Genomic DNA, 72,089 nt, shown 5'->3' on the forward strand with positions numbered 1-72,089 from the left:
TAGAAAGAGAAAAAGATAGAAATAGGAAGGGGAAAAAATTGAGCCAATGGGAGGACTCGTTCAGGAAGCCCAGCAAAACAGCAATTCCGGACAGAAAGGCAGAAACGGCAGGAGGGAGGAATCAGCCATTGGGTAACTCAGAGATTGCATCTTGAACTGGAGACATGAGTTTCCAGATTAAATGCGCAGGGCAATTTTCAAAGTCCAGATTGCTGGTTTTTTGTAATAACTTATAATCATTTGACTGCTTAAACTATGTCCATGTATAACTTTGATACAAAAATAAAAACTAAAATTAAAGGGGAGAAAGGAGAGTGGAAATGAGGAAGTGAAGACACTGAGTATAAACTTCATTAGCTGCAAAGTGATTTTGTTTCCTATTTAATGCTATTTCCTCCTCTTCCCATTTCGTATGAAGAATACAGAATGGAAAGGACGCATGAAAGTGTTTTTAAAAATCAATGCATTGGGACTTCCCTGGTGGTGCAGTGGTTAAGAATCTGCCTGCCAATGCAGGGGACACAGGTTCAAGCCCTGGTCTGGGAAGATCCCACATGCCACGGAGCAACTAAGCCCGTGCGCCACAACTACTGAGCTTGCACTTTAGAGCCCTCGACCCACAACTACTGAGCCCACGTGCCACAACTACTGAAGCCTGGGCGCCTGGAGCCCGTGCTCCGCAACAAGAGAAGCCACCGCAATGAGAAGCTTGCACAATGCAATGGAGAGTAGCCCCCGCTGGTGGCAACTAGAGAAAGCCCGCGCACAGCAACGAAGACCCAATGCAGCCAAAAATAAATAAATAAACTAATTAATTAATTAATTATTTTAAAAATCAATGCATTTTTAGTCCTGAATACATATTGACTGTTTTTAAACTGGCTTAGAAGTGAGGATAATGTTAGCCCCATTACAAGTATTCTCTGACTTGATGGTCACTACTGGTATCAGTAGAAAGACTTCGAGTTACCAGTTACCAACTTTGGTAGCCATTGGTGCTGTTTACCAAATACCCTGGCTGTCTACCTTCTGGGAGCCTTACAGAATTGCACTTCCTGGCCTCCTTCTGAAGGGTGGGAGCATGTGACTAGCACTAGCCAATGAGCTGTCACCAGAAGTGATGAATGTTGCTTCCTGGCCATGAACCTTTCATTGCTAAGGCAAGACCCCTCAGAGCTCTCAATCCCCCAGCTACAGGTACTGACCACATTCAAGGCTCTGGCTGCTTCATCAGCTTAGACCCCTGAGTGATGAACAGAACCCTTGCTGATGCTCAATCAACATACAGTATGAGCAAGAAATAAACCTTTGCTTTTTAAGCTGCTAAGATTTGAAGGTTCTTTCTGTCTTGCTGCATAACTGAGCCTTTCCTAACAGATGAACCAACAAGATGTCAAAAGTGCACATTACACTTACGTGAACATCCAGCTGTCTTTGTCAACAGAATTCCACCAATGCCATTCTATCTAACGTCCATCATATCTGACAGAGGAGCAGAAATCTCTTTCTCACCTGGATAAACAGGAGGAATAAGCATTCCGGCTGCCACATCACTCGTGGTCTCGGGAGAGAACTTCTCTGAAATGACTGTAATGGAGCATCGTGGGATCAGTTTGGAGATGCACACAGCGGTGGAGAGCCCCGTCACACCAGCTCCCACAGCTGCAATCCGTACTGTACTCATGGGCCTGTGAGGAGGCACAGCGTGAGCTACAAACCTTGTTTCAAGAGTTATTCCATCCAGTACAAAGCTTGGCCCTGAAGGTTCTTTCCTTAGGTCCACAGCCTCTCCAAATATGACCTTTCTTGCCGGCATTTCTCATGAGATAAAGAGAACTCCCCGTAAGCCCTCTTTCCATTAAATGTCAGGGTACGGACAACAAGGTCTCCATGGAATTTAGACATTAGTCCCAAAACTGCCTGGAGTTGCCTTTAGAACAAAGGACAGCTGAGTAAGTCTGCCCTTGGGGGTGGATTTCTACTCATTCCTAAATGATTTTCCCTGTGGACACGGCCTAGGGAAGGTTGGTGAAATAAGCGAGGTGGACAAGAGCAGCAGAGCTGCTGCATCTGCTCCCAGAAACCTCCTGAGGAGCAGCCACTGAGAGGGCACGACCCAGACCCAGGGGCAATTTAGAACTCAGCCGTTCCTGTTTACAAACTGCTTTTTAATTATAACAATGTGACACAAAGTCTGAACAACGGAACTCAGCATCTCTCCTGATCTTCACTCTAACTGGAAACCCACTCCTCCCACAAAAACCCCTGTCCTGAAACCCCATCCTCTGAGAGCAGGCTTTCCAGGTAAGGAGGCTGGATTCCTTCGTGGACTCGACTTCTGATTCCGTAACCTGGGGAGCTAACCATGGTCTCCTCGCCTCCACGCCCTCATCTGTAAACCAGGCCAGGTGAATCCTTTATTAGATCCTGTGGATGGTAAAGGACAGAGATGCACTGAGGTTGTCTTGTAAAGGGAGCTTCTTCTGAGAGTCCATATGGAAATGCAGGAGACAGACATCCAGGGGTCTGGGCTGGGCATCCTGAGACCGGCACCCAGGGTGGAAACCAGAGGGTTGATGAGGGTTCAACACTCTCCCACCGCCTTACCTCTGAGCACCAGGAGTCCACTGAGCCCTCTCCACTGCCAGCTCCCGTGTCCCCCCATGCTTCCCTGCTTATCTTTCCACTTCTGGTTCCAGCTAACTTCCCCTAATAGGTCTCAGGTGGAAACTCCAGAGAGAGAAAATGCAATTAGTCCAACTGGTCATCACCATCCCTATTAAACAAAGCTCTAGCCCCAGCCCAGCTTGTTGGGCTGACAGAGCCTATAAATCTGCCCTCGGCACAGGTGCCCTTCCTTGTCCAGTCAGCAATAGCCAGGGCATCAGGTCACGTGGTACAAATCATGGCCACCTGCATGTAAAATTCATCTTTTCTCAGGAGGGAGTGGCATGGTTCGCTCCACTGAGTACAGCAAAGGCAGTCAGCGCTCACTTCCGTCTCTGAAGATCTCTGGCACTGAGATATTGTAAAGTCTTCCAAAGTGGTTTAGTGTGTGTTATTTCCATTTCTCAAGCAGTATACAGTTTCCTCAGCCATAATTTTATCTGACTGCTCCCCAGTGGGCTGGCTAGCTGAGAAGGAACAGGATTGCCAGGGCAGAGGGAAGAGAAGGGAAGGGTCCAGGGCAAGGAGCAGACCAGTGGATGGGGGGCAATCTTGAGGAGCATAGTCCTGTGCGTGGCCCCTAGAAGTAGAAAGCAGACACCTATCCCCTTACCGGCTTTCCTATTTCACAAGGCCTCCCCTTCCCAGCAACTTTCTCAAGATAGCTCAAATAAATTAAGTTGAAAGGGAAAGTAACCTGTGGCTGAGAATATCCAGCTACCAGGGAAAAGAAAAGTGACCCAGTAAAGTGGGTACATTCTGGTCCAGTGACCTGTTAATCTCTGTCACCTGATCCCACTTAGACACACCCCCCAAACTCGTGGAGTAGGTCCAGAACCACCCCTGAGCAGAAAGCAGGAGCATTCAAGTACCTGTCTCTGAAAAGGCAGCCTTGGAACCCACGGAAGGCTCTGGCACCAAAACTTGTTTTCCCAGTGAGTGGTTGGTCTAGTGTCCTGAGAGACAGAAAAAGCAAAACTGCTTCCCATTGGGGGATTTATTAAGGACATTCCCTCTAATCTTAATCTCCATTGGCCCACATGCCTCTGTCTCTGTCACTTATTACCCTGGAGAAAGGAGCGATTGACCTCATCTCGTCCGTGGAGCTGCAGCCTGCTGATCTCCGGAAGCCGGCCCATGCTTGGCAGCCCTCGCTTCTCTTTCTGGTTTACAAACCCTCTGTCTTGCCACACATCTGGGATTTCTCCAACTGATTTGTAAGCGTGGTAAATAAGGGGTGAACCTGTCCAACTTCCAGCATGTTCCATCCAGAAGCAGACACGTTTTCCTCATTTGGCTGCCCGGAGTTAGCGGCCCTCTCCTGTAGGTGCCTGGCTCTGCTGAGTCAGCTGATGGGGGTGGGAGTGGGGTTCGGTGAGGGCAGAATAATATTGTTGATCACTAAGACGATGACCTGATTGCAGCTGGAAAAAATGATTCAGGAATTAATCTAGGATAAGAATCAAATGATTCTTTAGCCCACATATTCAAATATTTGCTGAGTGTCCACTGTGTGGTAGACACTTTACAGTCAGTGAGTCTGTTTATAGGGAAGCAGTTTGAAGTATCAGAATAATGATAATAATATTGTAACTAATATGTATTTAACATTAACCCTGTGCCAGATACATTCATGATACCATGTAACACAATCACCCTATGAGGTAGGTACTATTATTATTATTCCCACTCTATAAATGAGCAAATTGAGGCTCCAAAAGACTAAGGACAGGCCCAAAGTCTCTTAAGTGGCAAAGCTTCATCTGAGTGTTAGATTCCAAGGCTCAAAGTCTTAACTAAAGCATGTACTTTGGTGTCAGGAGACCTGTCTGCTTTATTTTGAACAAGTCACCTTGCTTCTGAGTTTCCGTTTCCCCATTTGAAAATTGGAAATGAACTAATTTCGTGAGCACCTGCTGAATTAAGATGTGTAAAATTCCTTCTACAAATAACAAATGCTGGAGAGGGTGTGGAAAAAGAAGAACCCTCTTACACTGTTGGTGGTAATGTAAACTGGTACAGCCACTATGGAGAACGGTATGGAGGTTCCTCAGAAAACTAAAAATAGAATTACCATATGATTCAGCAATCCCACTCCTGGGCATATACCCAGACAAAACTATAATTTGAAAAGATGCATGCACTGCTATGTTCATAGCAGCACTATTTACAATAGCCAGGTCATGGAAGCAACCTAAATGCCCATCGACGGATGAATGGATAAAGAAGATGTGGTATATATACACAGTGGAATATTAGCCATAAAAAATAATGAAATAACACCATTTGCAGCAACGTCCTAGAGATTATCATGCTAAGTGAAGTAAGTCAGAAAGAGAAAGACAAATACCATATGATAACACTTATATGTAGAATCTAAAATGTGCCACAAATGAACTTATCTAAGAAACAGAAATAGACTCACAGACATAAAGAACAGACTTGTGGTTGCCAAGGTGCTGAAGTCCAGGAGCTGATGTGATCTCCCTGAGACTGCAGGCGAGCTCAGCTTCACACTCCTGTCCAACAATTTTTCAGGAACTTTTTACTTTGGGCTCTGGAGGTCCCCAGAGCCTCACCTGTGCAGTGTGTTGGGGTCCTCCCTGCCCACCAGGCCCTCCTGCTCTGTTCTCCATGGGCGTCAATGGCTCGAGACATGTTAGCCTTGCTGGTGTGTTAGTTTGCCAGTACATCAAGGGCCTCAAGCCAATTGAACTTGAATAGTCTCTTCAGAGGCTATTGAGGAAGCAAGGCTCATGGGACCAGGGATTCAGCAGTGTATGGCTGCAGGTTGGGGCAGGGAAGCATGGGAGGGGTGAGTTCAGGGAGATTCGAGTCTATGATACATTGGCTTAGCTCTGACTTGGGACACAACAGTAGAGCAGAGTCTATAATTGAACACTTTCTTCCTTATAAAATAAGACTTTTAAGACTTACCTGTACAGACACTTCCCTGGTGGTCCAGTGGTTAAGAATCCACCTTCCAATGCAGGGGACGCAGTTTCGATCCCTGGTCAAGGAACTAAGATCCCACATGCCATGGGGCAACTAAGCCCATGCACCACAACTACGGAGCCTGTATGCTCTGGAGCCCACACACCTCAACAAAAGATCCCACATGCCACAACTAAGACCCTACACGGCCAAATAAATAAATATTTTTTTAAAAAGACTTACCTGTACATCCAAGAAAATCTCTAACGTTTGGTCCCTGATGGGGTAGGTGGGCACAGGGAGAGGCAGGGAATGAATGAAGAAGATGAAGTTACTTAGGGAACAAGAAGCTGTCAGTATATACTGGTACAGTGTGGGCCTCAGAGATAAAATGAGCAGCCATTACTGACTCATGGCAAATTCAGATAAGACATGAACACCCACAACTCCCAGACACTCTGTTGGGGGAAAATACCACAGACTGGTTTCCATAGTCTGAATTCACAATCTTAAATAAGAAAATATTCCTCTTCACCAACACAAGAATTTATGTACCCCCTTTGCATAACGCCATTTTACAGAATGGACCCTTTGTATTGAGTATGTGGTAAGTATTTGATAAGAGTGATCAAAAGGGGACAGGTCAGCCCCTCAGAACTGACTGTTCAATTGAATACGTTCGGAGAGTATATTTTTAATATGAACTTATACCTAACAACATAGCTATTAAGAGAGATTCGGGGGGTGGGGGGAGGAGGACAGATTCAGCTTTTTTGGGATCTGAAGTTATACAGGTTTAAGCCCTCTTTTGTGTGTGTGTGTATATATATATATATATATATATATATATATACACACACACAAAATCATGAACAAAATGTCTGTAACCACTTTGATATCATCTGACAGAGGGGAAATCTTACAGAAGGAAAACAGAGTGGAAAGAGATAGTGGTCTTAACTGATTGCAGTGAATAGATCTTATTTTTGCAATTTTTTTACAAAGTTTACCAAGATTTATAACCAAATAAACCAGTTGCTAAGGTCTTTCTCAAGAGCCCGTGCAAGTGAGGGAAGTGAGTCTGAAGTTTGTGCTTCATTAGCTTCACAGTAAGTCTTCCTGCAGCTATTATGGGCCAAAACTATCACCAGAACAATCTAAATTGCAGAGTCCTCAAGGGAGAAACATATTATACGTTGTAGGACACAATCAAATCGGACAGGGACAGCATCATGGGCTCCAAATGTCAACTGGCCAAGACCACGGCTGGACAGGACGCCTGCCACACTCTCCTTGACTGCATGGTGGAGTCGTATAAAGTGCATGGAGAAACAGCATGGTACAGTATCTGGACTGTGCAGGGTGGCATTAAATGATGTAGATATAGTATCTCATCTTTTCAGTCCTGTGAGCGACATTTTATTATGATCCTGAATTATCAAATGAGAAGACTGAGGTAAAGGGAGGTTGATCTGCCCAAGTGAGAAGGCTGATAGCCAGGTTTTTTTGTTTGTTTGTTTGTTTGTTTAATCCACGTGCTTCCACTGCCCCTTACACTTCATTGCCTGTTGAGGTCAAGTTGATGTATGGTCCACAGTTAAACAGAACTGGTAACAAGGTCACCTGCCTGAAGTTTACCTACTTGTATGTGGGTTGTTTTCTGAGCTTTCCAATGCGGTGGTAAAGTACTCCTTGAAATGTTTACAACCAGAGACAGGTTTGATGTGCTACGTATGACTAGCTTCAAACTATTATAGATATGCAGCATCACTGTTTTTCAAGTATAAAATCAGAAAGCTGTGCATACTAAGAAATGCTAGAGGAACAAAGTACGTTTGGCTTCGTGTATGACATATTTGTGAATTGTTATGCTGTAAAGCCCAATTTTTCTCCCAGTAAAGTGGGTTTTTTTTCCTTTTGAGTTAAAAACACTTTTTATCAAGGTTGCTGGATACAGGAGCAACATAGAAAAATCAAGCACCCCCCTTTATGCCCACAATAAACAGTAGAAAATATATTAGAAACTTAACATCTCTAGTTGTAATAAAAATATGTACCTAGGAATAAATACAAGAAATGTGCATGATTTATGGAGAAAATTATACTTCATTGAAAGACATTAAAGACGATCCAAGTAAATGGGGAGATAAACCACAATAATGGCTAAAAGGAGGAGACCTTCAAGATGGCGGAAGAGTAAGACGCGGAGATCACCTTCCTCCCCACAAATACATCAGAAATACATCTACATGTGGAACAACTCCTACAGAACACCTACTGAACGCTGGCAGAAGACCTCAGACCTCCCAACAAGCAAGAAACTCCCCACGTACCTGGGTAGCGCAAAAGAAAAAAGAATAAACAGAGACAAAAGAATAGGGACGGGACCTGCACCAATGGGAGGGAGCTGTGAAGGAGGAAAGGTTTCCACACACTAGGAAGCCCCTTCGCGGGCGGAGACTGCAGGTGGCGGAGGGGGGAAGCTTCGGAGCCGCGGAGGAGAGCGCAGCAACAGGGGTGCGGGGGGCAAAGCGGAGAGATTCCCGCACAGAGGATCGGTGCCGACCGGCACTCACCAGCCCGAGAGGCTTGTCTGCTCACCCGCCGGGGCCGGCGGGGCTGGGAGCTGAGGCTAGGGCTTCGGTCGGAGCGCAGGGAGAGGACTGGGGTTGGCGGCGTGAACACAGCCTGAAGGGGGCTAATGCGCCACAGCTAGCCGGGAGGGAGTCCGGGAAAAAGTCTGGACCTGCCGAAGAGGCAAGAGACCATTGTTTCGGGGTGTGCGAGGAGGGGGGATTCAGAGCACCGCCTAAATGAGTTCCAGAGACAGGCACGAGCCGCGGCTATCAGCGTGGACACCAGAGACGGGCATGAAACTCTAAAGCTGCTGCTGCAGCCACCAAGAAGCCTGTGTGCAAGCACAGGTCACTCTCCACACCTCCCCTCCCGGGAGCCTGTGCAGCCCGGCACTGCCAGGGTCCTGTGATCCAGGGACAACTTCCCCGGGAGAACACAGGGTGCGCCTCAAGCTGTTGCAATGTCACGCCAGCTTCTGCCGCCGCAGGCTCGCCCCGCATTCCGTACGCCTCCCTCCCCCCGGCCAGAGCCCCCGAATCAGCTGCTCCTTTAACCCCATCCTGTCTGGGCGGGAACAGACGCCCTCAGGCGACCTACTCACAGAGGCGGGGCCAAACCCAAAGCTGAACCCTGGGAGCTGTGCGAACAAAGAAGAGAAAGGGAAATCTCTCCCAGCAGCCTCAGGAGCAGCGGATTAAATCTCCACAGTCAACTTGATGTACGCTGCATCTGTGGAATACCTGAATAGACAACGAATCATCCCAAACTGAGGCAGTAGGCTTTGGAAGCAATGATATACATATATATTTTTTTCCTTTTCCTCTTTTTGTGAGTGTGTATGTGTATGCTTCTGTGTGTGATTTTGTCTGTATAGCTTTGCTTTTACCATTTGTCCTAGGGTTCTGTCTCTCCTTTTTTTTTTTTTTTTTCTTTTTTTTAGTGTAGTTTTTAGCACTTGTTTTCATTGCTGGATTTGTTTTTTTGGTTTGCTTTCTTTCTTCCTTCCTTCGTTTCTTTTTTTCCTTCTTTCTTTCTTTCTCCCTTTTATCCTGAGCCATGTGGATGACAGGTTCTTGGTTCTCCAGCTGAGTGTCAGGCCTGTGCCTCTGAGGTGGGAGAGCCAAGTTCAAGACACTGGTCCACCAGAGACCTCCCAGCTCCAAGTAATATCAAACAGTGAAAATCTCCCAGAGATCTCCATCTCAACACCAAGACCCAGCTCCACTCAACGACCAGCAACCTACAGTGCTGGACACCCTGTGCCAAACAACTAGCAAGACAGGAACACACCACCACCCATTAGCAGAGAGGCTGCCTAAAATCATAATAAGGTCACATACACCACAAAACACACCACCGGACGTGGACCTGCCCACCAGAGAGACAAGATCCAGCCTCATCCACCAGAACACAGGCACTAGTCCCCTCCACCAGGAAGCCTACACAACCCACTGAACCAACCTTAGCCACTGGGAGCAGACACCAAAAACAACAGGAACTACAAACCTGCAGCCTGAGAAAAGGAGACCCCAAAAGTTAAGCAAAATTAGAAGACAGAAATACACACAGCAGATGAAGGAGCAAGGTAAAAACCCACCAGACCAAACAAATGAAGAGGAAATAGGCAGTCTACCTGAAAAAGAATTTAGAGTAATGATAGTAAAGATGATCCAAAATCTTGGAAATAGAATGGAAAAAATACAAGAAACGTTTAACAAGGACCTAGAAGAACTAAAGAGCAAACAAACAATGATGAACAACACAATAAATGATATTAAAAATTCTCTAGAAGGAATCAATAGCAGAATAACTGAGGCAGAAGAACGGATAAGTGACCTGGAAGATAAAATACTGGAAATAACTACTGCAGACCAGAATAAAGACAAAAGAATGAAAATAATTAAGGACAGTCTCAAAGACCTCTGGCACAACATTAAATGCACCAACATTCGAATTATAGGGGTCCCAGAAGAAGAAAAGAAAAAGAAAGGGACTGAGAAAATATTTGAAGAGATTATAGTTGAAAACTTCCCTAGTATGGGAAAGGATATAGATAATCAAGTCCAGGAAGCACAGAGAGTCCCATACAGGATAAATCCAAGGAGAAACACAGGCCAAGACACATACTAATCAAACTATCAAAAATTAAATACAAAGAAAAAATATTAAAAGCAGCAAGGAAAAAACAACAAATAACATATAAGGGAATCCCCATAAGGTTAACAGCTAATCTTTCAGCAGAAACTCTGCAAGCCAGAAGGGAGTGGCAGGACATATTTAGAGTGATGAAAGGGAAAAACCTACAACCAAGATTACTCTACCCAGCAAGGATCTCATTCAGATTCTATGGAGAAATTAAAACCTTTACAGACAAGCAAAAGCTAAGAGAATTCAGCACCACCAAACCAGCTTTGCAACAAATGCTAAAGGAACTTCTCTAGGCAGGAAAAACAAGAAAAGGAAAAGATCTACAATAACAAACCCAAAACAATTAACAAAATGGTAATAGGAACATACATATCGATATTTGCCTTAAATGGATTAAATGCTCCAACCAAAAGACATAGACTGGCTGAATGGATACAAAAACAAGACCCATATATATGCTGTCTACAAGAGACCCACTTCAGACCTAGGGATACATAGAGACTGAAAGTGAGGGGATGGAAAAAGATATTCCATGCAAATGTAAATCAAAAGAAAGCTGGAGTAGCAATTCTCATATCAGACAAAATAGACTTTAAAACAAAGACTATCACAAGAGACAAAGAAGGACACTACATAATGATCAAGGGATCGATCCAAGCAGAAGATATAATAATTGTAAATATTTATGGACCCCACATAGGAGCACCTCAATACATAAGGCAAACACTAACAGCCATAAAAGGGGAAATCGACAGTAACACAATCATAGTAGGGGACTTTAACACCCCACTTTCACCAATGGACAGATCATCCAAAATGAAAATAAATAAGGAAACACAAGCTTTAAATGATACATTAAACAAGATGGACTTAATTGATATTTATAGGACATTCCATCCAAAAACAACAGAATACACATTCTTCTCAAGTGCTCATGGAACATTCTCCAGGATAGATCATATCTTGGGTCACAAATCAGGCCTTGGTAAATTTAAGAAAATTGAAATCGTATCAAGTATCTTTTTCGACCACAGTGCTATGAGACTAGATATCAATCACAGGAAAAGATCTGTAAAAACTACAAACACATGGAGGCTAAACAATACACTACTTAATAACAAAGTGATCACTAAAGAAATCAAGAAGGAAATTAAAAAATACCTAGAAAGAAATGACAATGGAGACACGACAACCCAAAACCTATGGGATGCAGCAAAAGCAGTTCTAAGAGGGAAGTTTATAGCAGTACAATCCCACCTTAAGAAACAGGAAACATCTCGAGTAAACAACCTGATCTTGCACCTAAAGCAATTAGAGAAAGAAGACAAAACCCCCCCAAAGTTAGCAGAAGGAGAGAAATCATAAAAATCAGATCAGAAATAAATGAAAAAAAAATTTTTAATTTTGGGAACACATCCAGATGTCAATTTCTTAGATGATCTACAAACTTAAAATGTTTGGGGACTTCCCTGGTGGCGCGGTGATTAAGAATCCACCTGCCAATGCAGGGGACACAGGTTCAAGCCCTGGTCTGGGAAGATCCCACATACCTCAGAGTAACTAAGCCAGTGCACCACAACTACTGATCCTGCACTCTAGAGCCTGCGAGCCACAACTACTGAAGCCCGTGTGCCTAGAACCTGTGCTCTGCAACAAGAGAAGCCACTGCAATAAGAAGTTTGCGTACAACAAAGAGTAGTTCCCTGCTTGCTGCAACTAAAGAAAGCCCACGCAGCAATGAAGACCCAAGACAGACAGACAGACATACATACATACATACATACATAAAAATCAAGTTCCCTTAAAAAAAAAAGTTTGCAATACACTAAAATGCCACAGCTTCTACGTACAGGGAATGAGACTTATGGAGAGAATTTGGTAAATTTAGGAAAAATCAGACTGTTAGGCTAGAAAACTCACTCCTGGCCCCTAGCAGATGTGTGTCCCTTAACTGGGCCAAACACAAGCACATGTGTCTGCATATTCAAGCCCTCTTCCTTCAGGGTGCTGGAAAGCAAGATATCTTTTTGTGTAGCTATAATTTTTATGGTTAGACAAGTGTTGTTTGATGGGGCATTTCTGAATGACTTGAAAACTTGAATTTAGAGCTATGATTCTCCTAAGAGAGGAATGAATATCAGAAATAGAATCTTCGAGTGGCTTTGTCAAAAGAAACACACTCTCACATGCCCCCTCCTCTTCCCAGTCGACAGTCCCAGTGTTGGGGGGAGGGGATCCTGATACTGAAGGGAGTGTGTAGCAGTCCCTCAGGCCTGCAAGAATCAGTGACACAGAAGAACAAATATGGAAAAATATTTTGTGGCAATAAGAAAGCAGTGTAAAAAAAATGCAAATTCTCATCTTGCTTTTTATTTCTTCTACTTTTACAAAACCATTGTTTCAAAACTTTCTTACAAAATTAAAAAAAAAGACACATACACATGACATGCAGGAGATGAGAATAATATTCCTCTAATACAAAAGCATTAAACAATATTTCAGGTGCTACACAGCACGTCTGGCACATTTATTTATTAAGACCAGAATCCTCAGAGTTAACCACTGCAATATTTTCTAACGCAGTATTATCGGTTGTGGAAAGTAATTTGCCTGAACTGCTCTCTTTTTCAGTCTCCTCCCAAGTAGTTGTCAGAGGCTTCCCGAGGGTTTCTGGAAGCATGAACGTTAGCACTCCACTCACGAAGGCCAAAGTCCCAACAAGCAACTAGAAGGAATTAAAAAAAGAATAAGTGACACATCGAGAAAGAAGGGTATCCTTCAGAGAATAATCATTTCGGAACCTTTTTCAGAGGGCAATAGAATTGAATTTGACCTAACAGTTGTCATTTATTCCTCAGTGAGACCTTTTGGTTACTTATGCTGGTCCAAGGGTTCTTTAATTTGTTGACTAGGCTTAATCTGATCACTCATTAACCACCTACTAAATAAATCCCAGTTACTACCTGCATTATTACTCATGTAGGCACTGTCCTAGGAGCTACACAGGGGGAAAAAAAGTCCCTGCCCTGTCTTCCCAGACTCCAGAGTCTCATGGGGAAACCCAGAGTCTTGGATTTGGACTTGACGGCCAGACACCGTCTTAGTCAACCTTGCCCTGGCCCAAAAAGTTGACATGCTATCAGCATCCAATAAATGGTGGGGAATGAATGAATGCATGCATGCACAAATGAATGTTTCAATGAACCAAAACCTACAGAATTTAGGGGGAAACAAAACAGAGGCAATGGAAACTAGCTGCTACTATAGGGGAGGGGTGGGTCCAAGCGATTTCCTGTAAAAATTCAGTATTTCTTAACTTTCCAGGTTTTGACACATAAAAGGCAAACTTTTAGACTAGCACCAAGGTGTTTGCTTTTAAAAATGCAAATCACATTAAAAACTAAAGTCTGCACATCTATTCTCTGTTGATCACTATGTAGATTTTGGGTGGATTTTAGAACTAAATCTCTATATGGTCTGTAAAAACTTTGTCCTTACATAATTTAAACCCCTTTAGCAAAAAAATACTGCCTGGGAAGACCCCATAAAAATAAATTAAGGCATGTTTTTTCTGATAAGTCTGCACACTTGGTGCTTTTACAGCCTCTGAGACACAGTGCAACTGTGACGTGCTGTGAGGCCACATCACTAACAGATGTGACCCGGGAAGACAGCTTCTTACTTTGTTTGCAGAACACTGACAACCTAAATCTAGAAATACATGAGTAAGCCTAGAAGCAGTAACAGAATCTAAAGTGACATTGCAAAGGACGTAGAAACCCCAGAAGAGCCCTCTGCCAGGGTCTGAAAAACACTGAATAAGTCTAAACAAGAAATAGAATCAAATGGAAGATCCAAGACAAGACTGGCTTTTCCTTTTTAACTTGGTAGTAAGAATAGTCAGGCACTAAACAAACTCAGAACCCTCCATCTCTTCTCTCACTCTCAGCAGAAGATCTGGTCTCCCACAGCCCTGGGCCAGCTCCCCCAACCCCACTATAAGCATCCCAAAAAGCTCCCCCCTCCCCCCACCCCCCACCCCAGGCAGGAGGAGCCTTTGTCGCCTCTCACCTCCTCCTGCGGGTGGGAGGTGGAAGGGTGCCAGTTGGGTGGGGTCTTCCTCCATCAGTAGACCTCCCTTCTTACCCGCTCATTTGTTTTTTTGGAACGCATCAATTGGATCTAACTTTTTAAAAGATCTGTATTGGAGTATAGTTAATTTACAATGTTGTGTTGGTTTCTGCTGCACAGCAAAGTGGATCAGTTATACCTATACATATATCCCCTCTTTTTTAGATTATTTTCGCATATGGGTCATTACAGAGTATGGAGAAGAGTTCCCTGTGCTATACAGCAGGTCCTTGTTGATTATCTACTTTATATATAGTAGTCTGTATATGTCAATCCCAATTCTCACTGATGTTTGATCCTTTCCTTTCCACTGGCTAGCTTCCCTCAGTAAAAATAGAAGTTCTTGAGCCTCTTAAAACTTCTGTACCCACTCTGCCCAGGAACTTGTACTTGCGACCTGTATGACCCCGGGCAATTGACTTAACTTTCCTGCTCCTCAGTTTCCTTATCTGTAAAATGGAAATAATACTATTACCTGCCCCCAAAGGACTGTTGAAAGGATTAAATTAAGTAACACATTTAGGGCACTCAAAACAGGGACTGGCTTATGTTAAGGAGTCAATAACTGGTAGCTATCATTACTACTCTCGAGTCTTTTGAAACAAGCAAAAGAGGTCCTCTGCCTCAGCTCATACCCACTGCAGCCCCCAGCCCATCCTCTCCACAGCACTCACTGCTTCTCCTTCCATCCTGCTCCCCACAGCATGGCCCACTCCCACCACCCACAGAAGCTGCTCTTCCCAGGCCACAGATTCCTAGCTGCCAAACCCGATGCACGTTTTCCTGTTCTGCTCTTTCTTAGCCGCTGTCCTGTCCTGGCTTCCTCACCTGCCCTCCTCCTTTGGGGCTCTGGTCACCTCCCTGTCTCCCCGGCTACTGCATCTCAGTCTCTGCCCTGGACCCCTCTTCCCATCAGGCTTTAAATGCCACCATTCCTAGGGTTCTGCTCTTCAGTCTCCCTCACCTCTTCATAAGCTGACTCCCAAATCTGTACCTCCCATGGGGGTGTCCCCTGAGCTCCAGACCTGCCTCCTGGACGCCTCCCCCAGCCTCTGCCGTCAAGCAGGTACCTCACACTCATCACCCACAATTCAAGTGCACTGTCCTTCCCCACCTCAACCTTGTTCCTCCTCCGGGTTCCCTCCAGCCCCAAGAACAACCTTCCCATCCCTCCAGCTGCCCCTCTCCACCATATGCAAACTCATCATGGGTCCTGTGGATACAACTTTTCCATGCTGTCCTCTCCAACCCAACTTCAGGTCTGAATGTTCTTCTGTTCTGCTCTCCTTTGAGATCCTGCCCATCCTTTCACCCATATCTCCTGGCTCCCTCAACCCACCCTGGGTGTTAGCAGTAATGCTTGCACCCAAACTCAAACTGGTCAAGTTCCTTTTCCCTCTAAGTTTTTGCCTTCCTGTTTCCTCCGCGTGGAACTCCCTTCTCTCCTCCTCCACCTTGCTGACTCTCACTGGCTCCTCCAGACACAGATTAAAGCCCCCTCCTCTGAGAAACCTCCCCTCTGGCTCTAGCCTCGGCTGGTAGCCCTTGCCTACAACCCCATAACCCCAGCTTTTCCCTACCACAGCCCTCTTCTCTGGGGCTTCTGCCTTCTGCACCAGACAGGACATCTCTCAGGACAAATGCTATTTCTTTCATCTCTGCTGCTTATCACCTAGCAGGGAAGCTAATTCAAAATCAGCACTCAACCTTTGCCAAATGAGTTCATGAATACAAACAGGATATGAATTAGGTGTCCACTTTTTTTCCTTAGATTACTAAAAAAATGATGGTTGATAATAAAAGCAACAGAAGGAGTGATTTTCATGTGCTTCTTTTTGAAAGAGAAAATATAAGCTTATCTTCTAGATTACCATTTCTATTCCTCAAAGTGAAAATACTGGCTCCCTAGGCAGTTTGACACCCATGAATAAGCTTAATGAGAAATTTAATAATTTATTTTTTTACTCATTAAAAATAACAAGTAACATCTACTACATCCAAAGGAAGTACCTTCACAGAATACTTTTGCAAATATACACAAGACCCTGCTGACAGAGGTTGTCCTGGGGAAGGGGGGGACCAGGGTCAGGGTGGAGGAAGAACTTATTTCTCTGCATCCCTTTTAAGACTGTTTATTTGTTTGACCTATGCAAAAGGCATGGTATTTGGGTTTGAACCCAAGTTCTGTCACTTAAATAGGGATAACAAAATCAGTACCTGCAATCTGTGAAGACTACTTCTCGTAAAGCACTTAAAATAGAGCTTGTGGGCTTCCCTGGTTGCTCAGTGGTTGAGAGTCCGCCTGCCGATGCAGGGGACATGGGTTCGTGCCCCGGTCCAGGAAGATACCACATGCCGCAGAGCGGCTAGGCCCGTGAGCCATGGCCGCTGAGCCTGCGCGTCCAGAGCCTGTGCTCCGCAACGGGAGAGGCCACAACAGTGAGAGGCCCACGTACCACAAAAAAAAAAAAAAAAATAGAGCTTGTTACATAACAAGCACTATTTAAGTACCTGTTAAATAAAATTTAAAAGCCCCTTTTAACTCTGTAGTCCATAATGGACCGTTATGGATGTCCTTTAAAAAAAATCTTTATTTTGTTTTAGTGATTTTATAGCAGTTTGCTTTTATAGATTTGTCTATCTTCTTCTGTGTGTCTTAGCTTATTTTTAAAAACATCTTTTCCATTTTTATCTTTTATTTATTTAACAACGAACATAAAGTGCTAGCACAAAGGAGATGCTTCTGGAAAAGTCCGTGACCTAAAAAGAGTGGTGGATTCTCCAAAACTCCTTCCTGTGTAGGCCAGACCCAACGCCCCCAATGAAGCAAACTTGACTGAGTGCCTGTTACTGGGACATGAGAGAGAACCATGCTGAGCCAATGATCCCCAAAGAGCAGACGCATACCACCTGTGTATATGCCTGGTGATTTTTTTTTTTTTAAGGACGTCTCAAACAATTTGTTTTACTACTTATGAGATTGTTAGTGTATTTTAGAAAAACATGTAACTAGTATAACACCCATGATTTCACTGTTATTGTTGTTTAGGGAAAGCTAAATTTTAAAAGCCATTCTATTTGATTTAAAATATTAAGTAAGGGCTTCCCTGTTGGCACAGTGGTTGAGAGTCCGCCTGCCAATGCAGGGGGCATGGGTTTGTGCCCCGGTCCGGGAGGATCCCACATGCCGCGGAGCGGCTGGGCCCGTGAGCCACAGCCGCTGAGCCTGCGTGTCCGGAGCCTGTGCTCCGCAACAGGAGAGGCCGCAACAGTGAGAGGCCCGCGTACCACAAAAAAAATAAAAATAAAAGTAAATTAAGTAAATTATAGCATGAATGGCACACAAGGTGAGAGAAATGCTCCGGTGGACCCAGTTGTGGGTACATAAAATGCCCTATCCTGCAAGAGTTCAACAATTTAACTGGGGGACAAAGACATACATGTGAATAATACAGCCAGACTGCGACAGCGGGCTGCGGAAAGGGTACACACGAAATACTATGCAGACCTGGGAAAGGGAGAGGTTGCATCACTGGATCTGGGTGGGCTTCTTAAAGAAGTGGAGTTTGCTCTGGTCTTAAAAGAGGTTTAGCTGCCTCATCTAAACCCCTAGAGCTTTGGGCCTTCCACTAGTCGTCCGACAGAGACAGTGCAGGAGGACGAACTAGGAATGAGGCAAGTGGGTCCAGCTCTGGTCTCATTTCCCCAGCCATGCAAGTCACAGCCACTAAAGCTCCAGGACACCCTCATCCAGAAGAACCTGGTAAGGCCGTTGCTCTCCACGAAGCCCAGGAAGACCCTGTGAAAGGGACTTCATAGACATACTGGGAAGAAATCACTGCCTTAACGCATCTTACGGTCCTGGGAGCCCTCAGGGCTCTGACCCAGATGGAGTGCAAGCTTCTGAGGCAGGCTGGGTCCTAAAAGTTCTTGGATTTACCTCTTAAAAAGGAAAGGAAAAAAAAAAAAAAAAAGGTCTATATCTGTCTATCTACCTATCTACCATAAAATATGATATAATTTTTTAAATGCATAAAACAAATGCACAGTTTAAGAAATAATTATAAAGCAAACACATCATGGTCTTGATCACCCACAAGAAAACACTGCTTGCACCCCAGAAGCCTCTCCTTCTCTCCTCCACAGGTGGTCCTGGTTTAGTCAATTAGCCTTATCTGCTTTTCTGGTTTTAACATTACTTTCATGGCTACAGAATGTATAAAACTGGTCCCATTCTCTTAAAAAAAAAAAAAGATACACGAAGTTTGGGGGGCGGGGAGGAGCATTCTCTGCAGAGGGGATGTTCGGGCAGAGGAGGCCGGTGGAGATGAATGAGAACAGGGTGTGGAGAGGAGGAGGAAGTGTGTGAGGAAACAAAACAAAATAGGGAACATGGGCAGGGGGTCAATCTGGAAAGGCCGTGAGTATCAGGCAGAGTTTGGGTTTTGCTCTGGAGGTGAAGGGCAGTTGGACCAGAGCTCCGGTTCAGCAAACTACTCTGATGGGGCCGGGGGCGTGTGCAGGGAGGGAACCAGGGAGGCAGGCGGTGATGAGGGGCTGGACTGGAGGCAGGTGAGTAGGCTGGTTGTGAGAGAGAAGGAAAGGACTCGGTGTCGTAGGTTGGAGGGGGTGGGAGAATAAAAAGTTGGTGCTCAAGTGTCACGCTGCAGGCCACGGACTCCTACCGCAGAGCGGAGACAGGTGGAGGAAACGCAAGTCACCGGCCGGCTGGGTTTGGGAAACGGTGAAGCTGTTTAGTCGCCCAGGGAGACTATCCATGGGGCTAGTGGGTCTGCAGCTTGGAAGAGAAGTCAGAATCAGGAGAGGTCACCCGCGCAGGGACTGAAAAAGACAGCCAGAATGGCTCTTGGAGAATGAAGCAATCAGAAGAAGACAGGAGCACAGGAGGAGCCCCAGAGGGAACAGCCTAGAGAACGAGGACCAAGAAGTCCTGGAGAGGGAGCCTGGAGGGGGAGGGAGGGCCGGCACACCCAGGGTTCTCCCGTAGGTGGTGCAGCCCCTCAGGCCGCCCCCCACATTCCCTGCCCCCTCCCCTCCCCTCCCCCCATCCTCCTCCTGACCCGGGTGTGTAACAGTGCTCCGCGTGGTTTCCCAAACTCTCAGCCCGGCCACGAGGACACGTGCAAACCGCACAGAACCCCTCGCACACTTCATAACCAGGAGGACGGCTCACACTGCCGGAGCCAGGAGGAAGCACGCAGGCAGCCTTGCCTGTGAAGAGCCCCTCAAGTTTCGGGGAAGCTGGAAACCACAGATCCCTACACCTCTCCAGCAGACACCACTGAGTCCTTCCGGGAGCAGCAGCCTCCAGAACTGGCCTTGACCAGCCGTCACACGGTGGGAACACAGAGGCAAGGGCTGGGGGTGAGAGGCAGCCTGCGGATCCAGACACAGGGGCACAGGCTGAGAGACCAGAGACCAGAGCTCTCCCTGCGCAGTCCCGGCTTCACGATGTGCTGAGGAGAGGCCCTCCTCTGGCTGGCAGAGCTGCAATGGATTAACAGCTCACAGCGGGAGGCAGGGCGGGATGGGGAAGAGGCGAGAAGGCAATCAACGAACATGAAAAGCAGCAACCCACCACCCTACTTACCAGCTGGTGAGCTGTTAATTAGGTTGCTATAAACCCCCGTAACCGAATTATAAATTGGCTTCCAATAAATAAAAATACAGAAGGCAGTCGGCTCTTCTGCCTCGCTGCTATCTCAGTAAAGTTCTATAAACTGATGAACACCTGTGGCATGAAGATCCAAACGCTGGAGAGGTAAATGCAGAATGGGGCCGCGATGCTCCCCACACGGCCCACCGTGCTGCCACTCCCCACAGCCAGCGACCTGGAAACGCGGAGAGGATTAATACAGCAGCAAGAACAGAAGACAAGAAAGGCACAGGATGCAGAGAGTGAGGGAACAGCTGCCCAGAGCCCCTGTCCACCCTTCCAGCAGAGAATAAATAGTAAAACTTAACTTAGCTTAATATACTTGGAAATAATTTTACTTTAATTTTTTAAGAATTGTTCATGATTTATATTCTCATTCTGTGAAACAGCAGTGTAAACAAGCATGCAGATAATTCAAGACAATTCAAGACCAAAAAAGAAGGTAAACCAATCATCATCAGCTATGCAGATGAGGCCCTTACATATACTCATTGAGTCTAATATTGCAGATAACATCAGTCTTCTAGAGCAGTTTATTTGGGGTATGGAGCGGGGATTTGGGAAAGCAAAAGATTTATATCTATGGAACATCCTATTTCAGTGTTTTAAAGTCAAGCAATATCTTAATGTGCTTTCCTTTAAAAGTTATTTAAACCTTATAGAATGTCTAGTAGGAAGCAAAGAATGTGCCTTCAACATGAATAAGTATCTCTTATTAAGCCTAGGAGAAAGGCCCCAGGAGAAACCAAACCTGCCAAACAGCTTGATCTCAGACTTCCAGCCTCCACAACTGTGAGAAAATTCACTTCTGTTGTTTGAGCCCCTCAGTCTGTGGTGCTTTGTTATGGCGGCCCTAACAAACTAACACAACTGACATCAGGACATCAAGAGATACAACCTGAGAAAATTAGCCTTGAGTCGATGTTAAGTCAACTGTATTTGAGACTTAAAATGGTTTTAGGATAATAAGAGTGTTATTTCAAAACAAGTTCTTTAATATCCTTGCTAATGACGTATAGACAAAGCCTCAGATTCAGAATTAGCATCATCATGTAACCCTCCCATAGCTAGGAGCTCCAGTAACTTCTATGGAAAGAAAGCATTTATACTCAAAGGCCAGATGTAATCAAATGACACATAAGTGAAAGATAACAAGAAAACAACAGAAAAATAAGTAACTCTTACCTTACAGTGGTTGGATACAGCTCTGCTGTATAAAGGTATATAAGGCCAAACGCTGCCCCTATGGAAAATTTTCCAGCCATAGTTGCCACCACACACCAAACATGGTAATCCTGAAAAAATATATATTAGCAAAATAGACCGTCATTTTGTCATCAGGTAATATTTTTAAAAGAAAAATAGAAAATCCTTAAAATTATTACTTAAAACTTTCTAATTCTCCAGTATTTTTCAGAACAATGAAGAGTTTTATTTTGTAAACTCGACGCATGGTCTGCAAAAGCTTTCCATCTTTATGAAATTTAGAGGAAAGTTTTATTGTGCCTCCCTGCAGCCTTGGAGATTTCAAATTACCAAATAAGAAAAGCTATTTGGGAAGAGACACTTTGGAATGAGACCCTCCCAGATGGTTTCTGCTGTTGTCCCTGACATGTTCTCCTTCCTGCAGTGGTTCTCAGAGACCTCCCACAGTCCATCTTTTCTCTCCTCCTCTGTCTGCCAGCTGGGTGTTGAGACCCAGGTGACCTTGGAGCTCATGTGTGAGGAGTGGCAGCACCTCTGTCAACCCGAGTCCCTGAATGATTCCATGGAGCCAATCACCCCCTTCACCACTCCCACAGCCACCAACGAGGTACACCCACATTGAACTTTCTATGAGCAAGAAATAAATGTCTATGATGTGAAGTTACTGAGATTCGGTGGTGCCTCTACTAAGGCAACCAGTGTCACCTTGTCACCTTAATTACTATTGTAGACGATATTTGTTGAATGAATTAATGGGACTTAAAAATTTTTGTATTGTGTTGACATTACCATTTGGAGAGAAGTTTTATTAGAGGGGAAAAATTTGTGGCTAAGGGTTAGTACTCTATTTCTAGAAATCCCCATCAGCCACTTTCCTGTCTTCCACATTACCACTGGGGCTTAACCACCGTAGAACCTGAAGGTTCTAGGGTTTCCCTAAATCTTCACCACTCAAAGACAGCTGCCATCAACTCAACAAATATAACTGCAAGCTACTTAAAAACACAAACAAAAAGGGTATGGATGAAGCTCCCTCAAATTGGCAGAGACCTCCTTGTCTTAGGCAGCTTTAATTGATGTGTATCAGTTGTATATATCAATCACCTGGAAACGTCAATACATAAAACATGTGATTCATCAAACCTGACAATTAAGTGAAGCTGTTACTACAAAAGGAAGTCACTGGTTAGCTTAAGTTAAACTTCAAACAATATGCAAAACTTAAAATGCCTTGATCTAAGTGTTGAGATACTGTTGCTTAATAATTATTAAATCGATTTAAAACAAAGTATTATAAAGTATTGTTATAGTGACCATATTTTCCATATTGAGAATGAAAATACAGGTTTTCCATTCTGGGGGGAAAGAGGAGAGCACCTCTGGGTGGAAGAGGTGTTCTAGGGGGTGGAGTTTGCCAAAATACAGGAATGTGAAAGTCGTTTCAGTAGTTTATGGCACTGTTTCTCACTAAGAAATTGAATTTTAAAAACAAGCTCCTCGGGGGATTTATGCACACTAGAAATTGGAAACTACTAATCTACTACAGTGAAAAAAAAAACAAGACTACTTAAACTGGAACAACCCTGAACATAAGACTCATCATATCTTTCAGCTGTCTCCATGGCTCCCTCCCTCCTTCAGGTTTCTGATCAAACATCACCTTCTCTGAGAGGCACACCATCCTCAATCACCTCAGATAAAATAAAATAGTTCACATGTGCGTTCCCCCTCCATACACAGTCATTCTCCATCCCTCATCCTATTTTGTTTTTCTTCACTATACTCAGAGAAACTTGACTTACCGCACATCCTCAGCACCTAGAAAAGAACCTGGCACATACTAGATGCTGGATAGATCTTTCATGAATGAATAAAAGTTTAAGATGACGATAATTACTGGAAGGTGCAATCTACTCTTCTCACTCAGGATGATCATGTTGGCAAAATACAACAGTGGCCATCTCTCGGAAGTGGGATTATAGGCTTTTCCCCCTACCCCCGCCCCACATTTCTTTTTTTCCTTAGATTTTCAACTATCTGTGTAACAGAGAAAGAATCACTTTTAAAGAAAACATTTAAAATACTATGTACAGCATATACTCTATCCATATGTCTTAATTCATCTTCATATTCATAAGCTGAAAAGGCTCCCATCACACTGTCATAGTATAACTAACCATTCCCTAAATAAAACATAAAGTAACTCACCTTGGGGATCACCATAATCACACCATTGGTCACTGCACTTGAGAGAAGGGAGAAAACCAGAATGCTTCTTCTCCCCACATGGTCCATCCCGAAGCACACAAAGATGTAGGCAGGAATTTCCACTGCACCTGTCATGGAGCAAAATGATGCACCTCAATAAGCCACAGTGTCCAACTGAACAAGGGGACCCTGCCTTCTAACCCACCACCCAAAAGGAATGGTCAGCCCTCTCTCTGCTTCCAGGGGCTTCTAAGAACTATCTAACAACTGCCCGAGAGGCAGCAAGCCCCACGACTTTTAAACTCACTGGAGTGGGCAGGATGTTTGCTGTGACGTGCACTAATGCTCACATAATCCGCCTAGCACTTATCACCTGTCTTCGGAATCTTATCCCGGACTAGGCAGGAAGCTCCCCAGGACACAACACAGTGACTGGAGCATGGGCCGGTTGAATGAATAAATATGTAACTTAATAGGCAACATTGATCTTTTTTGACCTTTGGCTTCTGCTTGGCAGAACTATGGGGAAATGTTTGTACTGTAACTTCGAACATAGCAATTAAAGTAGAAAATTCAGTGCCAGCTTTACATCTATCAGACAGAATGCATCAGGGAGCAAGCAAGGAGTTCTCTCAGCAAAACCGAACAAACCCAATAATAGCCTTTGAGAAACTGTCACTGTTTACTAGCCTAGCTTGTCCACGTAATTCAAAGGTCTGTTCTTTCGACCCTCCGGAGCTTGCCTAACCTCAGGACACTACCCACCGCTGCCTTTTAGGACTGATGTGCATTTTCCCATTCAACTACAGAATGCTGCAAGCACCTGGACTGGCAGGTCTGGGTCTGCATGTCTCCTACAGTTTTGGGAACACATCTCTGCAGGTGGACACATATTTTCTGAGTTAACATTCTTAGCAGTACATCAGAAATTAAATTCAGTTGCAGCTGCTCAGGAAAAAAAACAAAAAAAATGGCTGGGCAAAGACAAAAAAATAACATTCTGCGCCCCATTGGAGAGACAGCCTCCCTCCTTTTCATTAACGTGGAAAATAAACAACTTCAGAGAAAAGGCCTCCCTTTCACAGACCCTGCTGTAGGGTCCACGTCTCCAGGCCCGAACAGTAGGTACATCTATTACTCTACTCTTTTGTTTGTTTGTTTGTTTATCAAACACTTTTCAAGGTCAAATAAATCAATGATTCTCCAAAGAACCTCATGGGAATAGGCCTGGATTATTACCCCCCCTTTCCAACTCAGATTAAATGACTTGAGCCCAGTGAGTAAGTGACGGCTCAGGGACTGGTCTTTGGGAGCCAAGGCCCCTTTCCTGCAAACTCCCTCCCTCATGTCTGGTTCCCTCCATGTCTGACTCAGGGCTCCCCTCTCTACAGCACTGTGTGCAAGGCCACCACCCAACTTCCTGGAGTCTAGCAAAGCTGCACAGCAACTGGGAAACAGCTGAAGAGACCTTTTTTAAAAAAAAAAAAAAAAAAAAAGACACATTTATTCAGCGTCATGATCAGACTATTACATTTAGCAATCAACAGCATGGGTGCAAGAAAAAAAAATCTACATTAAAACCCTTTGTTGGAATGCTTTACACTTTCCACAGAACAGAAACTAAAATAACCTGTTATACAATTAGTCACAAATACAGTCCTCGAGTTTTGCCCATACACATGAGTATGGTCTAAAACATGTCTTCTTTGTAGCAGCTAGGCCCTGCCACCACTGTGCTTGGCTGAGTTCACAAATCTGTTGTAACCTGTAGCTTCCCTGTCACTTCTCTGGCTCTCCTCTCCTGCTAAGCTTTGTTTCCTGGCAGTAATCAAAACCTTCTGCCACTGCCATAGCTACTGCTGCTGCTGGAACCACCATAGCCACCTTGGTTTTGGGGTTTGGCAAAGTATTGGCCTCCACGACCATAGGGGCCAGAACTTCTGCCTCCAAAGTTTCCTCCTTTCATGGGTCCAAAATTGGAAGAATGATTGTTGTAACTGCCAAAATCATTGTAGCTTCCACCACCTCCAAAATTGCTTCCATCGTTACCAAACCCATTAGAGCCATCCCCACTGCCACCATATCCACCACCACCACGGCTGCCACCAAAGCCACCTCGACCACTGAAGTTTCCTCCACGACCAAAGTTGTCATTCCCACCAAAACCACCTCCACGACCACCACCAAAGTTTCCAGAACCACTTCGACCTCTGGCAGGATGAGGCACTCGCCATCTCTTGCTTAGATAGGGCTTTCCTTACTTCACAGCTGTGGCCATTCACAGTGTGGTATTTCTGAATGACAATCTTGTCTACAGAGTCATGGTCATCAAAGGTTACGAAAGCAAAGCCTCTTTTTGCCACTGCCTCAATCAGTCATGATTTCAATCACTTCAATTTTCCCCTACTGTTCAAAATAATCTCTTAGATGATGTTCTTCAGTGTCTTCTTTAATGCCACCAACAAAAATCTTTTTCACAGTTAAGTGGGCACCAGGTCTTTGAGAATCTTCTCTTGAGACGGCCCTCTTTGGTTCCACAACTCTTCCATCCACCTTGTGTGGCCTTGCATTCATGGCCGCATCCAACTCCTCCACAGTGGCATATGTGACAAACCCGAAGCCTCTGGAGCGTTTGGTGTTTGGATCCCTCGTTACCACACAATCTGTGAGCATTCCCCACTGCTCAAAATGGCTCCTCAGGCTCTCATCGGTTGTTTCAAAGCTCAAACCTCCGATGAAGAGCCTCTGCAGCTGTTCTGGCTCTTTGGGTGACTCTGATTTAGACATGACGGCAATGGAGGGGGGCAGGGGAGACGTTAACGATGCTTACTCGGAGGCGTCCACGAGCAGAAAGTGAAGAGACCTTTTAAAGTATATTCCACCTTGATGTTTCTTGAGTTGTTGTATAGATGCTGCATCTAAATTTTGACTTGACTATGTCTGGGATAGAAATGGTGCAACCAGGGCTTCCCTCGTGGCGCAGTGGTTGAGAGTCCGCCTGCCGATGCAGGGGACACGGGTTCGTGCCCTGGTCCGGGAGGGTCCCACATGCCATGGAGCAGCTAGGCCCGTGAGCCATGGCCGCTGAACCTGAGCGTCCGGAGCCTGTGCTCCGCAACGGGAGAGGCCACAACAGTGAGAGGCCCACGTACCGTAAAAAAGAAAAAAGAAATGGTGCAAGCAATGAGTCCCAATCTGTCTGGGATTAAGACCATGTGCCCTTATCTTCTTTACTTTATTATGTATAACCCCATTCTGCTCCTATCTCCACATAACCTCAAAGATACGTCTTCAGGCTACTGTAGCGCTTATCACCTGCAAGTAGCACAAAACCTAAGCTGAAATTCCCACCAGCACCAAACCATCTCAGGAGATGAAAACTTGTTCAAAAATTTCACAGCACGGAAGTGTTGGCTAGAAGCGCCTGTCAGGCAGAGGGCTGCTGGCAAGGGTAATGACATGAAAAATCAAAGGCAGTGGAGACTATAAAACCATGGTATTTGTCTTGGAAACATTTTTATATTTATGAGACTTCCCAGTTTCTTGAGAATTTACATCTCCATCAAAATTAAGACTATAGCATAAAGATCTAAAACTCCAGCACTCCTAAGCTTCCCCATGCCACACCCCACCCTACTTCATTCTCCTACCATTTGCTGCTCTGTTCTACGAATACTGCATCCTTTCTTCAACTGACACATAGAATGTGTTTGAAGTCAAGATAGGGTCTTTTTACAAACTTGTTGGTCTGCCCAAAAAAAGAGTACAGTTTTTTTTTCTTCAAATTACTTCTCTCATAATTTCTGCTGAGCTATAATAAACAAAAACAGGTGTCTCATTAGAGCACTTTAATGAGAAGGGATGTTAGCTATGTATAAAAATTTTAAAGCAAACTTTTCTGGGGATAATATCAAATACAAGCAGCCTACACAGAAGTAACCAGCTGGACAAACGCATTTCAGACAATTCTCTCGTGTCTGGTATGAATTTGGTTTACCCTAGGAGTCACGCCGCAAGCCATCACAGCAGTATCTGAAGCTACTTTAACCTGCTACTGAATTAAAAGAAGCATGACAGGGCTTCCCTGGTGGCGCAGCGGTTGAGAGTCTGCCTGCCGATGCAGGGGACACGGGTTCGTGCCCTGGTCTGGGAGGATCCCATATGCCGCGGAGCGGCTGGGCCCGTGAGCCATGGCCGCTGAGACTGCGTATCTGGAGCCTGTGCTCCGCAACGGGAGAGGCCACAACAGTGAGAGGCCCACATACAGCCAAAAAAAAAAAAAAAAAAAAAAAAAAGAAGCATGACAACATAAATTACAGTTGCATGTATTTAGGTTATTTTACTGACTAAGATTCCTAAATTAAGGACATTTGAAGGTAGAAAGATACCAGAAGATCTCCAAGACATGTTAAATATTAAAAGGAATGCAGGGCTTCCCTGGTGGCGCAGTGGTTGAGAATCTGCCTGCTAATGCAGGGGACACGGGTTCGAGCCCTGGTCTGGGAGGATCCCACATGCCGCGGAGCAACTAGGCCCGTGAGCCACGACTACTGAGCCTGCGCGTCTGGAGCCTGTGCTCCGCAACAAGAGGCCGCGATAGTGAGAGGCCCACGCACCACGATGAAGAGTGGCCCCCACTTGCCACAACTAGAGAAAGCCCTCACACAGAAATGAACACGCAACACAGCAAAAATAAATTAATTAATTAAAAAAAAAAAAAAAAAAAAAAAAAAAGGAATGCAACTTGCAAAGAACAGTATGTAGTGAATAATCTCATTTATGTTAAAATATAAAACGTTTATCTGCACAAATGTATGGAGACGCATAAAAAGAGATCTGAGAGTACAAGCCAAAGGTTACAGAAGTTACCTCTGAAAGATAGTTCTGAGAGGGCAATGGGCTTCAAGAAAGGGAGCAAACAAGGAGAAGAGGCAGAAGAGGAAGGAGGGACGCAAGTCTTCTAACTGTTTGCATTGTTTTAAAGAGAATATATACATGTGTAACACTAAAAGAGACCATAATCACGTAGTTGGCAGAATTGTTCCTGGTAGGAAAAAAGACAATAGAAACACTCTCAAAACTTGGTAGAAATTTCACTTCATGGCTACAACTTAAATGTAATTTAATCACTTACCCATGAGGAAGAGATTTAAATATTCATTGCCTCCCAAATGAACAGAATTCAAGGAGAAAGTGTAGAACCCCAAACACCCTGTGAACCAAATCAGCCAAACAATAAGTGTCCTTGTTCCAATACTCCAGTCACAAAACAGATCTGATAGGGTGTGCTTCTCAACTTGAGAGGGCTTATTACCAGCAGAACCATCGTGATCCAGTGATAAAAGTTCTGACAGTTTACAGGATCTCGTCCTATTCCACTTGGCCATCGTATCAATTACTTTTTGTGCTTCTTCGTATTTTCCCTCTGAGAGAAGCCAAAAAGGTGTCTCTGGGAGCATCCAACAGCACAGGACAAAGGGGACAGTCACTGTGGAGAGGACTATCTGATAGATCCACCAGGTCCTGACCAAGTAGCCCGTCAAAGCCACCACCATGGTTCCAAAAGCAAAAAAGGAATGCAAGTGGATGGATGCCCACGTCCGAGACTTCATGCCGACAAATTCTGTCGCATAGACAAACACCACCACGAGATAGCCACTTCCAGACTGCAAAACAAAGCAGGGAGGGTGGTCCAGATTTAAGGTCACACACGTAACTACTAAGGAGTCCAATCTCTCTGCAAACCACACATAGGCAAGAAAGAAAATGACAAAGCACTTTTTTCTGAAACCCGTATCATATTTATACAATGGCATTTAATCCGATCCATCCTTCTTTAAATGGGTCCTTTCATCTTCCCACACCCTGTCCACCCCAAATGGCAAAACTTGAGTGGTTATGCATGATATAAATGTTAGACGCTGCCTTTTGCTTCATTTAAATATTCCTCTACAGTGTGAATTTATGTCTCAGTTCCTTGCAAATGTGTGTATCAATTTATCTATATAGAGAAGAGCCTTATTATCAAATCCTAAATTTTAAATGGGGGCAAACAATTTATGGTAACTAGTGAGAAGAAAAAAGATTTGATTAAAACTTCATTTTGACAGGCAATAGCAATAACAACAACAAAAAAACCAGACAAACTGCACTTCAGGGAAATTCAAAATTTCTGTGCATCAAAGGGCACTATCACCAGACTGAAAAGCCAACTTACAGAATGAGATATATGCAAATCATATATCTGATAGGAGACTAACATCCAGAATATGTAGAGAACTCCTAAAACTCAACAATAAAACAAACCCTTACAGGATATTTGGTTCTGTCAGAAACATCCACAAAACATTCGGTCCACACCAAAAGGTCCTTGAAATTTGCTCTTATCCAAAACATCCATGAGCATATTTGGTCTATGCCAAATGGTTTTGGACAGGACCAAATATCAAGTACCTTTTGGCCTGGACCAAATGTTTTATGGATGCTTTGGACAGGACCAAACGTCTGCTAACCAAACAATCAAATTCAAAAATGGATTTTTCGAAAGAAAATACAGGAATGGCAAATAGCACACAAAAAGATGCTCAGCATTACTAATCATTAGGGAAATGCAAATCAAAATCACAATGAGATGCCACCTCATGGCCATTAGGATGGATAGTATCAAAAAAACAAAAAGAAAAACAAACAGGGCTTCCCTGGTGGCACAGTGGTTGAGAGTCCGCCTGCCGATGCAGGGGACACGGGTTCGTGCCCCGGTCCGGGAAGATCCCACATGCCGCGGAGTGGCTGGGCCCGTGAGCCATGGCTGCTGAGCCTGCGTGTCTGGAGCCTGTGCTCCGCAATGGGAGAGGCCGCGGCAGTGAGAGGCCTGCGTACCACAACAACAAAAAAATAAAAATAAAAAAATAACAGGTGTTGGTGAGTATGTGGAGAAATCAGAACCCATATGCACTATTGGTAGGAATGTAAAATGGTACAGCTGCTGTGGAAAACAGTATGGGAATTCCTCAAAAAATTAAGAATATTATTACCATATGATCCAACAATCCTATTTTGGGAATATACCCAAAAGAACTGAAAGTGAGATCTCAAAGAAATATTTTTATACCCATGTTCATAACAGCAATATTCACAGTAGCTAAAATGTGGAAGCAAGCCAAGCATCCATCAACAGACGAATGGATAAGCAAAATGTGGTATATACATACAATGGAGTATTACTTAGCTTTAAAAAAGGAATCTTCTGACATATGCTCCAACATGAATGAACTTTGAGGACATTATACCAAGTGAAATAAGCTAACTCCAAAAAGACAAATACTATGTGATTCCATTTTTATGAGGTACCTAGAGCAGTCAAATTCATAAGACAGAAAACAGGATGGTGGTTGCTAGGGGTTGGGGGGAAGAGGGAATGGGGAGTTATTGTTTAATGAATATAGAGTTTAAGATTTGCAAGATGAAAAGAGTTCTGGAGATGGATAGTGGTGTTGCTTGCACAACAATATAAAGGTACTTAATATGTACTGAACTATATGCACTTAAAAATAATTAAGATGGTAAATATTGTTATGTGTATTTTACCACAATAAAAAAATGGGAGAAAAAACTTTATTTTGAAAATAGGCCTATCTTTTTTTTTAAATAAATAAATTTATTTATTTATGGCTGCATTGAGTCTTCGTTGCTGCGCGTGGGCTTTCTCTAGTTGCAGCAGCGAGCGGTGGGTGGGGGGGCTACTCTCTGTTGCGGTGCACGGGCTTCTCACTGTGGTGGCTTCTCTTGTTGCACTGGCTCTAGGCACGCGGGCTTCAGTAGTTGTGGCTCACAGGCTCTAGAGCACAGGCTCAGTAGTTGTGGCACATGGGCTTAGTTGCTCCGCGGCATGTGGGATCTTCCCGGACCAGGGATCAAACCCGTGTCCCCTGCATTGGCAGGCAGATTCTTAATCACTGCACCACCAGGGAAGCCCCCCAAAATAGGCCTATTTTAATTTAACAAAATTTAGATTATAATAACAATATGTGACCCCTCATGGAATAAACAAAGAATGAAACAAATGATGGATTTTTGTTTGTGTGTGTGAAGGGGGGTGGTGGTGAAAGGATTAGAATTTTTCCTTCAAAATTATTTCACATTTGACTTTTATAAAACAAATCATAAAATTAATTTTTGCAAAGTTATTCTAGAGTGCCATTGATTTCTCCAAAGGCCTCTCTTAATCCTTTGATATTTGAATCATACTCTTTTGAAGGCTCATCTTGTCATTATCCTTGTGGATGTTAATTTCTTCAGAAGTTAACTGGTTTCTATATGGGAAAAGAATCTAAAAAAGAGTAGATATATGTATATGTATAATTGATTCACTTTGCTGTACGGCAGAAACTAACACAACATTGTAAATCAACTATACTCCAATAAAAATTAATTGAAAAAAAAAGGTAACTGGTTTATCTCTGCCAGATCCCAATTGGTCAAGGGATCTGTGTAGGATTCAGGCAGTTTTCCCCCACTGCTTTCAAAGACTTTCTGTAATCTAGAATCTTTTGTAAGATCTGCAATTTCACTTTGCATCAGAGTCACAAAGAGGCTAGCCTACTAGCAGTAAGCAGAGAGGTGCTTGATGGGGACTATTGTATTAATGGTCAGTTTCCTATTTTGTGGCAACAGGTTTTATTTCCCCACGAAACCTTGTAATTGCAAGACTCAGATAATGAACCCTGATAATGAGGACTCCCATACTGAAGAATCCAGTTGTTTGGTAAATTTAAACCCTCAAATACTACAAATTTCCCCATTAAAGTAAGTTATAACATCAGTCCCCAAAATGTTTTTTTCAGTGCCAGTTCTTTTTGTGTTCACTCCCACTTCCTACTGGTTACTTCTGTCACTGGGTTCAAACAATCCATTGCACAACTACCTAAATAATTCCAGAAGCCTCCTTGACACCATTCATACCTGTCACCTCCACTGATAACACTCTATTCCTCACATCTACCCTGACCCCACCCCCAATATAGCAGCCAAAATGATCACTTCACCCCTGAATTCACTGAACTCCTTCAGGGGATTCCCATTGCCTTTAGGAAACCAGGCAAACTCTTTGTCATCCTACAAGGCCCTGCCTCGTCCTCTCTCTCTCCTTCAGCCTTATCACGTATTTCACCTCCTTTCTATTCTCCAGGCATCGGGACCTTCAGTTTCTTCACATCTCAGGGCCTTCTCACTTGCTGCTGCCTCTGCCTGGAAGGTTCTTCTCTCAGCCACCCCTCAGACTAAAAAGCCCCTGACTCTCCAGACTCCCCAACCCATTCCCCGCTGCGGGACCCCCTCCACTGTTAGTCCTCCATTGTCAACATTGCATGGATGTTTTAAATGGCCCGTCAGTGTCTTGACTTCCCCTACCATGTAGGGTTATTGAAACAGCCTGGTCAGGTTGACTTAGCATTACACTCTGTAGGCAGATCCATAAATGTGCTGAGTGAATGAATCTGCCTGCATCTTCCCTACTCAAAATTGTATCACAAATACATTTCCCATAAAAACCAAAGGAAGGAGCCACAGAAAATTAAGGCCACATTTTACAGATGTATTCTATGGGTGGCTGTCTCATGTTCTTGGCTCTGGAAATCAACTCATGGTATTTTGCAAGACCAAAACAGATATTTTTAGAATTATCCTCTTCAATCTTCCAAAAGAGGGCTCCACGCCCTCTCAAGTCCTGTCTGTGCCTCTGTTGTACCATCATTCTCACCAGAAGGTCTCTTATCAAATCTCACTCTGTAGCTACAGAGCCATTTTCTCTTATACCATCCTCAGTGGAGCAGAACTGCTGGTTGTTCTCTTTTGTATTAAAAACTCTCTACATTCCTAGATACATATACATTTTTTAAAGATGCAACACCTTCAATTCTCCTCAAATTTTTTTAATGCATCCTCCTATCCTTGGCCATCTGTGTGGCTTTCTAGGAACCCTTCCCAGCCATCGATGCAGACTCCAAAAGAGGATACACCACCTTGCCCTCTGAGAGGGTGCCGTGACCTCTTCTTCTGAGATTGAAGTCCTTGGCTTCCCTCCAGACCCTTGGATCATCCATTCTGGTGAGAGGGGATGCAGGCCCTACTCTGTGTTCAGCAAGATCACAAGCTCTCCCTGAAGATAAAACTTCACCTGGTTATCCTTGACCAGTGACCTCCAAACAGAATCACTGCTGCTGTTGTTTGGTAATTTGGAAGCTGTCTGGAAGCCTCACCACATGTGGAAACAGCTTCCTCACTCTCTGGTCCACTTCCAGTAATAGCACCCTTGTAGGGAGTGCCTAGTCTGTGCCAGGTACTGAACTGTGGATGCTTACATGAATCTCACCGAATCCTGGTAACAGCCCAGTGAAGCAGGTATTATTTTCTACAGTTTATAGGTCAGAAATTAAGGTTTGACGAGGATAAGGTGTTTGCCCAAGGTCATACAGTTGAGAAGCCGATACATGACAAGGCTGGGATTCAGACTCATGCCCCTTCCACTCTACTCCCCGGTTCCCCGTAACAGAAATGCCCGATGCCTTCTTTAAATTTTTTAAAATTTATTTATTTATTTATTTATTTATTTATTTATTTATTTATGGCTGTGTTGGGTCTTTGTTTCTGTGCTAGGGCTTTCTCTAGTTGTGGCAAGCGGGGGCCACTCTTCATCGCAGTGTGCGGGCCTCTCACTATCGTGGCCTCTCTTGTTGTGGAGCACAGGCTCTAGACGCGCAGGCTCAGTAGTTGCGGCTCGCGGGCCCAGTTGCTCCGCGGCATGTGGGATCTTCCCAGAACAGGGCTCGAACCCACGTCCCCTGCCTTGGCAGGTGGACTCCCAACCACTGCGCCACCAGGGAAGCCCCCGATGCCTTCTTGTGTTCATTCTTCCTGCACATTATACAAATGACTTTCTTAACAATACACCTGAACCTTCTGTTTGGCTCATGCATACAAAGCCTGACTAGACCCATACAATTGCTCAGAAGTAAAATAAATTGTAGCGATTATTTGTAATGGCTACAAAGAATGACTTTTTTTTTCTTTCTTTCCCCTTATGCCTTCCTCTCTCCCTCTTGTTCTCCCTGTCTCCTCTCTCTCTTTTGCTTTAGAGTATCAGCTAGAATCCCCAGTACAATGCCAAGTGGAAGTGATGTTCCACAAATCCTTGCTGTTAGTAATCGTGGAATGTGGACCACCTGTCAGGTGTCGAGTCAAATGTAAAGTTTCTGCCTACTAAGCAACAATTTTTCACTTTAATGAGTTCCATTCTAAGCATAGGACACTAATATTCTACAGAAAGACTTCTGCAGTGGAGTGAACAAAGATTAGTCTTTGATCTCTCTCACTAGATTCTAAATGAACAAGACTAAGAGAGTTAAGGTTTAATATAAAAGTCCTGCAGTGGAATTAAAGAGGCAAAACAAAACAAAGCAAACAAAAAAATCCCAACAACAACCCAACTCACGATAGCAAGAAGGAAGCGTGTGACTATGAAGCTGTAATAATCAAACGTGAATGCCGCTGCTATGCCAAACAAAAATACACCGGTGCTTGTGGCCCACAAGACAAGTCGTCTTCCTGCCCTGAAAAATAAGAATTACACAGAGGAAGGAGCAAGGTGTGGCTGCAACAGCTTAAAACATCCACTCTAATTCATGAAAGATAAGTGCTACGTATATTTTAATAGCTTATGTATCAATATTTGATTGTTGTTATTCATTTATTTTGAGCAAATCATGAGTAAACACACGATTTCTTCAAGAGGCCAGTTTTTCAGTGGACTGGCCTCCACCTGGGCTGCTAATATACACACTCGATCACTCTGGGTGGTCCCCAAAGGACCACCTAACCTGAGATTGGGAGCAAGGAGAGGGAAGATTTGTCCTTTCCCTGTCAGGACCTGCTCTGTGACCTGCTGGATCATCTTCTCTGTTGGGCTGGCTCAGCCCACCAAGGGGAGACAACTCTTACTAAGCCCCTCTAAAAACAGAAGTCTTGCTACATTCCGCTACTAGAATAAGCTGCTTACTTGCCCTATATTTTCACAATTGGGAAGTGCGTTTCTTTGCCTAAAAAGCAAACAAATAACAATTATATGCCTACAGACTTAAAAAAAATGAGATGTAATTCACATGCCATAAAATTCAACCTTTTAAAGTACACAATTCAGTGGCTTTTAGTGTATTCACAGAGTTGTGCAACTCTTATTACTATCTAGTTCCAAGGCATTTTCATCACTCCAAAAAGAAACCACACCCAGGAGTCACCATTCCCCATGCCCTGCTCCCTCTAGCCCCTGACAGCCACTAATCTGCTTTCTGTTTTTACAGAGTTGCCTATTCTGGACTCTATATATAAATGGAGTTGCACAATATATAACCTGGCTTATTTCACTAAGCATTATGTTTTCAATCTTCATCCATGTTATAGTACTTCATTCCTTTTTATGACTAGATAACATCCCATTGCATGGCTAATACCACCTTTTGTTTATCCATTCATCAGTTGATGGACACCTGGATTGTTTCTGCTTTTTGGGCTATTATGAATAACGCCGCCATTAATATTTGTGAACAAGATTTTGTGTAAAGTTATGTTTCAATTCTCTTGGATATATACCTAGGGGTGGAATTGCTGGGTCATAAGCTACTTTATGTTTAATTTTTTGAGGAACTGCCAAACTGTTTTCTAGGATGGCTGCCCCAGTTTTACAATCCCACCAATTTCTCCACATCCTTGGCAACACTTGCGGTTGCCTGTCTTTTTGATTATAGCCATTCTAGTGAGCTATTTGATTATAGCCACCCCACTGTGGCATTGATTTACGTTTCCCTAATGATTAATGATGTTGAGCATTTTTATATGTGTTTTTTGGCCATTTGTATATATTCTTTGGCCAAATACCTATCCAGATCATCTGTCCATTTTTAAATTGGGTTATTTTGTCTTCTTACTGTTGAGTTATAAGTGTTCTTTATATATTCTAAATACTAGACTATCATTAGATATGTGATTTGCAGATATTTTCTCCCTGTGAGATGTCCCTGACAGATAATTGTAAGGCAAAAAAAATACAGTCCTGAGATTCCAACCAACAGGCTTGCCCAGTGCAGCAGAGGGTATGCAAGCAAACTGGAAACTGTCACTTTCATGGCCTCAGCCTTCTCTGCTCCCACATGCATTAGTAGGGATTGTTGGCCCTGCACATAAATGTTCCAAATCTCATTTGAGCCCTGAATGCCATTTAAAACTATTTTTCATCCATCCCTGATCAACCCCCTGTACCACCCACAAAGTCTTCGCTCTCAGCAGATGAGCAGCCCTCTCCTGCAGAGAACAGAGACCATCAAAGAGAAAGCCCCACAAGTTCCTGGTCTGCCCACCTGCCAACATGACCTGCATCTGCCTTCAGGCTTCTTTTCTTTCCTCCTCTCCAGAGACACACACCTTTTCTCTCCAAATACCATTTTGCAGTCTTTGTATAGGACCATGTCCCTTCCCACCTCCTCTGAGGCCTTATTCTACCAATTACTTCTTTTTCCTCTTTCTCCTCTGACTTATCCCTTTCAGTTTGAGTCTCTTCCAGTCAAAGACAAGAACCTTCTCTGGATCCCATCACTCTGGTAGCCACTTTGCATCTTGTAGTTCCTCCACTGACAGACTTACCAAAAGGGAATATCTACCTCTTCATCTCCTATTTTGTTCCTTTCCCCACTGACACCCTAACTCCCACACTTCCCAGGAAGACAGTTATGAAGCAGAAGATTCTTAAACACTGAAACATAACTTCAATCACCAAATAATAACTAGACTCCACTTCTGCTCCAATTTCATTATTCATATGCCACCTCCTGGAGGGGATGTGTGTGTTGGGGGGAAAGACCTGGGTACTCCTCCCTTTAGGCTTCCACAGTCTTTGCCTCCATTGCTTTTACTTCTAGTATGGCCCTGGACAAAACAAAGCTCTATAATTTTTATTTGGATGTGTTTGTTGGCCCCATTTGACTAGCACACCCTGAGGGCAGGGATTTCTGACCTAAGCAGTTGTTTTTAGGTTCCCAGTACCCAGCACATACCTGTAAAACTCACAACTATGGGGACCAAATAAATAAGTTCATCTCTGTACTTTAGGACAGATATGAAAAGTGTGGTCCATGTCCATATAGAGATGAACTTTGCTTTATTTTAAGAGCTACATATTCATTTTAATGTGTATTTCTTAAAAATATGGCTAGTATATCACACAATTTCATAGATATTACTGCTTAGGACCAGACTATCCTCCTAAAAAGCAAGTCTATTTAAAGAAAAAAAATTCACTACTGAGTGGTTATATGTACCTACTGAGTGGTTATGTGTCCAAGGTAATTTTCTGTATTAATTTTGCAATAACCCTCTGAGGTGAGCGCTATTATTTTCATTGCCAGCTTACACATGGGATTCTGAAACACATGTTAGGCAATTCACCCAGGTCCCACAGCTAATAAATGGCAGAACACAGGCAGACTGTCTTCAGAACCCATCCCCTAAACACTATGTTATTTTGTGTCTCTAAATAACAGATCAGCAAGGAATTTAGATAGGAGGTATGAAAATGACTACAGTTTTGAACATAATTCCCTGTCCCCTAAGAAAATCAGAAAGGAAAATAAACCCTACACTGATGCAACAATACTAAACATTTCATTTTACCTGTCAGAAAGGTAGCCGAAGATCACCGCTCCCAGCAGGACTCCAAGCATAAATGTAGGCTGGATCAGCCTTCCAAACCATTCTCGGTTACACACCAGATCCCACTCAGTCACCACGGTGCTGTGCCACTTGCTCTTGTCATAGATGTAGCCATCCAAGCAAGGGAAACTACTCTTATGGCCGTTATAATCATAGTTCAAACTCGACTTGTCATCCCTCCGGAACCTGTGACAGCTTGTGAGCTCCCAAATCTCACCGTCCTGTAGCTGCACTATTATGTGATCTTCACGGCCTATGGAAAACTGGGTCCAGATGTCCTCCAACCTCCAACTAGAGATATCTTGGAAAAGAACCCGACTCACATTGCCTGGGGGCCTGCAAGTATGCTGTGGGGACACTGACAAGAACACAGAAGCCAAGTAATGGATACCACAAGAGATGTTCTGGAAGGCACATATAAAATAGAGGAATATCTGGTATCTGCAAAGAGAAAAAAAAAATCAAGTTATTATATCTGGCTTATGGGCTAAAAAAAGACATGCAAATATGAAAGGTCTCCATTATGCCTTAGCTTGGATAAAGGGATAAACACAGAAATAATTATAGATATGTGTGTATACATAGGTGTATATATCTGTCAACAGGGCCTAAAAGCGATGATATCCCAATAGCAACAAGCACATCAGTGCCCAGATCTTGGGCTCTAAATATCATTCTCCAATAAAAGGAACCAGGAAAAATGTCTGATTCTAAGACCAGGACAGGGAGAATACAAAATAAGCCTGGAGCATCTTACAGTATCAGAAAGTAAGGAAGCACTCAAAATACAAAAAACGTGGTGGCATGTCAAGGGGATAGAGGAACCAGTATGAAAGAGCTCCCAAGGGGCTGTATGTATCAGAGGTTTGGAGCTCAGTCTGAATCCTGGCCTGCCACTCACTGCTAACGTGATCCTGGGAATACATGAAGGACCTGGCTGAGTCCCAGGGTTGTGCTCAGGAGAGCACCATGGTTGACAGCATGGACTGTGAAGGCCAATGGATGTCCAATTCTGCTCTGCTACTAACAGATTTGTGATTTAGGTGCAAGGCCTGGTTTTCTCATGTGTGAAATGAGTGATGCCACCAATATCATGGGACTGTAGTGAAGGTTAAAGAAGGTAACATGGGGCTTCCCTGGTGGCACAGTGGTTGAGAGTCCGCCTGCCGATGCAGGGGACATGGGTTCGTGCCCCGGTCCGGGAGGATCCCACGTGCCGCGGAGCGGCTGGGCCCGTGAGCCATGGCCGCTGAGCCTGCGCATCCGGAGCCTGTGCTCTGCAACGGGAGAGGCCACAACAGTGAGAGGCCCGCGTACCGCAAAAAAAAAAGAAGATAACATGTACAAAGAACTTATGACAGAGCCAGGCACAGCTCAGCATTCAATAATGCAGGTATCAGGAGGAAGCAGGGGAGGGCTGGGACCTCCTGCTCCACCACTTCTTTTTTGTGTACACTGAGAATCATAACCAACATTTGTGCAACTTTCCACCCTGGAGAACAGCACATCATCATCTCTTCACCACAAGCCTGGGAGGGAGCTAAAGGCAGGAATGATTATAATTCTCACTTGGCAGATAGGAAACTGAGGCACAGTATTCCCATGGTCACGTTCGCGGTGAGTGGCAGGCCAGGATTCAGACTGAGCTCCCAACCTCTGATCCGCACGCTGTATGGCCCCTCACCCAGCTACCTCTCCTCCCAAAACGTTCCAGGTCAGACAGAGAAGTGTTTTCTCCATGAATGAATGAATGAATACACTTTAAAATTTTTAAATTAATTTGACAAATGAAAAGAGGGTGGCAATCGTACAAAGGTTAAACCTAGGTCCCACCTTGCCGTAGCTTTGGGTCCTTGACCCACAGACTGAGGGACCTGTGGGTTCCTCAGTGTCCCAATCATTAAGATAAGGATTCACCCCCTTTGCAAGATTCCGTGGGCATCAAATAAAGCACTGTGTAGCTGGCACATATTAGGTTGCTATAGACGGAAAACAAAACAAAACAAAACAACAACCGCTAACGGTTGTTTCTGGAGCAATTCAATACCTGCCAGGCACTGAGGGAGACTCTACTGCGGGGCGGGGCGGGGCGGGGCGGGGCAGCAGTCGTCTGGGGCAGTGAAAGAGGAGCCCGTTTGGCCGTTTAGAGAAATGAGCCGCCAAGAACAGGCATTCCTCTACTCCTGTGAGCTGGCTTTCCAGCCGGGGCTCGGACGCCGGCAACCGCAGACGGCGCGCCCCAGGTTCCACCTGCCAAGCGGTAGGCGCGCCTGACGAGCCCTGCAACCACCACTCCCGAAGCGAGCCCCAGCGCCCACTGCTTGCTCTGGGGAGGTGCCGCCGCCAGAGTTCGAGAGGATGAGCCCAGCCAGGGCCAGGAGTCAGGACGCAGGCCTCCCGACTTCTCTGGGAAAGGACGGATGGAAATGTTTTCGGATCGCGAGCTCAGCGCGAGAACCCCGTCGCAACGAGAAGAAACAGACCCCACCGGCGCCTCCCCCAACTCGGCTCCCGCTCCGCCCCCCCCGGCACCGACCTCCCTCCTCACCCCCACTCCAATTCCCTACCTGCCAAAGTGCCCCACGCTGTCAAAAATCAGCTCCAAGTTGCCGGACCCCACGCTGCCGCACCCCATGCTGCCGCCGTGCCCCGCGCTCCTAAGCCGGACGCGCGAGGCTCGCCTAGAGCCGGGGGCTGCGGGCACAGCGCCCAGCCCAGCCCAGCCCTGCCCAGCCCAAACCGGCCCCCGCCCGCAGCGCCTCGGCCCGCCCCGGCTTCTGCGTCCCCCGCGCGTCAAAGTGCTCGAGCCGCGCGCGGGGCCAGGCTTTGTTCCTCTCTCTTCCCAACGAGCGAGTCCCCGCCGCCGCGGCCTCTTTCACAGTGCGCTGTGCTCCCGGAGCCCGCAGTAGCACGGTGCGCCCAGCCCCGCCACTTCCCGCGGCCTCCCCGCCGCCCCATCAGACCCTGGCCACTCACCACGTCCGTTTGGGTTGCCGCTCGAGGGAAGCGCCGGTGCCTGGGTAAAGGTTGTCGCCCGACAGCCCAAGGCGGGAATGCGGAGGCCGGGGTTCGGTCTGGAGCCGCGCACCTTACCTCCGTGGCTCTCAAACTTGTGCTTGAGTCTACCCCAGCACTTGGCTTTATATGCACATTTCTGGACTCCACTCTTGGGCACAAATATCGCTTTCTCAGAGAAGTCCACCCCTTTGAGGGCCGCCAGGACAGGGATGTACAAGAGCAGGGCATAGAGAATGGATTCTGATGACCCTGAGAAGTGGCAGGATCTTGCAGAGCTCTGTGAAATATCTTATGTTAACCAAAGGGCAAAGGGAACTCCCTGGGTGGAAACTTAAGCAGAATAGTGAAAATAGCAAACTTGTACTTGAAGAGGATTTGAAAAAGAGGAAAGCGCATCTCCCAAAGTACCTCCCTTACCTACTTGTCACAAAGCCTGCAATAACACCATTAATGATTTATTTATTTTTGTTATGAATAATTCTATTTTCTTTTGAAATGCAAATGCTCCTGGAATGATTAATCCATTAAGTAATAAACAATTTGGAATGGATTTTTTTTAATTAGGTAGATTCTTACTAACTAGAAAGTCTTAAGGTTAGAAATGCTGGGGAGGTACACATGGTGGGGGGAGGGGGGAGATATGGGGAAAGTTGAACTTTTATCTGCTATTCTAATTACACCAAATAGAAATGGCACAACATAGATAAAATGGACAAATTCCCTGAAAGACACAAACTACCAACACCCACTCAAGAAAAAAACAGATAACCAGAATAGCCCTATATCTATTAAAGAAATTGAATGTGTAGTTAAAAACCTTCCCGCAAAGAAAACCCGAGGCCCAAACATTTAAGGAAGAAATAATACTGATTCTGCACATAACACTTCAAGAAAACTGAAGAGTAGGGAATACCTCCCAGCTCATTCTATGGGCCAATATTATCCTGATACCAGAACCAGGCAAAGACATAAGAAAACCACAGACCAGTATACCCCATGAAGATAGACATAAAAAATTCTTAACAAAAGTTTAGCAAATTGAATGCATCTTTCTATAAAAAGGACAATACATCATGACCAAGTAAGGTTTATTCCAAGAAAGCAAGAGTGGTTTAACATCTGAAAATCAATCAGTAACATTCACCATACTAACAAACTAAAAAAGAAAAACCATATGATTATCTCAATAGATGCAAAAAAAGCATTTGACAAAAAACCTAACATCCTTTCATAATAAAGACACTCAACAAACTAGGAATAGAATGTATTATGATCTGTTTCTGCCCATAGAACACTTATGACATGAAATGTGTGGGTTTTTGCTCATACCAACAACCAATTCTCCAGCTCTCCAAATACCAGCTGGGTTACCTAAATGTAATTCAAATCTGACACCAACTATTGGAGTTAGCATCAGATCCCACAAGTTGAGGGCTCAGTCCCACAATACTGTCCCCTATTTCAGATGCCAATCACAAGTCCGAGGCTTCCCGTAATTCTGATAAACTGACAAAAATCAGGGTTCCCACTACCCCCTCCTCAGGTTCAATAATTTGCTAGAACAGCTCATAGAATTCAGGAAAACACTTTACTTACATTTACCTGTTTATTATAAAAGGTATTATAAAGGCTACAGATGAACAGCCAGATGAAGAGATACATAGGGCAAGGTACGGAGGAAGGAACACGGAAGGCACGCCACCTTTCCAGCACCCCATATGTTCACCAACCCAGAAGTTCTCTCAATCTCAATGGAGGTTACATTACACAGGCATGGTTGATTAAATCATTGGCCACTGGTGATTAACTCACACTCCAGCCCCTCTCCCTTCCTGGGAGGTCAGAAAGCAGGGCTGAAACTTCCAACTCTCTAATGTCTGCCTTGGTCTTTCTAGAAACCAGCTCCCATTTTTAAGTTATCTAGGGGTCTCCAGCCACCAGTCATCTTATTACCATACCAGAAAGACACCTTTATCACCCTAGAGATTCTAAGGGTCTTAGAAGCTCTTGTGTCAGGAACTGGGAATTAAGACCAAATATGATAACAACAGATCCTCCTATCACCCCTATCACTCAGGAACTTTCAAGGGCTTTAGGAGCTCTGTGCCAGGAACTGAGAATTAAGACGGAATATGTATTTCTTATTATATCACAGTATCACAGAAGGGAATTTCCTCAATCTGATAAAAGTCATCAACAAAAAACTCATAGCTAATAGCATACTTAATGTCTGAAAGACTGAACACTTTCTCCCTAAGATCAGGAATAAAATAAGGATGTCCACTCTCACTGCCACTATATTGTACTGGGGGTTCAGGCAAGAAAAGAGAAAAAGAAAAAGTTCTCCAGATTAGAAAGGAAGAAGTAAAACTGTCTGTATTCACAGATGATATGATAATCTATGTAGACAATCTGATGGAGTTTACAAAAAAAAAAAAACCTATTAGAATAAGTGACTTTGGCAAAGTTGCATGATAACAAGATTAATATACAACAAATTAATTGTATGTCTATATGCTAACAGTGAACAACTGGAAATTGAAATTTAAAAAAACATTTTAATAGCACTGAAAATATAAATATTTAGGGATAAATCTAACAAAAAATGTGCAAGATGTATCACTAAAATCTAGGTATGTGCATGTATTCTGCAACTTGATTTTTCCTCTGAATATTTGTTTGTGAAATTCATGCATATTAATATGTGTAGCTCTAGTTCATTTCTTTTTCATTGTTATTTAGTACTCCATTGTTCCAACAAACCACAATTTACTTAACCATCTTCTAATTGATGGACATGCAGATTGTATTCAGATTTTTACTACAGCAATACTGCTATAAAGAGTCCCTATGTATATATATTAGAGTTTTTCTAAGGTATATACCTAGGAATGGAGTTGTTGTGTTGTAAGGCACATACATCAACTATTAAATATTGCTGAATTGCTCTCCAAAGTGGTCATACGAATTTGCCTTCCAACCGGGAGGCTATAAAAGTTCCCCACACCTTTGTCACAATACTTGTTTCATCAGACCCTTAAACATTAGTCAGTGCCAGAGATGTGAAATGGTATTATGTTGGAGTTTAAATCTGCATTTCCCTAATTAGTACTGAGGTTGTACATCTTTTCATATCTTCATTGATCATTTGGTTTTCCTTTCCTGAGAATTACCTATTCATATTTTTGTACATTTTTCTATTAGGTTATTTTTATTTATTTTGATTTGTAAGGGCTTTTTGTATATTCCAGATACCTTTGTCAGTTAAGCATTAGGAATAATTGTATTTTCAATCTCTTTATGGTGTTTTTTGATGATCAGAAGTGATATTTTTTTATTTTAATTAAGTCAAATCCATAAATATTTTCCTTTATAGTTTGTGATTTTGTATTTTGTTTTAAATTTTTTGTTTTTCCATGAGGTGACAAAAATATTCTGTTTTCTTCTAAAAGTTTTAGCCTTTGGCTTTTCTTATTTACGTCTTAAAGCCACTGGAACAGATTATTTGATTTGAGGTAAAGATCCAATTTTGTTTTTTTCCATACACGTAAAAAATCATTCCAGCACCATTTATTGAATATATTCCATCCTTTTCTCTGCATTTTCACCTCTGTCATCTATAAAGTTTCTATTTACATGTGGGTTTGTTCTGGACTCTCTAAATCTGTTCCATTGGTCTATTTACTTGTTCCTGTGCCCATGTGTCTTTATCATTTAGTTTTATGCATCTGCTCCAATCTTTTACTACTACTTCTCCAAAATAGCTCTTATCACCATGATCTCCATATTGCCAAATTCTATGGTCAGTTTTCAACCCTTATTTTACTCAATGTCCACCGTTAAAAAATAATTTTAAAAGGTAAAATCATGACTCGCATACAAATATACAATGAACACGTCAATGATTTGATTTGATTTTTAAAATTTATTTATTTATTTTTGGCTGCGTTGGGTCTTTGTTGCTTTGTGCGGGCTTTCTCTAGTTGCGGCGAGTGGGGGCAACTCTTTTTTTTTTTTTTTTTTTTGCGGTACGCGGGCCTCTCACTGTTGTGGCCTCTCCCGTTGCAGAGCACAGGCTCTGGACGCGCAGGCTCAGCGGCCATGGCTCACGGGCCTAGCCGCTCCGCGGCATGTGGGATCTTCCTGGACCGGGGCACGAACCCGCGTCCCCTGCATCGGCAGGCGGACTCTCAACCAGTGCGCCACCAGGGAAGCCCGTGGGCTACTCTTTTGTTGCGGTGTGTGGGCTTCTCATTGCGGTGGCTTCTCTTGTTGCGGAGCATGGGCTCTAGGCGCGTGGGCTTCAGTAGTTGTGGCTCGTGGGCTCTAGAGCTCAGGCTCAGCAGTTGTGGTGCACGGGCTTAGTTGCTCCGCGGCACGTGGGATCTTCCCAGACCAGGGCTCGAACCAGTGTCCCTTGCATTGGCAGGCGGATTCTTAACCACCGAGCTACCAGAGAAGCCCCTCTTTTAATCGTTAATTAATGAGGGAACTAATAAGATGTTACAATCAGTTCAAAGAAGAATTCAATGAAGCCCAAGTATTAAAGCAATAAGGAATTCTAGAACAGATTTACAAATAGATGCAGAACTTTTCTATCCACAGGGTAATTGCATTCCACCAGTGCAATCAGTTGCATTCCACGGGATGCAATTCAGTTCTGTGGACAAGAATCATTGGCTATGATCAGTTTTCCACAACTTAAAAAGTTATAAAATAGCTCAAAGACAATGAAAGATGAAGATAACCCTAAAGGGTATACTAGACAGACATTCTATTTGGCAGGTGGGGGGGTGGGGGGCGCTCATTTCAAAATCTTTCACAGTGTTTACTGGCACCACAATATCATATTGTCCTTCTTGACACATCTTCCTTTGCTTCTGTGCCAGCCCAGTCTCTTGATTTTCCTATTACTTTGCCACTTTCTGTATCTCAGTCTCTTCGATCCTCCTCTTCTTCCCATTTTCTCTATATGTTGGAGTGCCCCAGGGCTCTGAGCTCTCTCTTCTTTTTTTACACTCTCCCTAGTAGCATCATGTAGTCCAAGAGTTGGTAAACTACAGTCCATGGGCCAAATCTGGCCTGCCACTTGCTTCTACAAATAAAGTTTTATTGGGACATAGTCATGCTCATTCATTCATAGATTACCTACAGCTGCTTTCATACTACAGTGGCAGACTTAAGTAGCTATGACTGACTGTATGACCCACAAAGCCTAAAATATTTACTATCTGGCCCTTCTGTTTGCCCTTCTGCTGGCAAACAGAAAAAAGCATACCAACCGTGATCTAGTCCTATGGCTTTCAAAACTTACATTAATGACTCCCAAATTTATATGTCCAAGCTGACCTCACCCCAGGACTCCAGACTTGTTAATACCACTACCTTCTCCATGTCTCCATCACCTACCTAAAAGCCACCTCAAACTTACCATGGCCACCCTCAATCCTGCTTCTCTCCAGAACTTCCCACTTCAGTAAATGGCACCACTTTCACCCAGTTGCTTAGGCCAAAACCCTTGGTATCTTCTTTTACTCCTCTCCCGTTTTCACACTCCACATCCTTTTCCATCAGAAAATTCTAGTTGCTCTGCCTTTATAATAGAGCTTGATTCTGAACACTTCTCTCCACCCCCACTGCTAACCTCTTTATCCAAACCATCATCCCTTGTTAGATTATGCAACATCCTCCTAACTGGTCCCCTTGCTTCCTCCCTTGCCCCACACAGCAGGCAAGCGTTCCTGAAAAATATAATTCAAGTTGACACTTCCGGATGGGACCAAAGTGAGGTGGGGGCTGACACCTCCCGCAGTAACCATGGTGTATACTGGCTTCACAGTGCCTCTCATCGTGATGAGTGTGTTCTAGGGCTTCCTTGGCTTCTTGGTGCCCTGGGTTCATCCCTAAGGGTCCCAACTGGGGAGTTATCATCATTATCATCACCATGTTGGTGACCTGTTCAGTTTGCTGCTATCTCTTTTGGCTGATTGCAGTTCTGGCCCAACTTAACCCTCTCTTTGGACCACAGTTGAAAAATGAAACCATCTGGTAGGTACCTCAAACATCATTGGCCTTGAGGAAGAAGACCTGCTCACCAGGACTCAGTCATTGAGGTCACGAAGAGAACTCCTCTAGATGCAAAAGCACCTCCATACCCAGACCACCTTCCCTGACTTGCCCACCTTGGCCGTCAGCTCCCTTAAACATTCACACCACATTTGAATATCTTATTCTAGAATGAAGTATTTTTTCCTGTCTCCTTCTTTACATTTTGATGAATGATGTGCCTATTTAATCTACACTGTGCTGCTTCCACAAAATGTTTATGTACTCTTCCTAGATAGAAAGTGCCTGGGGATTTGAAGGTGGCTCCTGCCTGCTCACAACATGAGAATGAGGGAAGTGTTTGGAAACTGTTATACACAGTAAGACTGCAGTGGGGCAGTCAGTAGGAGAACATGTTCAGAGGGAAAATCTGTCTCACCAGAATTATACCAAAGTATATTTTCAGGATGAATTTCTTATTTCTGCCATCTTTTGGAATAAATAATTTTTCTACTTTCTATGGGAAAAAAAAATATATATATATATAAAATTCAGATCATGACACTCCCTTGCTCAGCAGCTTCCTAGCACGCTTAGAATAAAATCAAAGTCCTTCCATGACCCTGGTTGCTTCTCTGACTCATCTCCTACCTCTCTTTCTCAACCACTCTTCACTCCAGCCACACTGGCCTCCTAGCTCATTCCTCTAACACAGCAAACACACCCCGATCCCTGCACTTTACACTTGCTATTCCCTCTACCTCAAAACTTCTTCTTTTTTCCACTTTGACTTTCTGTTTATTTTTCAATTTAAGATTATGTCCCAAATAAAACAGCCACAACAATAAAACCAAACAGGGAATTCCCTGGTGGTCCAGTGGTTAGGACTCCACGCTCTCACTGCCAAAGGCCTGGGTTTGATTCCTGGTTGGGGAACTAAAATCCCACAAGCCGCAAAGCACGGCCAAAACCAAAAACAAAAATCAACAGCAAAAAAAAAAAAATCACACCCCGCCTGCCACAGTCTGGAAACTTTCCTGTAACTTTTATTTTCCATGCTTTACTGAGATATAATTGACATATAACGTTGTGTAATTTTAAGGTGTACAATGTGATGACTTGATATATGTATAAATGGCAGAATTATTACTGTAGTAAGGTTAGGAAACACATCCATCACCTCACATAGTTTTTTGGTGACAACTTTTAAGATCTACTCTCTTAGCAACTTTCAAGTATACAATACAGTATTTTTAACTGTATTCATCATGCTGTACATTAGATCCCCATAATTTATTCATCTTATAACTGGTAATTTTACCCTTTGACCAGCTTCACCCATTTTCCCTACCCCTACCCCCACCCCCTGCCCCTGGTAACCACAAATCTAGTCTCTGTTTCTGATTTCAATTTCCTCTACCTGAGACCTCTTTCCCCAAGAACCATATGGCCGCTTCCTTACTTCAGTCAGGTCACTGTTCAAATGTTGCCTCTTCTGAGAAGATTTCTCTGCTCCTCCTCAAGTATCAGTCTTCATCACTCTCTAGCCCCTTACCATGCCACTTTGTTTTATTTTTCTTCAACCTAATATATATATATATATATATATATATATGACTACTATATCATATATATATATATTATCACTACTATAGAATATAATCTCCATGAGGGCAGGAACTTTGACATATAGCAGGTGTGTTGAATGACTGAATACAGTAAGTATGTGTTGAATGACTGAGTGGACATAATCCAAACATAGGGAATAATGAAACAACATTTAAGCAGTTTCCTAAGAGCACCAGTTTCTCCACAAATGAATGGAAGAAAACCAAAAGGGCCTGGTTCAAACACTACCCACCACTCAGACAAGTCTTGGGTTCTCCTAAAGAGGAGCCCACTAACAGCACACTTGTCATCTTAGAAATACAATGAGGTCATTTTAGCACAAATACAGTGCAGATGTATTTCTGCCAGTGGGTGGAAGGGACATGGGCAGATAGGGAGGGGATAAAGGAAGGGGCCTAAGAGAAAACAGTGTTCGTGCATCCTTCTAAATCTAAGAGTAGTTGTTAGATTGGGTGACTTAGGGTCCCTGGCATGTGAGAAAATACTCTGATGTTCTGTGGTCCCACAGCCTCCAGATCCCAGCCCTCATCCCAATGTGGACTGTCTTGTTCAATGTGGACCATCAACCATGCAAAGATAGATGGTTTCTGTTCTCATCACCTACCTACAGACTCCCCCAGCCCATTGCTCCCCCATAGCTCTAGCCCCTTATCCCAGCTCTCTACTGGACAACTCCACCCATCACGCCTCAGATTACCAGAATGACCTCTGTAAAATTCCCATGTAAATAGACCATGCCATCAGTAAAATCCTTCCATGGCCCCCTGGCTTTCAGAATTGTTTCATCTCCTCAACATGGCCTCCAAGGCCTTCCAGGACTGGATCCCTGCTTACCTCTCAAGCATCACTTCCAGTCATGTCCCTCTTCTCCAGAATTGTAAGGTTCCATTGGATCCTGTGATGAGGGATGTTCATTCACACCACCATCCCTTTGCTCATGCTGTTCGTTCAGCCTAGAAATCCCCTCCACCTCCCCAGCTTACTGGCTAAATCAATTATTTCTTCAGGACACAGCTCAGGTGCTGCTTGATGTCTGATCCTTGATGACAATTGAATGAAGTTCCAAGTCCTTTCTCCAGTTTAAAAAAGGTGGAGTCAGAACAATCACTTAGTACCTGTGTGATCCTGGGCAAGTCATTTAACCTCTCAAAGTCTTCTCTTGTAGGTAATAATAGTGCCAACTTGGTTATGAGTGTTAAACAAGATCAGTGTCTCCTCAATTTTAGGTCCAGCCATTGGTGATCATCTTCATGATAATTTCCATATCTACATATCATAATTTTATAAATATATTTTAAAATAAACTTTAAATTGACTAACTCTTTAAAACTAATTTTAATATGCTGTTTTAAATATATTGTATGTATTAAGCAGAAGTTAGTGCTGGAAACAGAAACCTCTCTAGGTATTTTAAGAAGAGAGGGATACAAGAAAAGGGATTATATGCTTTCAATATTGTTGGAAGGGCTGGAGGAGGAGTCAGGGGCCACAGCTTGAATATTTGTTTCAAGGTCACACCACCATAGTTGCAGCCCAGAAGTCAGCAAGCTGCTGCAACTGCAGGTGCAGCTGCTGCCACCACTGCATCACGACTGCCTCATGCCCACTTATAGGAGGAGGATTGAACTGGTAATGCTGCACAATTCCAAAAGATAATGGAGCCTATGTCATTGGCTATCTCACCTGATGTGCACTGAGAGAAGACAAATAAGGGATGAAGGAAGGGGTGGTCTAAGGAACAAAAATAATTCTGGTTTTTGATTACCTTCGCTGCTCTTATGATACTTTTTTTAAGATTTTTTTTTTGATGTGGACCATTTTTAAAGTCTTTATTGAATTTGTTACAACATTGCTTCTGTCTTATGTTTTGCTTTTTCGGCCACAAGGCACGTGGGATCTTAGCTCCCTGACCAGGGATCGAACCCACACCCTCTGCATTGGAAGGTGACCAGGGAAGTCCCAATACTCTTCCTTGAAAAGGGCTTTTATTTCCTGACCCCCATCTTCCCTCTTCCTTCCCCCCCACCTCTATCCTGCTGCTTCCAACTCTCTTTCATTTCCTCAAGCAGCTATAATTGGTCATTTGCTGTGGAAGCCTGGGAGAAGGTTTAAGGGAGTGGATATTTGTAAGACTGGTCTTTCACTTAATAAATACGTGTTTTACTTGTGTCTGCTCTGTATGAGGAGGCAGCATGAGTAGAAGATATGATCCCTTACATAAAAACTTTAGATATAGAGATAGATAGACAGATAGATAGATAGATAGATAGATAGATAGAGATATATGCTATATGCCAGATACTGTGCTAAGACCTTAACGTTGGTTATCTCATTTACTTCTCACAGCTCTCTAAATCAATGCTGTTCTCATCTCTGTACTCAGATAAGAAAAATGAAACACCCAGAGAACAAGCAATCTGTTTAAGGTTGCCCAAGCTTGAGAGTTACAGAGCCAGGTTCCAACCCAGCCCTGTACACTCTAAAGCTACCACTCATGACCACAACACTGGCACTGCTTGTTACAAAACGTGTGGGTTTTGCAGAGTTACCATTGAAATGACTGGAGCAGAAATCTGGTGACTTCAAACCACCAGTCGCCTCAACCTCCATAAGAAATGCCCGCAAGTTACTGTGCAGTAAGCCCTGGAAGACACCCATTTGGCCCTGTGTTCAAGTCAAAGTCTTTAAAACTCAAAGGAGGAAGTAATTTCTTCTGGGTGGGGCCTTTGAGGAAAGGCCTCCAGAAGGATTTGACATTTGATTTCAGATTTGAAGGATAACTATATATTGCCAGGCAGAGGTGGGGTAGGGAGCATGCTCAGGTGGAGAAAATAGCCTGAGTAAAGATCCAGATGTAAAAACTCAGGACCTGTGTGAGGCCATAGTATGCAGCAGCACATCAACAGATGGGATGGGAGCAGGCGTGTGTTGCACTCAGCCTCCTGCCTGGCACACAGGAAATACTGGGCATGTCTTCCTGAAGGGCCTTAGAACACACCGTAAGAGCTCTGTAGTCGGACTCCTGATCGTAAATATCTCCGCATTAAAAGCTGCAAGACCCCAGGAAAGTCACAGCTCTCTGGTGTCACTGCCTCATCAAAATGATTGAAAGTGACAGTCCTACTTCACCGGGCCATGGTAAGGGTCTAATGAGCTAAGTCCTGTAAAGTGCTCTAGTCATCGTTTCAGTTGCAAATAACAGCAAACCTAACTCAAACAAGCTTAAGTAAGGAACGGGCTTTTTGACTCATTATGGTAAAAGGCCGGACGAAGAACTAGCTGCCTGCGTGGTGGGATCGAGAGGGACAATGTCATCAGGTTTCCCCCTCTCTCTCATTCTCCATCTCTTCTCTCTGCTCTTCTCTACTTTTCTGTGTAGATTTCAACCCCAGAAAAAGAGAGAAACCCACTCTCTCCGGTACCTGCAAGTCAAATTCCCCACAGCTGGGCTTGGAGATGGGGGAGAGTAGAATGCTCTGATTGGCTGGCCTGCGGCTTGGGGTGGAAGAATGCTCTGATTGGCTGGTCTGTGTCACATGGTCAGCTCTCGTCAATGGCCACCCGGCAGGATCTGACAAACGGGCGGACAAACACTTTTCCTGGAAAGAGATTCCAACTAGACAAACAACATTTAGAAGCTTTTAACAGCGTGCCTGGCCCTTGGTAAGTGTTTACTAACAGCTAATGCTATGAAGATAGGCCAAAAAGGATAAGTTAGGACCAGCACGGGGCCTTGAATTTTAGGCTAAAACTAGCGAGCTTTAGTTAAAGGTCTGTGGGGAGCCGCCAAGGCTTTGTCCAATGTAGTGAACAAGGTATGTTTTAGGAAAATTGGTCTGATAATGGGGGGTGTGACAGAGGGTAGAGAAGTTGGTGGTAGGAAGGTCAGCCGGGAAGCTGATAAATTGGTCCACAGGGAGGCTGATATATTCCGAGCTCAGTGTTCAGGATCCCGGTTAAAGTTGTGATAGTAAGGACAGAATGAAGGGGATTCCCACTTACAAGGCAGAGAAGGGAGAATGGCAGGCTTTGGCAACTGGCTGCCTGCGGAGGGCACATAAATGTGCGGAGGTGAGGAGTCCCTGAGGTTACAAACCTGGCTGACTGGGAAGGTGGTGGCCTGGCCACTCGGGCTCCTCTCTTTCCTCCTTCCTCTTTTCATCTTCACCCTCCCTCCCCCTCTCTTTCGGGAACTATGCAATTTTCTCTTATCCTAGACAGCACAGTCTTCCTCTGGTGCATTTCACTTGCACACCCACCAAGGGATCTACCTGGAGCAGCTTTAAAAGGATTGATTTATAAACAAATGCAATGTGTTCAGAAAGACTCAGGTGAATGCAGTGTTCCCCCCTTACTGTAAAAGAAAACAAGCAAACAAGAGGGAATTTGTAAAACGGGCAAAAGATTTGGAATAACTTATGTCTCTTTTAAGAACATGAAATGAAGTAGAGTTTTGGCTAGGAGCCCTGAGTATTGTATCTGTGTTAGAAATGTAAAGAGTGTAGCAGAAGATGGATTTCACCCACTTCAGGAGAGAGGTACAAGAGGTCTGTATGTGTGTGTGTGTGTCTGTCTGTCTGTCTGTGTTTACAGGTCTGTAAGTGAGCTAAATGAGAACCACTGACACGTCAGAGACAGATGTATGTCAGAGTGATACTGACTCAAGTGGTCAAAAGTTGAGGAGCAAACGTGAGGAAGGGAAGAGAGAGACTTCCTAGTTCTACTTCTGAAGTGCGTTTCTGGGATGTTAAGGGGAGGCTTGCACAACGCGGTGTCTCAAAGCCATCTAGTAGCAACCTGTCCCTGTTCCAGGAGCCCTCACCCATGACTCCAGCTGGCCCAGGCAGTAGCCTTGATGGATTTCTTCTTTTAATCAATGATGAAAATTTTGTCTTTGTCTTTCACTTGTAACCTGGGTGTGTTACTGAGTCTTGTGAAAACTTCAAGAAGGATTCCAATCCCCTACTCCATAATCTGGGAAGTAAAACAAAGTATAAAACAACTGAAGAAGTTATGGCATGGTCGGTTATTTGTCTGTCACTTTTCATCTTCTTTCATAATATAACCCCTTAAATAAAGGACCACTTAGGGATGGCAGAGGAGCCAGTTAGAAGGAGCCTATGACCCCAGCAATCTGGCACAGATCTGAACAAGGGAATGACAAATGACGTTATCCAAAAGAGGTTGAAAGGCCCCTCTGCCCCAAAGTTTCTCTCTGACAATCTGCTGCAGACAACTCACTGCACCTTGCATCCCACTTTAAGGTGAAGTCTTTTCTCCTGAGAGCACTGGCCCTCCCTTTCTTTATACCAAACACCTGCTCATCGTTCCTAGTTCAACTGCAACGATGTGCCTCTCCTGTGAAGCTTTTGCTGATCCGCACTCCCAACTCTCCATCCTCCCATCTATCTCTCTCTCCAGCATGGAGCTGACAATGTGGCTAGGTACTTATCTTCTCCAATGGCTGCCAGACCCCAAGAGGGCAGGAGCCTCATCTTTTCAATTTTGTATCCCAGCACCGTACACTGTAGTAGGGGCTCAAAAGATGAAGAAACGAATGTGGTGCAGTGGAAAGGTCACTGAACCTGGAATTAAGTGATCATGTCAAACAGGCTCCTTGGCTGATCATCTTAGACAAGAGACCCAACTCTTTCGAGCCTCAGTTTCCTCATCTGACAAGTAAGAAAAACAATCTCCTCTCCCCTTTTCACACATCCCAGTTTTTCCATGGAACAAACAAAATAAGGTATTTAGCACAGCAGGTATTTAGGAAGAAAATCTGAAGAGACACTGGTCCAGCGCACTCATTTTACAGATGATAAAACCGAGCCTTAAAACTTTGTTTTTTACCGAAATTTACTATCCTTAGTCCCATTCCTCTAGGAGCTTGCTCTTGGAATCTGACCTGGACGTAGGAACCTAATAAATTTGTTTTTTCAGGAGTTAATAATGGTTGTTCAGAGTGTGAGAGTACCTCTCTTAGAAATATTTGCATTTCTCTTAAGAGGTTTACAGTAGTAGGATTTCTTTCAGGTCTTTGAACAGACTAGTAGAGAGGTATTTTGGATGGGATGGTTTCCAAGTCTTTACCAATTTGCATGATATAAATAACTGTCTCTCTGTATACTATGTCTTACACTGATTGGAGAAAAACTACACTAATGTTGATCTCCCACAAGTGTCCCATGCCCCAAAGTCTGGAGGACTCGCCTTTTTAAAATATGAAAGCTAGAAATCTCAGACCCCTGAAGTCACAAAAGCAGTAAACATCTTCAAAGAGATGAAAAAATAATCATGACACATTGTAAAGAATCTTTAAATAGAAGTAAGGAAATCTGAGGCCCAGGTCTCACCCTAGCAAGTTATGTGAACTTGGTTAACTCAGGCTTTTTGAGCACTCCCCCACTCCAGTATTTTAATACTATTTAGTGTGTGTGTTTGTACATAGGTCAAAATTCAAAAGGTATTGTGGGGGACTTCCCTGGCGGTCCAGTGGTTAAGACTTTGCCTTCCAATGCAGGGGGTGCAGGTTCGATCCCTGGTCAGGGAGCTAAGATTCCACATGCCTCACGGCCAAAAAAACCCAAAACATAAAAAACAGAAGCAGTGCTCGCTACAGCAGCACATATACCAAAATTGGAACAATACAGAGAAGGTTAGCATGGCCCCTGCACAAGGATGACACGCAAATTCATGAAACGTTCCATATTTTTTTTCTTTCCCCAGGTATAATTCAGTAACACGTGCAAAGGCAAAACTGCTGTGGTCCTTGTGGACCATTCAGGGCCTAGACTGGCCCTTTGTGCTGCCCTTTGGACCTTGTGAGGATTGGGGCGGGGGTCCTTTCCTTACCCCCTAGAAGTGATGAATTTCAGTGCTGTCTCAGTCGTCAGCCTCGGGTGTGACCTTTCTGTACAATCATTTCCTTTGAGGTTTGAGGATAAAAATAAGTTAAGGAGAAAGGGGGTTTTAATCTTCAGGAAATTAAGAGTTAAATACAGCAGAAGCTGGAAGGAAAATATTAGGGAAGTAGAGATAAAACCGTACATTTTTTGAAAAGCGCCAGGTAATTCAGCATATTCCTAATCCTTTATTATTAGTGTATATAAGATCGTTTATGTGCAATAATTAATATATAATCAATTTGACATATTTTTCAAAATAGAGGGTTTGAGATGTATAGTAATGGGCAAGAATCATCCATAAACTATTGGGGTTTGTCACGTGCATGAAATGTTGTTAAATGTTTATGAGAAGTGTTGCTATTTTATTCACCAATTCAATCAGTGAGTGACTTGATCAGCCAGTTCTAAAACCCATGTGAGCTGGGTGCTGGCGAGATGTGGAGAATTCAGATGTTACTCTTCGGTTCTTTATTGTTTAAGGGATTTAGTTCCTTCCTCATGGGCTGAAAATCTTCAAGGGGGCATCTTGGCAGACTTCTCTGTTTTCTCCTTTTTGCAGTCTCTGTTTTTTCAGCAAGCAAACTACTTTAAGCCATTTCAAGATAATGAACATTAAGTATGTCAGTTTTTCTGCTTTGTCTCATTTGGATCTCACTGTTATGTTTGTTAAAATGTAATGTTTTACCAGGGTAGTTTATTTCTTCTCTTTACCCTTTCTGGTGGAAAGTGCCTTGAAATAAATAAAGTGTGAGAATATTCTGGTAAAAAAAAAAGAAGAAGAAGAAGCAATATTGTAACAAATTCAACAGACTTTAAAAATGGTCCACATCAAAAAAATTTTTAAAGAAAAGGTATTGTGATATTATAGGAAATATATATTTGGTCTTTGTGTCCCCCTCCATGCCCTTCTTGATACAGAACTCCTAAAACCCTTGGAATTTTCTGAGTGACAGAGTGTCTTTTGTTATTCATAACAAGCCCCTTTCAACCATGTCTGAGTTTGTGCTAATGAGGTGATTCTTGGTGGACCTCTAGATAGCTTCAGGATCAGGAGTGGTCTCCAAAAAGACCAAGCCTTGATTAGAGGGTTGGAACTTTCAGTCCCACCCCCCAACCACTGGGGAGGGGTGAGGAGAGGGGATAGAGATGGAGTTCAATCACCAATGGCCAGTGATTTGATCAATCATACCCTTGCAATGAAGTCTCCATAAACATCCCTAAACAGGGTTTGGAGAGCTTCCAGGTCGGTGAACACGTCCACATGCTGGAAGGATGAAGTGCCCCAGCTCCACAGGGACAGATGCGTTTGCACTCAGGACCCTTCTGGACCTTGCCTATGTGCCTCTTCATTTGGCTGTTCATTTGCCTCTCTTATACTTAACCAGTAAATGTTTTCCTGAGTTCTGTGAGCCATTTTAGCAAATTATCGTACCCGAGGAAGGGGTCGTGGGAACCCCCAATTTATAGCTGGTTGCTCAGAATTACTGGTGGTCCAGGAGTTGTGATTGGCGTCTGAAGTGGGGGCAGCCTTGTGGGACTGAGCCATTTAACTTGTGGGATCTGACACTAACTCCAGGTAGATAGTATCAGAATTGAATCGAATTGTTGGACATCCAGCTGGTGTTGGGGAATTACAGAGGTATAAAGAGCAAACAGTGAAAAATCACTTTTACTGTCCTATCCCCTAGCTCCTGTTTCCCTCCTTGGGCCAAGAGACAGCTGCTATTATCAGTTACTTAGTGCTATGGACTGAATTGTATCCCCCCCTCCCAAATTCATGTTGAAGCCTTAAGTCCCCCCACCCCAATGGGATGGTATGGTATCTTGAGATGGAGCCCTTGGGAGGTAGTTAGGTTTTGATGAGGTCATAAGAGTAGAGCCCCCATAATGGGATTAGATTAGTGCCCTTATAAGAAGAGATACCAGAGAGCTTACTCCCTCTCCACCATGTGCGCACACAGGGAGAAGAGAGCCATCTTCAGCCAGGAAGAGAGTCCACGCCAGGACCTGAGCACACTAACACCCTGATCCCAGACTTCCAGCCTCCAGAACAGTAAGAAAATTCATTTCCGTTCTTTAAGCTGTCTAGTCTATGGCGTCTAGTCTAGTTGCAGACTGACCTAAGATACTGGGGATCCACTCAGAAATATTTTATGCATAAACAAGCAAAAATAAATATATTTCTATTAGTTTCCTTACTTTTTTCACACAAATGGTTCTGCACCTTGCCGTACTCTATCGTGAAGAATAATCCAAGTCACTGCATCTCTTTTTTCAATAGTTGCATGACATTTTTTTCCATTGTATGAATATACAGTAGTTCATTTAACCAAACTTTTGTTGCTGAACATTTAGATTGTTTCCAGTCTTTTGTAATTACAAATTATACTACAGTGAATAACTTTGCACATATACCATTTGCACATATGAGAGCTATTTGTTGGCTAATTTTCTAGAAATGATTGCTGGGTGGAAGTATATTCATATCTATAATCTTGATAGATATTGCCAAATTGCCCTTCAGGGTCATTGTGCCAATTTACGCTCCATTCAGTATGTGTAATAATGTTTATTTTTCCCTCACTTGCACTTGCATAGTATGTTAACAAACTTATGAGATTTGCCAAATTGACATATAAAATGTTCTTTGTAGTTTTTCTTCTTTTTTTGCATTTTCTTATTATGTGTGAGATTGAGTATCTTTCCATATATTTAAGAGCCTTCTGTGTTTTCCTTCAACAGTTCACATCCTTTATTTATTTATTTATTTATTTATTTATTTTTAACATCTTTATTGGAGTATAATTGCTTTACAATGGTGTGTTAGTTTCTGCATTATAACAAAGTGAATCAGTTATACACATACATATGTTTCCATATCTCGTCCCTCTTGCATCTCCCTCCGTACCACCCTCCCTATCCCACCCCTCTGGGTGGTCACAAAGCACAGAGCTGATCTCCCTGTGCCATGCTGCTGCTTCCCACTAGCTATCTATTTTACGTTTGGTAGTGTATATATGTCCATGACACTCTCACTTTTTCACAGCTTACCCTTCCCCCTCCCCATATCCTCAAGTCCATTCTCTAGTAGGTCTGTGTCTTTATTCCCATCTTACCCCTAGGTTCTTCATGACATTTTTTTCCCCTTAGATTACATATATATGTGTTAGCATACGGTATTTGTTTTTCTCTTTCTGACTTACTTCACTCTGTATAACAGACTCTAGGTCCATCAACCTCACTACAAATAACTCAATTTCGTTTCTCTTTATGGCTGAGTAATATTCCATTGTATATATGTGCCACATCTTCTTTATCCATTCATCCGATGATGGACACTTAGGTTGCTTCCATCTCCTGGCTATTGTAAATAGAGCTGCAATGAACATTTTGGTACATGACTCTTGGAATTATGGTTTTCTCAGTGTATATGCCCAGCAGTGGGATTGCTGGGTCGTATGGTAGTTCTATTTGTAGTTTTTTAAGGAATCTCCATACTGTTTTCCATAGTGGCTGTATCAATTTACATTCCCACCAGCAGTACAAGAGTATTCCCTTTTCTCCACACCCTCTCCAGCATTTATTGTTTCTAGATTTTTTGATGATGGCCATTCTGACTGGTGTGAGATGATATCTCATTGTAGTTTTGATTTGCATTTCTCTAATGATTAATGATGTTGAGCATTCTTTCATGTGTTTGTTGGAAGTCTGTATATCTTCTTTGGAGAATCTATTTAGGTCTTCTGCCCATTTTTGGATTGGGTTGTTTGGTTTTTCGTTATTGAGCTGCAGGAGCTGCTTATAAATTTTGGAGATTAATCCTTTGTCAGTTCCTCCATTTGCAAATATTTTCTCCCATTCTGAGGGTTGTCTTTTGGTCTTGCTTATAGTTTCCTTTGCTGTGCAAAAGCTTTTAAGTTTCATTAGGTCCCATTTGTTTATTTTTGTTTTTATTTCCATTTCTCTAGGAGGTGGGACAAAAAGGATCTTGCTGTGATTTATGTCATAGAGTGTTCTGCCTATGTTTTCCTCTAAGAGTTTTATAGTTCCTGGCCTTACATTTAGATCTTTAATCCATTTTGAGCTTATTTTTGTGTATGGTGTTAGGGAGTGTTCTAATCTCATGCTTTTACATGTACCTGTCCAGTTTTCCCACCACCACTTACTGAAGAGGCTGTCTTTTCTCTGCTGTGTATTCTTGCCTCCTTTATCAAAGAAAGGTGATCATATGTGCGTGGGTTTATCTCTGGGCTTTCTATCCTGTTCCATTGATCTATCTTTCTGTTTTTGTGCCAGTACCATACTGTCTTGATTACTGTAGCTTTGTAGTATAGTCTGAAGTCAGGGAGCCTGATTCCTCCAGCTCCAGTTTTCGTTCTCAAGATTGCTTTGGCTATTCGGGGTCTTTTGTGTTTCCATACAAATTGTGAATTTTTTTGTTCTAGTTCTGTGAAAAATGCCAGTGGTAGTTTGATAGGGATTGTACTGAATCTGTAGATTGCTTTGGGTAGTAGAGTCATTTTCACAATGTTGATTCTTCCAATCCAAGAACATGGTATATCTCTCCATCTATTTGTATCATCTTTAGTTTCTTTCATCCGTGTCTTATAATTTTCTGCATACAGGTCTTTTGTTTCCTTAGGTAGGTTTATTCCTAGATATTTTATTCTTTTTGTTGCAATGGTAAATGGGAGTGTTTTCTTGATTACACTTTCAGATTTTTCATCATTAGTATATAGGAATGCCAGAGATTTCTGTGCATTAATTTTGTATCCTGCTACTTTACCAAATTCATTGATTAGCTCTAGTAGTTTTCTGGTAGCATCTTTAGGATTCTCTATGTATAGTATCATGTCATCTGCAAACAGTGACAGCTTTTCTTCTTCTTTTCCAATTTGGATTCCTTTTATTTCCTTTTCTTCTCTGATTGCTGTGGCTGAAACTTCCAAAACTATGTTGAATAAGAGTGGTGAGAGTGGGTTACCTTGTCTTGTTCCTGATCTTAGTGGAAATGGTTTCAGTTTTTCAACATTGAGGACAATGTTGGCTGTGGGTTTGTCATATATGGCCTTTATTATGTGGAGGAAAGTTCCCTCTATGCCTACTTTCTGGAGGGTTTTTATCATAAATGGGTGTTGAATTTTGTCGAAAGCTTTCTCTGCATCTATTGAGGTGATCATATGGTTTTTCTCCTTCAATTTGTTAATATGGTGTATCACGTTGATTGATTTGCGTATATTGAAGAATCCTTGCATTCTTGGAATAAACCCCACTTGATCTGGTGTATGATCCTTTTAGTGTGCTATTGGATTCTGTTTGCTAGTATTTTGTTGAGGAGTTTTGCATCTATGTTCATCAGTGATATTGGCCTGTAGTTTTCTTTCTTTGTGACATCCTTGTCTGGTTTTGGTATCAAGGTGATGGTGGCCTCATAGAATGAGTTTGGGAGTGTTCCTCCCTCTGCTATATTTTGGAAGAGTTTGAGAAGGATAGGTGTTAGCTCTTTTCTAAATGTTTGATAGAATTCGCCTGTGAAGCCATCTGGTCCTGGGCTTTTGTTTGTTGGAAGATTTTTTATCACAGTTTCAATTTCAGTGCTTGTGATTGGTCTGTTCATATTTTGTATTTCTTCCTGATTCAGTCTTGGCAGGTTGTTCATTTATAAGAATTTGTCCATTTCTTCCAGGTTGTCCATTTTATTGGCATAGAGCTGCTTGTAGTAATCTCTCATGATCTTTTGTATTTCTGCAGTGTCAGTGTTACTTCTCCTTTTTCATTTCTAATTCTATTGATTTGAGTCTTCTCCCTTTTTTTCTTGATGAGTCTGGCTAATGGTTTATCAATTTTGTTTATCTTCTCAAAGAACCAGCTTTTAGTTTTATTGATCTTTGCTATCGTTTCCTTCATTTCTTTTTCATTGATTTCTGATCTGATTTTTATGATTTCTTTCCTTCTGCTAACTTTGGGGGGGTTTTTGTCTTCTTTCTCTAATTGCTTTAGGTGCAAGATCAGGTTGTTTACTCGAGATGTTTCCTGTTTCTTAAGGTGGGATTGTACTGCTATAAACGTCCTTCTTAGAACTGCTTTTGCTGCATCCCATAGGTTTTGGGTCGTCGTGTCTCCATTGTCATTTGTTTCTAGGTATTTTTTAATTTCCTCTTTGATTTCTTCAGTGATCACTTCGTTATTAAGTAGTGTATTGTTTAGCCTCCATGTGTTTGTAGTTTTTACAGATCTTTTCCTGTAATTGATATCTAGTCTCATAGCATTGTGGTCAGAAAAGATACTTGATACGATTTCAATTTTCTTAAATTTACCAAGGCTTGATTTGTGACCCAAGATATGATCTATCCTGGAGGATGTTCCATGAGCACTTGAGAAAAATGTGTATTCTGTTGTTTTTGGATGGAATGTCCTATAAATATCAATTAAGTCCATCTTGTTTAATGTATCATTTAAAGTTTGTGTTTCCTTATTTATTTTCATTTTGGATGATTTGTCCATTGGTGAAAGTGATGTGTTAAAGTCTCCTACTATGAATGTGTTACTGTCGATTTCCCCTTTTATGGCTGTTAGTATTTGCCTTATGTATTGAGGTGCTCCAATGTTGGGTGCATAAATATTTACAATTGTTACATCTTCTTCTTGGATCCATCCCTTGATCATTATGTAGTGTCCTTCCTTGTCTCTTGTAGCATTCTTTATTTTAAAGTCTATTTTGTCTGATATGAGAATTGCTACTCCAGCTTTCTTTTGATTGCCATTTGCATGGAATATCTTTTTCCATCCCCTCACGTTCTGTCTGTATGTCTCCCTAGGTCTGAAGTGGGTCTCTTGTAGACAGCATATATATGGGTCTTGTTTTTGTATCTATTCAGCCAGTCTTTGTCTTTTGGTGGGAGCATTTAATCCATTTACATTTAAGGTAATTATCGATATGTATGTTCCTATTCCCATTTTGTTAGTTGTTTTGGGTTTGTTACTGTAGGTCTTTTCCTTCTGTTGTGTTTCTTGCCTAGAGAAGTTCCTTTAGTATTTGTTGTAAAGCTGGTTTGGTGGTGCTGAACTCTCTCAGCTTTTGCTTGTCTGTAAAGGTTTTAATTTCTCCATCAAATATGAATGAGATCCTTGCTGGGTAGAGTAATCTTGGTTGTAGGTTTTTCTCCTTCATCACTTTAAATATGTCCTGCCAGTCCCTTCTGGCTTGGAGAGTTTCTGCTGAAAGATCAGCTGTTAACCTTATGGGGATTCCCTTGTGTGTTATTTGTTGTTTTTCCCTTGCTGCTTTTAATATGTTTTCTTTGTATTTAATTTTTGACAGTTTGATTAATATGTGTCTTGGTGTGTTTCTCCTTGGATTTATCCTGTATGGGACTCTCTGTGCTTCCTGGACTTGATTAACTATTTCCTTTCCCATATTAGGGAAGTTTTCAAGTATAATCTCTTCAAATATTTTCTCAGTCCCTTTCTTTTTCTCTTCTTCTTCTGGGACCCCTATAATTCAAATGTTGGTGTGTTTAATGTTGTCCCTGAGGTCTCTGAGACTGTCCTCAGTTCTTTTCATTCTTTTTTCTTTCTTCTGCTCTGCAGTAGTTACTTCCACTATTTTATCTTCCAGGTCACTTATCCGTTCTTCTGCCTCAGTTATTCTGCTATTGATCCCTTCTAGAGTATTTTTAATTTCATTTATTTTGTTGTTCATCATTGCTTGTTTCCTCTTTAGTTCTTCTGGGTCCTTGTTAAATGTTTCTTGCATTTTCTCTATTCTATTTCCAAGATTTTGGATCATCTTTACTATCATTATTCTGAATTCTTTTTCAGGTAGACTGCCTATTTCCTCTTCATTTGTTTGGTCTGGTGGGTTTTTATCTTGCTCCTTCATCTGCTGTGTGTTTTTCCGTCTTCTCATTTTGCTTATCTTCCTGTGTTTCGGTCTCCTTTTCTCAGGCTGCAGGTTTGTAGTTCCTGTTGTTTTTGGTGTCTGCTCCCAGTGGCTAAGGTTGGTTCAGTGGGTTGTGTAGGCTTCCTGGTGGAGGGGACTAGTGCCTGTGTTCTGGTGGATGAGGCTGAATCTTGTCTTTCTAGTGGGCAGGTCCACGTCTGGTGGTGTGTTTGGGGGTGTCTGTGGCCTTATTATGATTTTAGGCAGCCTCTCTGCTAATGGGTGGGGCTGTGTTCCTGTCTTGCTAGTTGTTTGGCATAGGTGTCCAGCAGTGTCACTTGCTGGTCGTTGAGTGAAGCTGGGTCTTGGTGTTGAGATGGAAATCTCTGGGAGATTTTCGCTGTTTGATATTATATGGAGCTGGGAGGTCTCTTGTGGACCAGTGTCCTGAAGTTGGCTCTCCCACCTCAGAGGCACAGCACTGACTCCTGGCTGCAGCACCAAGATCCTTTCATCCACACGGCTCAGAATAAAAGGGAGAAAAAGTAGAAAGAAAGAAAGAAGGAAAGAGGATAAAATAAAATAAAAGTAAGATAAAATAAAGTTATTTAAATAAAAAATTAAAAATAATTATTAAGAAGAAAAAACTTTAAGTAAAAACAAACAAAAAACGGACGGACAGAACCCTAGGACAAATGGTGAAAGCAAAGCTATACAGACAAAAATCTCACACAGAAGCATACACATACACACTCATAAAAAGAGGAAAAGGGGAAAAAATATTATATCTTGCTCTCAAAATCCACCTCCTCAATTTGGGATGATTCGTTTTCTATTCAGGTATTCCACCGATGCAGGGTACATCAAGTTGACTGTGGAGATTTAATCCACTGCTCCTGAGTCTGCTGGGAGAAATTTCCCCTTCTCTTCTTTGTTCGCACAGCTCCCAGGGTTCAGCTTTGGATTTGGCCCTGCCTCTGCATGTAGGTCACCGGAGGGCGTCTGTTCTTCGCTCAGACAGGACGGGGTTAAAGGAGCAGCTGATTCGGGGGCTCTGGCTCACTCAGGCCGCGGGGAGGGAGGGGCACGGAGTGCAGGGCGAGCCTGTAGCGGCAGAGGCCATCGTGACGATGCACCAGCCTGAGGCGCGCCGTGCGTTCTCCCAGGGAAGTTGTCCCTGGATCACGGGACCCTGGCAGTGGCGGGCTGCACAGGCTCCCGGGAGGGGAGGTGTGGATAGTGACCTGTGCTCGCACACAGGCCTCTTGGTGACGGCAGCAGCCTTAGCGTCTCATGCCTGTCTCTGGGGTCTGCGCTGATAGCCGCGGCTCGCACCCGTCTCTGGAGCTCCTTTAAGCAGCGCTCTTAATCCCCTCTCCTCCAGCACCAGGAAACAAAGAGGGAAGAAAATGTCTCTTGCCTCTTCGGCAGGTCCAGACTTTTCCCCAGAATCCCTACCAGCTAGCCGTGGTGCACTAACCCCTTCAGGCTGTGTTCACCCCGCCAGTCCTCTCCCTGCGAAGCCCGAGCCTCAGCTCCCAGCCCTGGGGGCGGGCAGACAAGCCTCTCGGGCTGGTGAGTGCCGGTTGGCACCGATCCTCTGTGCGGGAATCTCCCTGCTTTGCCCCCTGCACCCCTATTGCTGCGCTCTCCTCCGCGGCTCCGAAGCTCCCCCACTCCGCCACCCGCAGTCTCCGCCCGCGAAGGGGCTTCCTAGTGTGTGGAAACCTTTCCTCCTTCACGGCTCCCTCCCATTGGTGCAGGTCCCGTTCCTATTCTTTTTTCTCTGTTTATTCTTTTTTCTTTTGCCCTACCCAGATACGTGGGGAGTTTCTTGCCTTTTGGGAGGTCTGAAGTCTTCTGCCAGCATTCAGTGGGTTTTCTGTAGGAGTTGTTCCACGTGTAGATGTATTTCTGATGTATCTGTGGGGAGGAAGGTGATCTCCGCATCTTACTCTTCCGCCATCTTCCCCCTCTCCTGTTCACGTCCTGTTTTAGTTGTAGGTATTTTTCTTATTGTTTTGTAGGAGCTCTTTATTATAACAGGAAAATGAAACTTATGCATGATAAGAATTGCAAATTCCCCCCAGTTTATTTGTATTTTGACTTTCCTTATGGTAATATTTTTCATACTGAACTTTTTCATTTTTATATACTTTTTCACTTTCCAATTTATCAAACTTTTTTTCAAGCCTTCCAGCTTTCATATCATACTCAGAAAATTCTCCTACTCCAAGATGAAAATATCTCCATACTCTTTTCTACTTCTCTTTACTTCTTATAGTTGTCTTTGACCCACCTGAAATTTATTTGGTGTAAGGTATGAAGTATGGGTCCAACTTAGTTTATTTCCAGAGAGTTACCCAATTTGTCCCAATGCCATTGACTGATAAATTTATTTTTCCTCCTCTTATTTGAAATGTACCTTTATCATATACCAGAACAATAGTAAATGTCATATACTGTGTCATATATAAGTTTTGGGGTCGAGTCCAGGACTTTATACTCTGTTCCACTGAGCTGCTTATCATATGCCAACACTGCACTGTGTAAATTGTTTTGACTTTAAATGTTTTAATAACTGGGTTGGTTTTTCCCTCTTATTTTTTATAATTATCCTGGCTCTTCTTGCCCATTTATTTTTCATATTAACTTGAGAGGTATCTTAATTGGTCTCAAAAAAGTTCCTTACAGTATTTTTACTGAGATTGCCTTAAAATAAGGAAAGGTTTTTGTTTGTTTTTTAGACCTTTTGCTTTTGTTTTTTGGTCTTTTTAAAAATAAATTTATTTATTTTTGGCTGCGTTGGGTCTTCGTTCATACACGCGGGCTTTCTCTAGTTGTGGCGAGTGGGGGCTACTCTTTGTTGTGGTGCGTGGGCTTCTCATTGCGGTGGCTTCTCTTGTTGTGGAGCATGGGCTCTAGGAGTGCGGGCTTCAGTAGTTGTGGCACACGGGCTCAGTAGTTGTGGCTCGCGGGCTCTGAAGCTCAGGCTTAGTAGTTGTGGCGCACGGGCTTAGTTGCTCTGCAGCATGTGGGATCTTCCCGGACCAGGGCTCAAACCCGTGTCCCCTGCATTGGCAGGTGGATTCTTAACCACTGCACCACCAGGGAAGCCCAAGTAAGGAAAGTTTACATGACTCTGATGTTGAGTCTTTTTACTCAAAAGCAGAATATGCCTTTCCATTTGTCCACATTCTCTTTTGTATCCCTCAGTGGTGTTTTAAGTTTTTCTTTAATTAGAACTTCTGTATTTCTTTTCAGCTTATTTTTTCAGTTACAATGCAAGTAAGGTCTTTTGTTACATCCTGTAATTGATTATTGTTTTTTATTTAAAAGACTGTTTTTTACAAATAAATTTATTTACTTATTTATTTTCGGCTGTTTGGGTCTTTGTTGCTGTGCATGGGCTTTCTCTAGTTGTGGCAAGCGGGGACTACTCTTCTTTGCAGTGCAGGGCTTCTCATTTCTCATTGCGGTAGCTTCTCTTTGTCGTGGAGCATGGGCTCTAGGCACTCAGGCTTCAGTAGTTGTGGCTAGCAGTCTCAGTAGTTGTGGCACACGGGCTTAGTTGCTCCGTGGCATGTGGGATCTTCCCGGACTAGGGATCGAATCCTTGTCCCCTGCATTGGCAGGCGGATTCTTAACTACTACATCACCAGGAAAGTCCCAAAAGACTGTTTCATTCTGTTGGGTTTTTTGTTTTTGTTTTTTACCAAGCCAAATTACTTCCCATATTATTTGACATCATTTTTCATGTGACTCAGCCTTTCTAGGTATAGCATTACCTCATCTGCAGATAGTGATTGTTAGCTCTTCTTTTAAAAAATATATATATACCTCTAGTTTCTCTCTTATCTAATTGAATTAGTTAGACCTGCAGAATAATGTTAAATAAGTGCAGTGTTACTAGACATCCTTGCCTTGTTTCCGATTTTAATGGAAATGTGCATTGTTTCTCCATTAAGCTCCATGTTGGCTCTTAGACTGAGATAAATATATTTAACCATTTTAAGAAAGTATCCACCTATTGCTAGTTTACTGCATCTTTACCAAGAATGGATATTGAATTTTATCAAATGCCTTCTTAGTACCTGTTGGAAAGATAATATTAATTTTCTCCTATCATAATAATAGATTCCCAAATATTGAATGGTCCTTGCATTTCTGGAATTCCTAATTGTTAATGTTATTATTCTTTTAATGTGCTACTGAAATCTGTTTGCTAATATTTATGTTGGATTGCTGTATTGATATTCATAAGTGAGACTGCTCTATAGTTTTCTTATACAGTAACTGTATATTTTTAGCGGTGTTAGCTTCATTTAAATAATTTGGATACTTTATTTCTCTTTCTTTATTCTGGAACAGTTTAAATAGCATTAGAGTCATCTGAATCTTTCATAAAATTCCTCTTTTTTTTTTTTTCGATTCCTTGCTTTACCAACTTTTGCAGTTAATCAACCATCTATTGGTCACAGCTGCCTCAGAAAAAAACGTTTTTAGGGCTTCCCTGGTGGCACAGTGGTTGAGAGTCTGCCTGCCACTGCATGGGATGCGGGTTCGTGCCCCGAGGCACGTGCCCGTGATCCGGGAGGATCCCACATGCCGTGGAGCCGCTGGGCCCATGAGCCATGGCCGCTGAGCCTGCGCGTCCGGAGCCTGTGCTCCGCAATGGGAGAGGCCACAACAGTGAGAGGCCCACGTACGGCAAAAAAAAAAAAAAAAAGTTTTTATTATTTCTAAGTTTTATAAACACACATTACCCTCATAAACATAAGGATATTAAAATATCATTAAAATAAGGAAATAACCATAGAAATGTGAAAATGTCTATACGCAAAAATTTTCAATACAGTGTTACTTATAATAGAGGCAAAAGATGAAGCAACTTAAAGGCTAAATGTTCACAGGGGACTGGTTAAATTATGGTGTTTTCTACATAGTAAAATACGCTGCAGCTATTAAAAATGATGTTTTGGTATGGGAAAATAAGACTTTCTTTTTTTATTGATGTATAGTTGATTTACAATATTGTATTAGTTTCAGATGTGTAGCATAGTGATTCAGTTATTTTTTTTTCAGATTATGTTTCATTATGGGTTATTACAAGATACTGAATATAATTCCCTGTGCTATACAGTAAATTCTTGTTGCTTATGTATTTTACATGTAGTAGTTTTTATCTGTCAACGCCATGCCCCTAATTTGTCCCTCCCCCACCCTTTGGCAACCATAAGTTTGTTTTCTATGTCTGTGAGTCTGTTTCTGTTTTGTATATAGATTCATTTCTATTACTTGTTAGATTCTACATATAAGTGATATCATATGATATTTGTCTTTCTCTGTCTGACTTCACTTAGTATGATAATCTCTAGGTCCATCCATGTTGCTGCAAATGGCAATATTCCATTCTTTTTATGGCTGAGTAATATTCCATTGTATATAAATACCACATCTTATTAGGCCTGTTGTCTCTTGATAAGCACTTGGGTTGCTTCCATGTCTTGGCTATTCTAAATAGTGCTGCTGTGAACATCAGGGAGCATGTATCTTTTTGTTTTTGTTTTTGTTTTACGAACATAATACTGTTTATTTAACTTCAAAAACATTTCAACATTTTAAACATACAAAAAAATCACAGAACATTGCAGATCGTGTTTAGTACAGAAGGTTCTTGAACTTTTATCAATACAGTGGCTCTTGGCTTTGCTGACAATGAAGAGTTCTATGGTTTGTTTAAAAAACAAACAGTTTAAAACTACCACACTTCAACTAAAAAGGATCCAAAACACTTCTCATGCCAGCTGACCCCCCCCGCCGCTTTTCCACAGCTAAGAATGGCAGCGGGATGCTATGTCTCTATATACAGAAACAAGACAACCTGAAGCTAAATGGATGCCCACTGCAGTGTCCACAGGTCCAGCCCCACAGTGCACGCCCTGAGCTATGGCCCCTCCAGAAGGCATTGCTCCCTACAGCCTCCACACCAAGCAAAGAGCGTCAAGAGTGTGTCTCAGTTGCTTTGTTCTTTTTACAAACTATAGATATGTATAGCTGAGAACTCGGGATTCCTAGCCAATGACCATAGAGTTAACACACCACCTCACAAATTAAAAAAAAAAAAGAAAATGCCAGAAACATCTTTAAATGCTTTGTCACACCAACAGCAAAGTGCACAGAGTGAGGAGAACACGAGAGCCTTTTCATTTTAAAAATGTTTGGAAATATGTACAACTTTGATACAGTTTCCGGGTGCTCCAGACACCCATGGCCACTCCATGTAAACCACTGACAATTGCTAGAGCACTTTGAGAGACTACGATATGATCATGATCCAACTGGGTAATTAAACCTAACAAGGGCAGCAGACACGTCCCGTGTGAGACGTGTGTCAATCACGGTGCCTCCCTACTCTAAGGTATTCACAAGGAGACACATCAACAGGTTTTCTTATTCATCCTCCTCCTCCTCCTCCTCCTCTTCTTTGTCCTCGTCTTCTTCCTCTTCCTCTTCCACCTTTTTCCGGGCAACTTTAGCAGGACCCTTGACGCCATCAAACTTCCCTTTAGACTTATACTCTGCGGCATCCTTCTCGTATTTCTCCTTCAGCTTTGCTGCCTTGTTGATGTATGGCTGCTTCTCGCTGTCACTCAGATTATTCCACATCTCGCCCAGCTTCTTTGCCACATCCCCCATAGAGATGCCAGGGTTTGTAGATTTTATCTTGGGGCGGAATTCAGAACAGAACAGGAAAAATCCAGACGGTGGCCTCTTGGGAGCATTCGGGTCCTTCTTCTTGCCTCCCTTAGCTGGTCCGTAATCCTTCATTTCCTGATCATAGCGCACTTTATCTGCCTTTGCCATTTCGTCAAATTTAGACTTCTCTTTCCCAGACATTGTCTTCCACCTCTCAGAGCATTTCTTGGAAAATTCTGCAAAATTGACAGGGACCTCGGGGTTTTTCTTCTTATGTTCCTCTCTGCACATCTGCACAAAGAAGGCATAAGCAGACATCTTGCCCTTTGGTTTCTTGGGATCACCTTTACCCATCTTGACTGTATTGTTCGCTAGTCTGGGCAGCGCAGGGCACGACGCGCGGCTCAGCTCTCCACAGCCTCGCGCTAGCTGCCTCCACGAGAGCTGCCTTGTTTTTGTTTTTTGGGTTTTTTTTTTTTTTGCGGTACGCGGGCCTCTCACTGCTGTGGCCTCTCCCGTTGCGGAGCACAGGCTCCGGGCGCGCAGGCTCAGCACGGCCATGGCCCACAGGCCGAGCCGCTCTGCGGCACGTGGGACCTTCCAGGACCATGGCACGAACCCGCGTCCCCTGCATCGGCAGGCGGACTCTCAACCACTGCGCTACCAGGGAAGCCCACATGTATCTTTTTGAATTAGCGTTTTTGTTCTTCCTGGATACATACCCAGGAGTGTATTGCTGGATCATATGGTAGCTCTAATTTTATTTTTTTAAGGAACCTCCATATTGTTTTCTATAGCGACTGTACCAATGTACATTCCCAGTATAAGAGGGCTCCCTTTTCTCCACACCCTGTCCAGCATTTATTATTTGTAGACTTTTTGATGATGGCTATTCTGACAGGTGTGAGGTGATAACTCATTGTAGTTTTGATTTTCATTTCTCTAATAATTACTGATGTTGAACATCTTTTCATGTGCCTATTGGCCATCTGTATGTCTTCTTTGGAGAAATGTCTTTTTAGCTCTTCTGCCCATTTTTTGATTGGGTTGTTTGTTTTTTCAATATTGATTTGTATGAGCTGTTTGTATATTTTGGATATTAATCCCATGTCAGTCACATCGCTTGCAAACATTTTCTCCCAGTTTGTAGGTTGTCTTTTCATTTTGTTCATGGTTTCCTTTGCTATGCAAAAGCTTTTAAGTTTGATTAGGTCCCATTTGTTTTTTTTTCCTTTTATTTCTTTTGCCTTGGGAGACTGATCTAAGAAAATCTTGCTACAATTTATGTCACAGAATGTTTTGCCTATGTTCTCTTCCAGGATTTTTATGGTATTATGTCTTATATTTAAGTCTTTAAGCCATTTTGAGTTTATTTTTGTATATGGTGTGAAGAAGTGTTCTAATTTCATTGATTTACATGAAGTTGTCCAGCTTTCCCACTTGTTGAAGAGACTGCCTTTTCTCCATTGTATGTTCTTGCATCTTTTGTTCTAGATTAATTGACCATAGATGTGTGGGTTTATTTCTGTGCTCTCTATTCTGTTCCATTGATCTATATGTCTGTTTTTGTGCCAATACCATGCTGTTTTGATTGTTGTAGCTTTGTAGT

General features: G+C 43.1%; 3 protein-coding genes and 2 pseudogenes across 9 annotated transcripts in view; 1 reads left to right on the plus strand and 4 right to left on the minus strand.

The window, feature by feature from the left end:
• DDO (D-aspartate oxidase) overlaps positions 1 to 3,621 on the minus strand; it is a 15,517-nt gene extending 11,896 nt beyond the window's left edge. Inside the window, exons 1-3 of one of the 5 annotated variants that reach the window (XM_081250929.1) lie at positions 3,540 to 3,570; positions 2,365 to 2,427; positions 1,513 to 1,688 (exon numbers count right to left, since the gene is read on the minus strand). In XM_081250929.1, the coding sequence (XP_081107055.1) occupies positions 1,513 to 1,684 (172 nt within the window). In that variant the 5' untranslated portion in view covers positions 1,685 to 1,688; positions 2,365 to 2,427; positions 3,540 to 3,570. The other 4 variants (XM_081250928.1, XM_081250926.1, XM_081250927.1 and 1 more) reach the window with 4 other exon arrangements.
• Positions 3,622 to 12,853: 9,232 nt separating this feature from the next.
• Positions 12,854 to 40,937, minus strand: SLC22A16 (solute carrier family 22 member 16; the record flags this gene model as incomplete). The annotated part of the gene is made up of 8 exons (XM_081250489.1): positions 12,854 to 13,051; positions 20,210 to 20,309; positions 21,320 to 21,429; positions 23,549 to 23,676; positions 28,683 to 29,214; positions 35,037 to 35,154; positions 38,264 to 38,743; positions 40,870 to 40,937. The coding sequence occupies 8 exons, from the start codon at positions 40,935 to 40,937 to the stop codon at positions 12,854 to 12,856; spliced, it is 1,734 nt and encodes a 577-aa protein (XP_081106615.1).
• Positions 25,091 to 26,335, minus strand: LOC308626217 (heterogeneous nuclear ribonucleoprotein A1-like; annotated as a pseudogene). The gene has a single exon. The product of its transcript is annotated as a heterogeneous nuclear ribonucleoprotein A1-like (transcript).
• Positions 40,938 to 47,137: 6,200 nt separating the features above from the next.
• LOC308626447 (V-type proton ATPase subunit e 1-like) lies at positions 47,138 to 47,527 on the plus strand (annotated as a pseudogene). Its single transcript has one exon. The product of its transcript is annotated as a V-type proton ATPase subunit e 1-like (transcript).
• A 22,076-nt stretch (positions 47,528 to 69,603) lies between these two features.
• LOC308626321 (high mobility group protein B3-like) lies at positions 69,604 to 71,037 on the minus strand. Its single transcript, XM_081251217.1, has one exon. The coding sequence runs from the start codon at positions 70,832 to 70,834 to the stop codon at positions 70,235 to 70,237; it is 600 nt and encodes a 199-aa protein (XP_081107343.1). The 5' UTR covers positions 70,835 to 71,037; the 3' UTR covers positions 69,604 to 70,234.
• Between the last annotated feature and the right edge of the window lie 1,052 nt (positions 71,038 to 72,089).

The sequence above is a fragment of the Mesoplodon bidens genome (genome assembly GCF_964165515.1).
Source record: "Mesoplodon bidens genome assembly, chromosome: 12".
NCBI classification, from domain to species: Eukaryota; Metazoa; Chordata; class Mammalia; order Artiodactyla; family Ziphiidae; genus Mesoplodon; species Mesoplodon bidens.

Coding starts and splice junctions, on each gene's coding strand:
- LOC308626321 (XM_081251217.1), bottom strand. CDS start 70,834: ATGGGTAAAGGTGATCCCAAGAAACCAAAGGGCAAGATGTCTGCTTAT.